Genomic DNA, 72,089 nt, shown 5'->3' with positions numbered 1-72,089 from the left:
TATAAGAACATTTTATTATTAAGAATTTTATGAAATTATATATCACTATTAAATTATATTTAATATTAATTATTTTAAATTGTATAAATTCATATAAGAAAATTTATTATCAAGAATTTTATGAAATTATATATTATTATTAAATTATATGTAATAATTATTATTTTAAATTATACAAATTCATAAAATATAATTTATTAGTTATAATTATTTCAAATTATCTTTTATAGTATCATATATTATGATTTGAGTAAATTCATATAAGAATATTAATTATTAAGAATTTTATTAAATTATATATTATTATTAAATTATATGTAATAATTATTATTTTAATTTATATTTTACAGTATCATATATTATGATTTGAGTAAATTCATATAAGAATATTAATTATTAAGAATTTTATTAAATTATATATTTTAATTATAATATATTTAATAATAATTATGTTAATTTAAATTTTATAGTAGCATATATTATTATTTGAGTAAATTCATATAAGAATATTGATTATTAAGAATTTTATTAAATTATATATTTTAATTATAATATATTTAATAATAATTATGTTAATTTAAATTTTATAGTATCATATATTATGATTTGAGTAAATTCATATAAGAATATTGATTATTAAGAATTTTATTAAATTATATATTTTAATTATAATATATTTAATAATAATTATGTTTAAATATGATTAAATTATTTATTATTGATAATAATAATCTTATTAAAATTTAAATAACAATAACAATAATCATTAACAAATTTATGCTAAGGGTATTCTAGTCATTTTAGTTTTTCCCATTATGCTATTACACCTCTATTTCATTCAACCAAATACAAGATTACTATTACGCCTCTATTCCATTACATTTAACCAAACAGTTGATTTGCTATTACACCTCTATTCCATTACACCTCTAATCCATTACACCTCTATTCCATTACGCCTCTAATCCAATACAACGAACCAAACGTGCTCTTATAATAATATTAATTTCTCTTTAAAATAAGAATATTTTAATAATCTTAAGCTCCTGACTGAGTTGGTATCCCAAGCCAACCATACATCAACTCTATTTAGAATAAGTTATATCATTCAAGGATACTTTAATGTTCTTAATGACAAATAATTGGCGAGGGTAATAAATATAACTTTATTGATGTAATAGGATAAAATTTTGTTTTATGCACAATTTAATCTCTCTCTTTTTTCATTTTAATATCATACATATTTCATGTGTTATTACTAATTAGTTTCAAACCATAAATTTCATTCTTTATTGTATGTTAATTTTAAACACATCTTTATATTCTAAATTTGTGATATTGATACACATAAGTGTGTGATAGGATTTGTAATCAATATTTAAGAGTTTTATTGAGTTGGTGTGACCCTCAGGTCACCAACTCAGAAATGTATTTTCCAAAAGCCCCTCATTTTTAAGCTATTATTATATTTAAGTGTTTTAGATTTAGTGCCACCTTCAACCACGTCATCAACTTAATTATGAAATTATAAAATTTATAATTAATATTATTACTATGTCACTTTTGTCTTTTCATACTTGTATATCATCTTTAATTAAAAGAATTATAAATTATAAATCTAAAGATTGAACATGTATTTACTAGTATTAAAATATAAGTACTTTACCACCCAACCTATACTTAATTTTAAAGAAAATATTTTTAACATAAAATGGGTGTTAGAAAATTTGGTTATATATATTGTAATAGGCCCAATTTGCCCAGCCCGCTATTAAAATAAATAATAAAAAAACAAATAAAATAACAGTCCAAATTACAAAAAATTTCACCAAACCCAATTTGCCTAGACCCTAGCCCAAACCTAAACCTGATTCTAAGCCCAGCAAACCAACTCAGCCCAAATGGCCCAACACCAGAATGCACAGTAGCAAACCCTAGCAGCATTCAGCCTCCAGCGCTGCAGCCACGCCTCCGAGCCGCTCCACGCCAGCCTCTGCCTCCATACGCGTTGAGCCACGTCACGCGTACCCGTACCTGCAGCAAATAACAAGACAACAGCAAAAGAAGAAGAAAAAAAGCAAAAAACGATAACAACAAAAGAAAAAAGGAGAAAAGAGGGTTTATTTTTTATTTTTCGGGCTATGAGAGCCTTATTTTCTCATGTACTCAGGGAGGGGAGACTGTATAAAAAAAAACGAAATCAATACAAAAAAGGTTTTCTTTTTTCCTCTTTTCGGTTCTGTTCCTTTTCCGATTGCTTTTTCTTTTTTTCTGTATGCTAGTAATCACATATATAAGCATATATATAAAATAAAAAGGGAGGACAGTTCAGAAACCTTACCTGGATCGGTGAGTCGCCGAATCCCTCCCCCGTTCAGGCCAAGATTGAATAGGCGAGGGGGGTTTTCGACGCTGAAGCGGCGCCAGGAGTTTAGTTTTCTTTTAGGTTTTTTTTCTTAAAAAATGACTGAGAGCTTTAGGTTTTAGGTTTATTTTAGCTTATATAGTGTGAAAGAAACGACGCCGTTTAGCGTCCTTGGACCCACGCGGTGACCCGACCCGGGGCAGGATCCGCGCATTCTGGTTCATTGGACTATTTCCGCAATCAGTCCTCTTTTATCTTGTATTGTTCTAATTCGATTTTCTGCAATTTTTCAATTTATACCGTATGATTTAATCTGGTTTCAATTTGGTTCATAGTTAAACGGCGACGTTTCCATTATCTGAATTTGAATGTTTGAACCATTGCGTTTAATTATGGTTTTAGTCCTCATGTTTTCGATTGATTGCAAATTTAGTCTTCCAAGTGCTGTAATTTCGATTCAATTATTGCTTCTTCTTTTTTTAATTTTATCTTTATTTCTCATTAGTCATAATGTTTTGTTAAGTTTCATAAATATTATTGGCTCTTATAGTGAATATATTAAAGAAAATTTCATTCAAATTTAGTTTTTTTTTATATATATAACATAATGTAAAGTTAGCTTAGTATTTTTAATATGTTTATTTTTAATAAGTTTTAAATATTAGGATTAACACTGTTTTCAAACATTTTTATTATAATTTTAAGGTACAACATATTGTTATTTAAAATTATTATTAACATGTTTTGAGTTTATTAACATTTTTTTAAAATTTATCCTTTTTATTTTAAAACTCTATATCATTATATGTTTCATCATCTATATATGTAAAAATGTTTTATAGCAATTTGACATACTTTGAACATATTTTAGTAATTCATTTTGTGTTATAACTTAATTTTCTTTTAATATAATGTTTTTAAATGCTACTATATGTGATATTAAATTATTTCAAAAAATATATATATTATTGTTTTGATGTTTAATATCATCATGATTATAAATTTTCAAAGTATTTTTATATGCATATATGAATTTTAAGTCGATTTCATTTATATAATTTATTTCTTTGAAAACCTATTTGGGTAATTACTTATTTCTTTTAAATCATACATGCATTGAGACCCTTTCATAGTTATTTTATGTGTATTATTTAAGGTGGATTAATAAATATATTTTATTTGTTTCAAGCTCATTTCGAAATGCTATTATACAATGTTATTATTATTTTATTTCGAATCTATTTTGATTTTGTGAATAAATCTTTTAGAACTTGTGTGCATAAGTTTCGTGAGGTGAAATTCCTCTTTTATCATCTTGGATATACTTTAGAATTTGATGTTTGATTGTCAATGTTAGCGTTAATATAATATTATTAAAACTATTATTGCTATTCCTTATTTGTATTTATTTATCACTTATTTGCTACTTCTTAGTTTAAGTTTGAATTATCAATCATCTTTTACATTTCATACTTCTTTTAAATTTTTTATTCTATTTCATATTAAAAAAGGTCTAGCATTTATAATTCTCGAGAGAATTGTGCCCTAACTTATTGGGTTCCAATTTTTCTCGATGAATTTAAATAGCTATATGCTTATTTTATTAAAACCATACCATTTTAAAACTAAGCATTTAGGATTTCAAAATGTCGGATCCTAACTTACCGGATGTGACATTCTGATATCCTGATTTTAAAATAAAGACAATATTTGATGTTTAAGAACTTCAAGAAATCGAAACCTAACTTACTGAATTCTGATTTCTCGTTTGACTTAAATAACCGAACAACATTCTCAAAATGCATGAATTTTAAAATTTTAAAATTAAAAAAGACATACTTAATTTTGATGATTGAATTGTTGCATCCTAACTCACTGAGTGTGACAATTTATTTATTCGAAATGAGTGTGTCTTATTATTCAATTTGGTTTATTCAAATTTAAACTTCAAAGGATCGTATTTTAAAATCTTTTCAAAATTTCGACCTTAAGACATTAAACAATCAATTTGGTACCAATTTTGGGCGTTACGAGGGTGCTAACCCTTCCTCGTGCTTAACATATTCCTGAACTTGTTTTCTCAAAATTTGCAGACCAAAATTACGTCTAATGGTGAACCGATCATATCTCAATAAAAGATCGATGGTGACTCCCATTTTATTTTCGAAGTCGATCCCCGTTTTTCAAAATTATTAAAAATGGTTTCGACATATATGTTTTTCATATATTATAATATATGTTTTAAAATAAAAAATATACACTGTAGATGTAATTGTAAAACACATTGTACTCATAAATAAAAAATATAAATTTGAAGCTTAAAAAAAATATTGCCACAAACTCTAAAAAGGAGATGAAGGATCCCATAAAAGTAAATATATATTTATTATAATTTGATTACATCAATTGTTTGAATTAAGTATTTCATTACTTAATAATCAATTCGCTTAAACTATTATAATTAATTTTAAAATTGATTTTACCAGGACATCGGCTTGATCGGGCCGATTTAAACTATATCATCTGTTTCTATTGAGTTTTGCTCGACCCTACCCCAAAGACCTGCCAATGTTGTTAAAATTGAAATATTTATCTTGTTGGAGAAGACTAACTGTAGAAAAGTAAGTCAATGCTAAAGTGATATGTCGACGTTTTTGTTTTTGTTTTTGTCTTTGTTTTCAAAATAGTTGATAACCTTGAAATTATAAAAGATAATCATGAGGTCTTAAATGCAATTATGATATTTCTAAAAAGATATTTCTCAACAATTTTTTTAATTTCTTAATTGATGAAAACAAATTTAGGTATTTCCCAATTTGTAAAAACATGATTTTTTTTTTGAATTTCAAGGTTTTTCTTAGCTTTTTATATTATTTTGGAATTTTTGTAATCTTCTTATAATTTCTTAAAAAATAATATATTTGTAAAATTTTCTAAACCATAAATACCAGTGAAGGAGAATGTGATAAAATTAAGGGTAAATGTGTATTTAAGCCAAAGAAAATAAAAGATTAATAATGAAATTCACCTAAAAACAATTACAAGGGCTAGATGAACAATTGGACCTAAAACTTTGTTTGGAATGATGTCATTAATGTGTTACATCAGCTTTCTTAGATAGATAAGATTAAACTTGTATCTCTTTCCAGTAATTTAACATCATTTCAATAGTTTCATCATGAAAAAGATGGAATTCAAAATGATATGTCAATTTTTTTAAATGAAAATGTTGAAATGACATTGGATGAATAAAAAAAGATACAAGTTTGTCATTTAATCCTTTCTTGCGCAGGGATATAACTTTAAGGTGAGTTATTACAAAGTAACAAATGGATAATATTGTTGACCAGATATTTACTTCAAAAGATTGGTGACCAAAACTATAATTTTAAGCTAACATAAGTGACAAAATTTGTGATTTTCCATTTTTTTTTATTTTCAAAAAATTTTGGTTTTAGGCATAGTGATAAATTTAGCTCTAACATTTTTTCCATTTTACCTCAATTTTTTTTATTGCTATAGCCCTCAACAGTAACAAATTAAAAAAATTAATTTAGCCTTTATGAAAAAAGTGCACCAATTGAGTACTCAATGATTCCAAAAAAATCAATTGACCTCTTCATTTAACAAAAACTATGAGTTGAATGATTTAGCCGTTATGAAAAAAAATCCCATTTCTTTATCTTTCGGTTTCTTTTTTCTTTTCTGTTTCCTCAATCTTTGTTTGTTATACTTGTTTGTGAAAGAGAAATGAATGAGAGGAGAGGGATTTACCTATAAGATAGCGCCGTTGAATCCCCATTCACTTTGTCGTAATCGGAGCTCAAGCGAGGACTGTAAGGTTGAATATCGGCAAAGCATTCGAGCGGCTAGGGTTTTGGCTAATCTGATTTAAGAACAACCAAATAGTGGTTTAGGTTTTTGTTTTAAGAAGACCATGAAATGGTACCGTTTGGGCCTTGCTTCAATGGTTTAGGTTTAAGAGATCTAATGACCCGACTCGAGCAAGGTCAGATCCACGTGTTTTGGGTCTAAAAGGGGATATTTGCATCATTGACCCTTTTATTTTCTTTCACTATTTTAATTTCATTTTTTATTTTTAAATTTACCTCGTTTAATTTGAATACTGTTCATTTTGATCCATATTGCAACACAGCGTTTTGGTGGGCAGGGAATATTCCCCATTTAGTCCCCCATGTTATTCGTGTGCTGCATTTTGGCCCTCTATTTTATTTTATTTTCATTTTTTCTTTTAATTTTGTATTAAATACAATTTAACCCGTATTTGTTTAATTTAACGTGTTCAATTTTTTTAAATATTTATTATCCTGTTATTTTTAAAAAAAATATATTTAATTTTAAATCTAATATTATTTTTATGTTTAAGCTTAACATTATTTTTAAATTTATCATCAATATTATTTCAATTTGTAATATATTATTATTTTAAATTTATCATTAACATTATTTAAATTTATCATGTATTTGTTATTTAAATTCATCATGTATTATTATTTTAAGTTTTTTATGTATTATTATTCTAAGTTTTTCATGTATAATTACTTTTTTTTTAAAATTTATCATATATTATTATTTTAATTTCCATCTATTATTTTATATACTTTTTATGCAATTTCAATATAATTTATACGTTTTTAATGGTTTTATTTTAAATACATTTTTAAAATGCACTTATATATACTTCTTTGTTTTAAAGATTTATACGATAATGCTCTTTCATATTACTATTTTATACATATATATACAAGTGTTATTAAACTATTTTTATTATACATATATGCATATATAATATATTATTGATTTCATGCTGTTATATATATCTTTGTTACCTATTTCCATATATATAAAATTTATTTCTTTAAAAAACCTATTTTATTATATTCTACCTATTTCGACTTTTCACATATATTTATATATATATATAGTATTATCTATTTCGAATTTTTCATTCCATATTTATTATTTATTTAGATTAATATATATATTATTTTGTATATTACATATTTTGATTTTTTTATTCAATATTTACTTTAAAATTCATTTTGATATTATCATTTCATATAGTATCTATTTTTTATCTTCATTTTTGATCTATTTCAAACTCGTATATATATTGTTTATTTTAAAAGTTAATGCATATAATTTATTGTTTATGTATTAATAATTTTAAATTTCCTTTCTTGTATGCTATTCATTTATTCATTTATTTTCATCTAACCAAAACAATAGAGTATCCTTTTTTTAAACTTCACTGCATGAGTTTTTTTTTAAAAAAAAAAAATCAAAAGGCCAGCTCATTTTTGGAAGATGTGAAAATGTCATATCCTAACTCACTGTGTGTGGCATTCTATTTCTCCAAAACAAGAGGGTCTTAGTACGCAATCTGATTCATACAAGTGTTCATTTGAATAGAAGGATTGTATTTTAAATTTTTTTTTTAGATTTCGACATTAAGACATTAATTAATCAATTAGGTACCAATTTTGGGTGTTACGAGGGTGCTAACCCTTCCTCGTGCGTAATCGACTCCCCAACCTGTTTTCTCAAATTTCGTAGACCAAAATCGCTTTCAAGGTGATCTGATCACACTAAACAAAAGATCAGTGGCGAGTCCCATTTGTTTATTTTCATTTTCAAAATAAAAGTCGACCCCCATTTATTAAAAAAATGGTTTCGACACTCATGATGTGTGTGAACAAATATGTTTTATATTTAAAAAATATATTTATAAAAAAATATACGTAAAAGATCTCAATAGTCTCTCTCACTTTCCAATTTCAGGAAATTGGTCACCCAAAAAAAATCAGAGAAATTTTGAAAGTGAGCAACTAAGAATAATTAATCAAGATGTTAATTTTTCATAAAATGTACATGATTTTGGTTGGTATAATAATAAATTTAGCCCTCAAAAATTACACTTACAATTTGTAAGCTAAATGTAAGCTAATGAGCAACAAAGGATCAATAAAATACAAATAAACAATACAACATACATAAGGGCAACAATCTTATATTACACATTATGCAACTACTAACATCCATATTTAAAAGCTAGTAAAACCTAAAAAGCAAACAAATTAACACAAATGCAAATCCAATGTATAAGTTTTGAAATAATTAAAAAATGGCATGAAAGAAAGGAAATTGTAAATCCAAAAAGTATAAAAATAAATAATGTACATGAAAATTCGAAATAGACCAAAAATAGAGTTAAAAATAAATACTATGTGAAACAATAATATGTAAACAAATTTTAAAGTAAATTTTGCATAAGAATAAAATCAAAATAGGTAATGTACAAAATAATGTATGTATTAACCTAAATAATTAATATATATGAAATGAAAAGCTTAATAACAATACAAATGATAATATATATATATATGCATAATAATATATGTAGAAATTTGAAATAAACCAAGTATATGAAGTAGGGTTTTTTTAAAAGAAGTAAATTGTATATGTAAAAAATAGGTTTTAAAAAAACATATAAACATAAGGTCAATAGTTATAATAATACAAAATCAATAATATATAAAATAAAAATAGTTTAATATAAATTATGTACGTATATATATAAAATACTATTGTATAAGAATATTGAATTCAATGTGATCCAGAAATGTTCAAGTTATTATCCCCAAATCACCAACAAATAATGATGGCAATTGTTGAAAAGGCCCTCAATAAATGAATAATAACCCTAAAGACCCGTTTATCTTAAAATTGAAAGTTTTGTTTCATCGAAAAAGATGTGGTGCTCTTGAATGCAATTGATTGTGATTGAAAATTCAAGTGAAGTTGATGGAAAATAGGTTAGAAAATTCTTGATGGAAAATAGGTTAGAAAATTCTACTTGTCCAAAATTTGAATGGGAAACAGCAAATTCAATGATATAAGAAATGCATAAATGCATTTGGATTAAACGAGATGAAGAAATGTTGAAATTGTTTTGCTCAAATAGAGACCCACAATTGTGGAAAACTGAGTCAATACTCAAAAAGTATAATCACAATTCTATAAGACATCCAGAAGTGTTAAACTTCTTACCCCCAAATCACTCACAAATAGTAACGACAAATTTGAAATGTTTGTCTCATTTAAAAAGATTAATTGTAACTGTACAATAATTCTTGGACTAGTTGGAAGAATCCACCTAAAGTAAAGCAAGGACTAATTATAGAAAAGTCAGTCTATGAATGATACCCGTCCTAAATGCAATGTGATCCAGAAGTGTTCAACCACTTACCCCACAAATAACGACGGTAACTTGTGGAAAATGTTCTCAATAACTAAAGTATAACCTTAAAGACCCATCTTAAATGTAATGTGATCCAGAAATGTTCAACCTCTTATCTCAAGTTACTCAGGCAATTTTCTATTATTGACAGTTAAATTTTAAAATTTCATAAAATTTAAAAATTTCTCCCAATTTCGTTGACAGTTACAATTATAAATCTCATACAATGGCTAGTCATTCATTTCTATTATTTTCATTTTTGCAGTGATGAAAGGTTTTAATTGGGTTTTGCTCGACCCTACTAAAAAACATGCCGATGTTATTAAAATTGATATATTTACCTTATTATAAAAGATTAACCATAAAAAAATGGGTCAATAATGCTAAAGTCACATATAACTCCAAAGACCCCTTAAAAAAATTGATATATTTGCCTTCTTTTGAAATATCTTCACTTCAAACCATTGTTGTAGCCCAATCATCTCTCCAAAAATTAAAAGTTAAATGTGGAATTGAATTAAATGTGATACAGAAATGTTGATGTTATTATCCCCGAATCACCTTCAAATAACGATGCCATTTGTGGAAAATGCCCTCAATTAATAACCCTAAAGACCCGTTTATCTTAATATTGAGTGCTTTGTTTCATCCAAAAAGATGTGGTGCTCTTGAATGCAATAGATTCCGTTTATCTTAAGATTGAGAGGTTTGTTTCATCCAAAAAGATGTGGTACTCTTGAATACAATAGATTGTGATTGAAAATTGAAGTGAAGTTGATGGAAAATAAGTTAGAAAATTCTACTTCTCCAAAAATTGAATGTGAAACAGAAAATTCAATGTCCACGTTTTTTTTATCGTTTTTGAAACAATGATATAAAAAAAAATCCTAAATGCATTTGGATTAAGCGAGATGAAGAAATGTTGAAATTGTGCTGTTGCTCGAGACCCACCATTGTGGAAAACTGACTCAATACTCAAATAGTATAATCTCAATTCTACAAGACATGCATGTCTTAAAATTTACATCAATATGTTAAATTAAGAATATTAAATAAATAAATTATTTATCATATTGTTATTATTAATCTTGAGTTGGTGTCGAGTTAATTTTTGACACCAACTCAATCAATAATAAAAATATTTTATCATACTCACAATATGTGTGAACAAATATATTTTATATTAAAAAAATATATTTATAAAAAAATATGTAAAATATCTGAATAGTCTCTCTCAATTTCCAAATTGAGGAAATTGGTCACCCTTAAAAAATCAGAGCAATTTAGTCCCTATTAATTTTGAAAGTGAGTAACTAAGAATAATTAATCAGGATGTTAATTTTCCATAAAATGTACATGATTTTGGTTGGTATAATAATAAATTTAGCCTTCAAAATTTATACTTGCAATTTGGTCTAAATTTAACAAAAATTTCCCGCAACGTTTGTGTAAATATCTAAATGTTGAGGTTGAAATGCTTGAATTTTTTTAAAAAAAAATTAAGGCCAAAATGACAAAATATTTAAACATTGAAGGCTAAATTTATTACTATACCAATCAAAATTATGTACAATTGATGGAAGAATTTAACACCATAATTAATTGTTCTTAGTTGCTCACTTTCAAAATCGATAGGGATTAAATTGCTCCAATTTTTTTTGAGAGGGACTAATTTGTGCAATTGTGAAATTAAGAAGGAAACACCATAATTCATTGTTCTTAGTTGCTCACTTTCAAAATTGATAGGGATTAAATTGCTCCAATTTTTTTTTATGTATGAAACATACAATATATGGCTTGAATTTCATAATTATATTATATATAATGAACCATTTGTTTCTTTCTCAGCCTCTCCACCAAAATAACTATTAACATCATCAAAATCACCCGTATGATCCCAAAGGTCTCTTGGCTTGTCTAAACATGTTTTTTTCTTTTATATTTTGTTAATAAAAAATACAAATTTATTTTAATCTTTCAAAAATTTATAATTTAAACCTTTTAAAAAAAATTTTATTGTCAAACTCCCACAAATACTAACCTATATATTGTTGTTAATCCAAATTGATTATTGGGTTTAGGGTTGGAGCAAATTGATAGAGGCAAGCAGGGGTATTGGCCCAACAAAAATGGAAAAAAAAATTCAATTAAGACCATTTTAAAAATAATAAATTAATACATGATAAAATTATATTTTAACTTCTCAAAGTTTTATAATTTAATTCTAATTCTTCTAATTTTTTTTAGATTATAATTTAATTCTAATTCTTCTAATTTTTTTTTAGATTCACCCCTATTCAAAGCTTCAAGCATTTTTTGGTTTGGTAGTATAGCATGGCTATTGGAAAATTGAGTGGATTAATTTATTTTATATTTTTCAATCCCACACGTCCGTATGTGATAGTTCCAGTTTTCACACGCCCGTGTCATTTACGCACATGCTTGTGTCTGTTTTGGGTTTTGAAATTTTGCCTCTTTAAATTGGTATTCGAATTTGTTTAAGTTACAATTTAATCCTAAATAATAAAACTTGAATTAGACATAGTAAACAAACTCAAATTCACCTGGAAATTTTAGACTTGCATAATTTGACTAAAAGAAGGTGAGTAAACACTTAGATCTAAAATCAAGTTAGTTTTACCATAGGTGGTAAAATAACGTAAATGCCCATAGATTAAATTACTTAGGAAAAGTTTAAAATTGGCTCATAATTTACTTTGGCATTAATAAATAACTAATAATTAGATAAGATTGAGGTGTTATAAGGTTGGGGTGTGCCTTGGGTGGTCGTTAGCTGGAGAGTCATTTAGGTGGCTAATGTAATGCTTTGAATTCAGGCCGGTCTATCCTGGTCGACTTTGGGGGGTCACAATCTATCATAGGGTTCATCTCTATTAGTTTAGGCATGTATTGCTGGTTTGATAATAGATGTGCTTTTTTTCTTTTTGTAATTTTCATGTCCGTTTTAGGGTTCATCGTCGGTATTTGTGGAATTGAATTGCAATTGAAAAAAAAAATTTAAGATATTTTTTATACACTAAATGTTAATTCAATTACAATTTAGACATTTTTTTTCTAGTTGAACATAAACTTAGAAAATTAAGCCAGCTTCAATCCAAATAAAAATTATCATCAGTGACCAACGACTGTCTAATATTTTCTTCAAGCCAACATCTCACATAATGCGGAGGATTTTCCAAGATAACTAACTGCTCAATTATGCCTCCATCTGCCTTAGCTATACAATCAACAACTTTATTGATGGATTTTAATTAAGTTTTGATTGATAACCTCATAAATGTAATTTAATATATTATAAGATACAAAATTATTGTTTGATTTTTCCATAAGTAGGTCACTTTCATTGGGTGACTTACCTCTAAGTCTTCTCACGTCTGCATTAATTCACATTTTCTTTCGAAATTCTATGTAGAAAAAGGATGTATGGAAAGGGAGTTATCAAAACAGGATTACGATAGTGTTGAAAATATATGTTAGGAAAAATATATAAAAAAGGTGTAAATAATTTTAAAATATATTATTGTTAAAAAATTGTAAATTTCATATAAAATTTTAAACATATTTTTATTGATTTTTTAAAGAAAAATATATCTTGTTGATTGTTTTAACGCTTACAATTTTTAAATAGTTTTAAATATCTTATAAAGTATTTAATTTTTAAAATTATATTTTTTAAAGGGAAATTCATTAATTCATTTAATGAATGAGATCATACAATTTGAAGAAAAAAATAACAAACACCCGTTATACGTGTTGAAGGACAAGCTCTATTAATATAACAAAAACTTCAGTTTCAGCATCAATAGAACATTATGGAACATGATAATTGGTTTTGTTACAACTCAAGTATAAGATATCAGGAGTGATTGCAAGCATTTAATACAATAAAGAAATCAGCACCGCAGGGTCTAAAGCACTTAAAAATATATTTTTAGATCACTTTAAATTTCAAAAAGAAATTAATAATTTTTAAAATTTTGTTAAGTGTGATGGGTAAAAAAATAACCTTTTATAAAGATATTTTAAAATTGTTTTAAAAAGATAAATTTAAGGTTTGTGTTGAGTTCTAGAGAAAAAAAAGTAGGTTCAAGAGTCTGTTACGTGTAGGGAAGGTTGTAATAACCCTACAACACCCTAAATTAGTACTTGTTAATTACGCAACTGTCAAAAAATTCAAAATTTAAAAATGAAAAATCTAATGTTCAATTGTGAACCCTTAAAATAAAATACAAATTAATTCCTTAGTGAAATAATTTTTGGTGTCTGTTGATACCCACAAAAATATTAAAAATATTTTAAAAAAAAAGAAAAACGCAAAAAGGATATCTCCAAATTAATTTGACCAGTGGTTTGTTCACAGCCTTGGATGCTTGTGTCCAATGAAAGTATATTTTATAAATCTACTTATTAGTAAACATTAAAAGTTATTTGAAAGAATAGTTTTTTTTTAACTTTAATTTAAGTCACCAAAATCTATATTGAGTTGTAAATTTAATTAAATAAATCAAATTTAGTGACAAAATTAAATAAAATTTTAAGTTTATTTGCAAAGCTCAATCACATATGAGTTAAATGGTAAATTTACTTATATTTTCAAAGTGTAATGACAAGTATCAATTAAAATTTAGTGATAAATTTCAATATTTACTTATAAAATAGTAGTAAATTTACACTTTAACTCTAGAATTATTGAAGTTCTTATCCCCAAATCATCCACAGTTTGTGGAAGAGCTCGTCAGTTACTGAAGTTTAACCCTAAAGACCCATTTGTGTTAATAAAGTCAACATTTACTGTTTAAAAAAATTATTTTTTATTTAATAAAGTTAATATTTTAAAATTTTATGATTTTATAAATGAAATATTTCTACTAAAATTAAATTGCAATTGAAAAAAATTTAAAATATTTTTTATATAATAAATGTTTATTACAATTTGGATATATTTAATTAGAGTAACTAAAATAAAACATTTAATAATAAAAGGAGGAATTTGATGCACTCAAGATCCCAATTACTTTTAACTTTTAAATTATAGGGACTAGTAGCATATTTTAAACAATTTATTATTCTAGTAGCATATTTTAAACAATTTATTATTCTGAAAATAAAAGAATATATAGTAATTAATAAAATATATATTTTTACACCTTTTATACAAAGATTTTAAAATTCTTTTCAAAAGATAAATTTGAGGTCTGAGTTGAATTCTAGAGAAAAGAGTAGGTTCAAGAGTCGGTTATGTGTAAGGGAGATTGTCCTAGCCCTACAGCACTCAAAATTGGTATTTATTATTTACGCAATTGTCAAAAAGTTCAAAATTTATAATTATGACCCCTTGAAATAAAACACTAACTTTTCGAGTGAATTAAAATTTCTTAGTGAAATAATTTTTGGTATCTCTTGATATCCATTTTATTTGGAAAAAAAAGATATCTCCAAATTAATTTGATTAGTGGTTCACTGCCTTGGAGGCTTGTGTCCAATGAAAGTATATTTTATAAATTAACTTATTATTAAACATTAAAAAGATGTCTGAAAGAATAATTTTTTATTAATTTTGTTTTAAGTCACCAAAATCTATATTGAGCAAATTAAATTTAGTGACAAAATTAAATAAAATTTCAAGTTTACTTGCAAAGTTAAATCTGAGTTAAATGGTAAATTTACTTATGTATGAAGTATTGATGGATGTTAATTAAGTTTTGATTGATAAAGTACTAAATGTAATTAAATATATTATAAGTTAGAATATTATTGTTTGGTAAATCACTTTCACATTTTCTTTTGAAGGTTTCATTAATTGACACTTTAGATGCTAATTAATTTTCTTTTTCTACGTAGAAAAAGGATGATCGTAGGAGATTTCAAAGTTATCAATATGTTGTTAGTCTCTTTTAGATTCATTCTAATCACTCATATTATTTTGTGGTTAAAATATGTTGTTTGTCCCTTTATTCCTATAAATATTTGATATCCATTCCTTATATGTTAAAGGTTATTAATTCAATTTAAAAATTTTAATCAAATTATTATCATCTTTGATTTTTTTTTGTCATAATTTGTCAACTTGCTTATTTTGTGTTAGTCATATACAACGACATATAAGGGAAACCAAATTAATATGTCCAGTTGACAAATTTTGCCCAAAAAAAATTAACGATAGGACTAAGATTTTTAAATAAAAACAAGAAAACTTTATTTTTAACCTTTTAAGTATAAGGACTAATCTCAACCTTTATCAAAATATAAGGACAAATAGATTATTTCAACCTTATTTTGTTTAATTTTTTTTTACATTTATTAGATCAAAATATTTTTATCAAGTTTATCAAGTGTGCGAGGGTTGAAACATATTAAAGCATGCTCTCTGGGCTTTTCTTCATCATCCAAACTATTTTATCAACTCAACTGCCCTTTTCCTACTTTTTTTATTTTCTTGCCTTATTCTGTCTTGCAATCATGAACTACAAAACTTGCTTTCATCTTCTCTTAGCTTTATTCATACCATGTTTCGTACTTTGCATGGCTATGACAGTCAGGAATCTCAACTCCGATCAGTTTGCACTTCTTGAGTTTAAGGATCGTATTGGCGGTCCTCAAATTGTCTTGGCAGACAATTGGACGGCCTCAACCTCTGTTTGCAATTGGATTGGTGTCTCTTGTGGCATCCTCCATAAAAGAGTTATAGCTTTGAATCTTACAAGCATGAATCTTAGGGGTACTATCCCTCCACACCTTGGAAATCTTTCATTTCTACTCTCTCTCGACTTGAGTAGCAACCATTTCTATGGCCATCTCCCTAAAGAATTGGGCCACTTGCATCGTTTGAGGATCCTTCAATTAAGCTACAACCGTCTGAATGGGGAAATTCCATCATGGCTTGGGAACTTACAAAGAGTTCGAAGGCTGGAAATGAAGAATAATAACTTTACAGGCACAATCCCTGAAACACTTGTTAACATGTCTAATCTAGAGATCTTGAACTTGGGATTCAATCAATTATCTGGTCAGGTTCCATCTTCCATCTTCAACATTTCATAAAAGAGTTTGATTTGTAATAGATAACTAATTTGATGGAAAAAAAGATGCTTAAAGTATTTTTAGTTGAACAGTTTAGAAGGTATATTTTTCACTTCAATTTTCGACTATGTGTGCAGGCCAGATTCCATCAAGTATTTTTAATTCAACTACGCTCGAAGGTATAGAGCTATTTAACAACAAATTAGAAGGTATGTTTTCACTTTAATTTTTTCCAAACTCCAAAAACATTGTGTTGAATTTGTTTCTTCTATTTATGTCATATACTTTTATCATATTAATCTGATAATAAACAATAAGATTTATATGAATTGATTTATTTTTAATTTTTTAATTTCCATTAAACTTTAAAAAAAGAAATTATTTTTTATTGCATAAACTAATCTATTCTATATAAGTAATTTTTTTTTAAAAAATCATTAGAAATCCTTTGTCTGTAGAATAAAAGAAACCAATGCGGAAAATATTTTTTTTTTACTTCATACAATATAATTTTACTTCATATAATTAAAAAAATATTATTAAAAAAATAAATAATAAATATAATTAAAATATATCACTAATTTTTTGTTAATTCAAAAATTGATTTAGTGTTAATTCAATTTCATTTTTTTCTTTTCCTGATACTTAATAAATTGATTTTCAAAGTTTGTAGATGATATATAATTAATATAAATATAATATATTAGATCATATAAATATATTATCTATAAATTTATTCGTCAATTATAAATTTACTTGTTATATAATTATTTGGAACTAAAGTACTTTTTTTTTAATGTGAATATCTATATTATTATTGAAGCTTTCGATTTAGTTGGTGTCATGAGTCAACCTGGCACCAACTCAGTCAGAGAAATTACAAAATTACCCTTTCATATTTAATATAAGTTATATTATTTGAGGGTATTTTAGTTTTTTATTTAAAAAAAAGTATGGTGATATTTCAATCCACATCAATACGTAAAACCTTAAATTTATCACTTAAATTTATGATGTCACAAATTAACTCGACACCAACTTAGGAATTGACAACAACATCATCATAAATAACTGTATTCATTTAGTATTCTTAATTTGATGTATACCTATGCTTAAATTATGTTTTACTTACAATTTAATCTATTTTTATTTCAATATGGTAGATATGCCATGTGTTATTATTAAATAGTTTCAAATTATACATTTCATTATTTATCATAAGTTATTTTAAAACACAAATTTAAGTTCTAAATTTGTGGTTCTCATAAATTTAAGTATAAAATTTCTAATAATAATTTAAGTATAAAGTAATTCAATATAAATTTTAAATTTTTATTATATGTTTTTTAAAATAATTTTTTAATAGAATCAAAATTGTTATTTATAAGGATGCTAAATTTTCTTATGAAGTTAATTTATTTAACCAAATATTTTAGTAAAAACCAAAATTCTTATCCAATAAATCTTAAAAGTAATAAAAAAATATTTAAAATAACAAATTCAATAATATAGTAAACAACAAAGACTATATAATTATCACTTCAAAAGTTTCTCAAAATCCATGCATTTATATATATTATAGATATATTTTTAATGGCTTAATGCATAGTTTATTCTCTACAGCATATTGCTTCTTCTTCTTTTTTTTTTTTTACTTTGGTTCTTAATATTTTTTTGCCCACTTTAGTACCTAATATTATCAAACATTGCTAGTGTAGTCTCTAACATTATCAGGTGTTCTTGGTTTAGTCCATTGGAAATTAAAAAATAGATTGAGATATCCAACTAATCATAAATTGCCATGTGGTATATGATGACATCATAACGGCATCATCATCTAAAAAAAACCCCAAAAAATCTTTAAAATTTAAAGTGAAATTATATAAAAATAACTACATTATAAATATATAATTGTTTAAAAAATAAAAATTTGTTAATTTTTAAATTTGTAATAAATAATAAAATTATTAAAAATTGGCAGAAATTTTTAAATATCGTAAAAAATTATAAAAGACGGTAAATATTTAAAAAAAAGTTAAAAACTAGTAAAAATTGTGTAACTTGAAATAAAGTATATAGTCGCTAATATTTTTTAAAAAAATTAAAAATTTGATGTTAAAATTGTATATTGTGGTGCAATCAATTTTTATAAAAATATTTTAATAAAATTTTAATATTTTAAAATATATCAAAATTTAATACCTTACCAACTCCCCAATTTATAAATAAGAAGATAATGCACTTTAGCATACTTGAACCCACATTCTCTTACATTGGTAACAATACACATGTCAATCAAGCTAAGACTCAATCAACAATTCTTTTGAATAATTAAACATGCAACAATAGTTCTTAAGATATTGGTCTAGACACAAATAATTTATCTTGGAATAGTAAAACATTATTTGAAATAATTAAAAACATAGATATCAAGTTTATTTTATTTTTCAAAATGCCATACTAACCCAAAAACTTCTTAACAGTTTTAATAAATAAACTTAAAATTTTCAATTCAAAAAGTAGAGAGACTAAATCACAGAAAATAAAAATATAAAGATTAAATTTCAAATATACGAAAAATACAAAAATTTTGAGCAAATAGTAATCTTTAAATTTTACACTATAATTTAATAAAGATAAACAATGGCTTTAATATTTTTGTTTCCCAAATCATAACTATTTATTATTCAGTGTCAGTCTCATTTTTAAAATTGATTAGATGCCACATTCTCATACCAACATTTTATTTTTATTTTATTTCAAGTTTTACAATATTTTAAAAATTTATTAGCGTATTATATGTTTTTTCTATACAAATCACAAGGACTAATTAGTACTCGAAACTTCATATTATTAATGTATTATATATTTTGTGAATTTGGTATTCAATGAATATGTATACTAAAAGATGCTATTTTACAGGTAATTTACCACCCATCACCAATGCTCCAAAGCTTGAGATTCTTGCATTGTGGGGAAATAAACTTAGAGGAAACATTCCCAACTCTATCTCCAATGCTTCCATGCTTAAGATACTAGACTTGGAAGATAACTTATTCTCTGGCCCAATCCCTAAAACGCTTGGCAACTTAAGACACCTTGAATGGTTCCAAATCATGAACAATAATTTGATCACAGGGTCTGCTACTGATCATGAGTGGAGCTTTCTTTCTTCTTTGACGAATTGTAAGAATTTGAAAACCATAGGAGTTTCAGGAAATCCATTGAGTGGCGTTCTTCCTACTTATATCGGGAACCTTTCAAAATCCCTTCAATACTTTTATGCCTCTAATTGTGAGCTTCAAGGCATTATTCCTATGGAAATAGGTAACATAACCAACCTATTGCTTTTACAACTTCGCCATAATAAATTAAGTGGATTCATTCCAGCATCAATAGGAGGACTGCGAAATCTCCAAGCTCTAGATCTTTCCTCTAATAAATTAGGAGGGCACATCTTAGAAAGCCTTTGTGATTTGGAGAGACTATACGAGATGTATTTAGGGTTGAATAAGCTGCATGGATCCATACCCTCTTGTTTGGGTAATATTACTTCTTTGGGATATCTTTACTTAAATTCCAACAAATTGAGTTCTACAATACCCTCAACTTTGTGGAATCTTAAAGATATCTTAGAAATAGATTTATCATCAAACCATCTTCAGAATTCACATGCTATTGATGTTGGAAATTTGAGGAGTCTACTGAAACTAAATTTATCAAGGAATCTTCTCTCGGGCGATACCCTATCCTCATTTGGGGGTCTTCAAACTTTGGTTTCATTAGATTTATCAAATAATATACTACATGGTTATATCCCTAAATCATTTGATGGGTTGATTAGTTTGGAATTCTTGGATTTATGCAATAACAATCTCTCTGGAGTCATTCCCAAATCTTTGGAAAAGCTTTTATATCTAAAGTATTTTAATGTGTCTTTCAATAGACTTGAAGGGGAAATTCCAAGCAAAGGATGTTTTTCAAACTTTTCTAGCACATCATTCATGAAGAATTATGCACTTTGTGGTCCACCTAGATTGCTAGTCCCCCCTTGCAAAAATGACATCCACAAAAACTCCCAAATGATTATATTGCATGCTTTTAGGTATGGTTTACCAACAATTGGTATTGTCGTAGTACTAATAGTCTTAACTATTATGTATAGAAGATGCCGAAGAAGGAGTACAAGTCTACCAATTAAAGATGATTTGTTGTCTTTGATAACACCGAGAAGAATTTCACATGCTGAGCTTTCACGAGCAACTAATGGATTTGAGGAAAGCAATATGCTTGGTTCAGGGAGTTTTGGATATGTATATAAAGGGAGGCTTTCAGATGGAATGGAAGTTGCAATAAAAGTTTTTAATTTGCAAACAGAGGGAGCATTTAGCAGTTTTGACATTGAATGTGATGCTATGCGTAATATAGTTCATCGTAATATTGTGAAGGTCATTACTTGCTGCTCAAGTGTTGACTTCAAAGCCTTGGTGCTTGCTTACATGTCTAATGGAAACCTTGAGAAATGGTTACATTCTGAAAATTGTTTCCTTGATATCATACAAAGGGTCGACATAATGATAGATGTTGCGGTAGCCATAGAACACCTCCACAATGGACATCCAACACCTATAATTCACTGTGACATAAAACCAAGCAATATTTTACTAGATGAAGACATGGTTGCACATGTTGGAGATTGTGGCGTTGCCAAATTGTTGGGGGAAGGTGAAGTAATGAAGCAAACCATGACTCTTGCAACTATCGGGTATATAGCACCAGGTGAATTCTTTTTTATTTTTGTATGATTATTTTCCTAATATGCATTTTATATTTTTGTTTCATGTGGATGTGGATATATATTTGAATAAGCATTTTAGAAATAATTGAGGATTGATGATGTTCTAATTATACTTGAAATGCAGAATTTGGATCAGTAGGAATTGTTTCTATAAAATCTGACATCTATAGTTATGGGATCGTCCTTATAGAAACTTTCACAAAGAAAAAGCCAACTGATAATGTTTTTGTTGAAGAAGAGAGTATAAGGCATTGGATGGAAAGATCATTGCCTAAAGGAGCGATAGAAATTTCAGATGTTGATTTATTAAGAAGAGAGGATGAGTACATTGTTGTTAAAGCAAATTGTATTTCATCTATCATGGAGTTGGCTTTGAATTGTTCAGCTGAGTTACCAGAAGAAAGAAAAGATATGAAAGATGTTGTGGTTGAGCTGAAGAAAATCAAACAAAGGTTGCTAAACAACATCCAACATTTTTAACAGAGATGGTGAGTAATGAATACACTTGTGGTTATTAATTCACACTTAATAACCTATATTTTTATAAATTTTAAAGGATTAAATTAAAATTTTATTTTTTTTGGGTGCCAAAGTACAGTTTTATCTTTATCATTTTAAAATTTTAAAGGGCCTAAATAGAAATTTTTTTAATTCACACTTAATTTTATCTTTAATTCAACATTTTTAATCTATTCTGGAATTTAATCATATAAACTTTTTTTTTCTTTTGCTCTCACGTAGTAGGCTCTCTTCAAAATTCAAACTTCTTTTGCAAAATCGAAATGGAAACCAATAAAATAAGCAACAAGCCTTCCCATGAATTACGGTTTATGGTAGCTTTTGGACAAGAAGTTATTTTCTTTGTTAGATTGGATTTTCTTATGTATAATTTTATTTTAATCTTTTGCAAAAGATTTTATTAGGGGCGAAGTGAGAAAGTCCTTTTAGGGGTGAAATTAAATTGTAATTTTTTACTATAGTAAAAATATAATTTCACCATTTTAATAGCCTATATTTTTATAATTTCTAAAGAATTAAATCAAAGTTTTGTCATTTTTGGGATGCCAAAGTACAATTTTACCTTTATCATTTTAAAATTTTAAAAATCTTAAAAATTTTAAATGGCTTATATAGAAATTTTTTATTTTAAATGACATATAAGTTTTACCTGTTTTCAAGTATTTTCTAAGTCTTTCTCTTTATTTCCTTCTAAAATTTTCAATTCAGAGACAAGTATAACACAATGGTCTTAATTGAGCTAGCTTGTCTCGTCAGGTAATTTTGCTGCTTTCCATTTATTTAGAGTTATTTAGAGTGTTTTGTATTTAATATTGTCATAGTTGAGAGTATCATTGATAATGTAATCTAATTGTGTTTTTGGCTAGTGGTTGTTGATCAAGGAAAACTAAAGGAGGCCAATAAGAAGAATGAAACTCCACATCTTTACTATCATGTTCTACAAAACAAAAAGACTTTCTTGTCGATGAAATTTGTATTGGGCTATCAATGTTTCATGGATTATGTTGTTTTTCTAATGTAAGAGGAGGTTTTGCCAATATTGCATGCAAAATCATAGTAATATTTGCCAATGCTTAGCTTAATCAACTCTTATGCTACTGTGGATTTGATTTGTCTTTACAGTATTTAGAGATTATTTTGTGAATGTTAAATTGCCTTTGGGCCTTTCAAAGAAATTCAGCAAGCCTACAAGTCATTTAATTACCTTTGGGCCTCCCATGAAATTTTTATGTATGAAACATAAAATATATGGCTTGAATTTCATAATTATATTATATATATAATGAATCATTTGTTTCTTGTCGAAACCATTTTTTTTGAAAATTAAAAAAACGGGGATCGACTTTTAAAATGAAAACGGAAATGGGAGTCGCCACCGATATTTTATTGTGGTGTAATCAGATCACCTTGAAAATAATTTTAGGTCTGCGAATTTTGAAAAAAATAAGGTTCGAGAGTCGGTTACGCACGAGGAAGGGTTAGCACCCTCGTAATGCCCAAAATTGGTACCGAATCGATTATTTAATGTCTTAATGTCGAAACTTTGAAAGGATTTTAAAATACAATCCTTTGAAAAGAAAATTTGAGTAATCGGATTGGGAAATAAGACTTACCTACTTTAAAGAAATAAATCGTTATATTCAGTAAGTTAGAGTGCAACGATTCAATCTTCGAAGTTAGATTCGTCCCTTTTTAAAATTTAAAACAAATTCATACATTTTGAGAAGGATATTTGGTTATTTAAATCGATCGAGAAAATCAAAACCCAGTAAGTTAGAGTTCAATTTTCTTAAAATCCTTAAACACCAAATATTTCCTTTATTTAAAAACGAGATAACAAAATGTCACATCCAGTAAGTTAGGATCCAACATTTTGAAATCTAAAGAATTTTTTTTTTAAATGTCTTAAAGAAAGGGATACTTGATGATATAAATTCATCGAGAAGAATTGAGGCCCAGTAAGTTAGGGCACAATTCTCTCGAGAATTATTTAACACCAAGCCTCTTTTTTGAACTTTTGAAATGAAACGATTATAATATTTTAACGAAATGAAATTTTTACAACCAACATAATTGAATAACAACTTGTAATGCAAAATATAAATAACAATTTAAACTTAAACTAGAAACAATTAAACAAATAATAGGCAAATACTAACATTGACCTTAATCATATTATACAAACATCCATATTAATAATTTGACAACCCACCAAAACGAATAAAATAAATAAGGTTTAAGAAATAAAACAATTATGTATAAAAAATTATGTGAATAAAAGGTTAATTTGAAGTTAACGATATACCCTATGTACATATATACTAAAATAGTCTAATTTAAATTATATGTATTTTTAAATAATATTGATACATTTAAAACATATTGATAACAATTAAAAAATATATTATTATTATTATATTTTTTTTAAAAATAGAATTTGTGCTAATAATAAATTTGAAAACAATATCTATTAAAGTAATATTAAAAATTGATTTATTTAAAAAAAACTTTTTAAATCAAAATTAACATAAAAGGCATTTTTTGACATTGAAAATAATAATCAACAAATTCTTTTAAAAATCGAAGCTTAGATAAAATTAAAACAATAATGAAATCCGTTTATAAAAGTAGGATTAATTATAATTAAAGGCATTTTGAGTAAAAAAATCTAAATTTGTATCAAATCGAAATCCTTTTTAACCTTGGAGGACTAAACCAACAATTAAACGCAAGCATTATAAACAATAACAATCAACCGCAGAACGGTACCGTATCAAGTCGGATCTGAATGGAAACAAAATTAAATGTGCCGTACAAATTACAATTAAATAAAAAAACAAAACGTAATCTCAATAAACACACAGGGACCTATTTAGCAAATAAACCATTCGACCCATATTGTGCGGATCCTTCCCGGATCGGGTCATCGTTCGGGTTGAGTCTCCAAAACAATGTCATTTCAGTGCCATTGCATTGACTCTGAACGGCGTCGTTTTAATTCATGCACTTAAAAACTAAATAAATCCTAAAACCTAGGGTTTACATTAGCAAAACCTAAACAAAAAGAAAGGCTCGTCGCCGCTCTGGGGATTCATTGCCTCCAAAGACTCCCAATATTCGCCCCAACTCCGATGGCTGCGGAGTGAGCAAAAATCCGGCCCTCAGGTATGCCCCTCTTCCCTTTTGGTTCCCCTTTTCTCCTTTAACAGATGACTAATGTATGTAAAAACAAAAGGAAAGAAGGAAAACGATCTGCGAAAAAGAAAAGAGAACCGAAAATCACCTTTTGGAACTTTTTTTGATTTCTGTATTCTGAAAATGCGTGTAAATCGTTTACAGTGTTCGAATGGCTTCTTTATAGCCCCATTTACAGAAAATAAAAAAATAAAATAAAAATGCTGTTGTTTTTCTATTTGTTGCTGCTTCCGTGTGTTCGCTTGTATTTGCAGGTACTCGGCCAGCCTAGAGGTACAGAGGTGGCCGTACGGAGGCATGCGTGGCGTACGAAGGCATCACGCGCGTGAGGAGTGGCTCGAAGGGGAGCCCGTGCGTGGCAATGGCGGCTGAAGGGTTCTAGAAACCCTAGTGATTTCTGGAATGCTTTTTCAAAATGGGCTAATTGGGCTGAATCGGGTTTTGGGTTAGGTGTCGGGCCACTGTAATTGGGCTAATCAGATTTAGTGTTCGGTCATGGGCATTTGGGCTAGTTGGGTTTAAGTAGTGGATTTGGGCTAATTAGGTTTGGGTAGTGGATTTGGGCTATTAGGCCTATTGTAAAAAATGGACTCTATTATTATTTTTTGGACTTTAATTTTTAATTTTTAATTTTGGTTTACTTATTATGGGCCCGGGCAAAAATGGGCTATTACAGCTACCCCTCTTTGCTTGTTGTCGTGTAACGGGAACGGTGCAAAGACTAAAGCCCCTTTTTGCCCAGTCGTGTTTGGACCTTGGTGCTCTTCTTCTTCGAGTTGACTCATTTCAACCTACTACATCTTCAGAGGTATAGGAATTGGTGCTTCGATCCACTCCACTGTAAAATCAGGGAGATAGGATTTGTAACTCGTAACCTTAATCTGCTTAATTGTGAGGTCGGGGTAGTGAGATTTGCTGTTGTAGCTTCATTCTGATGCGATCTACTCCGCTGTAACTTCAAAGAGATAAGATCCTTTGTTTTAATCCGCTCCACTGTAATCTCATGGAGATAGGATTACTAGCTTCAATCTGCTCCACTGTAATCTCAGGGAGATAAGATTTCTGGCTTCAATCTAATGCGATCTACTCTACTATAACTTCAGAGAGATAAGATCCTTTATTTTAATCTGCTCCACTGTAATCTCAGGGAGATAGGATTTCTAGCTTCAATCTGCTCCACTGTAATCTCAGGGAGATAAGATTTCTGGCTTCAATCTGATGCGATCTACTCTACTATAACTTCAGAGAGATAAGATCCTTTATTTTAATCCGCTCCACTGTAATCTCAGGGAGATAGAATTTCTAGCTTCAATCTGCTCCGCTGTAATCTTAGGGAGATAAGATTTCTGGCTTCAATCTGATGCGATCTACTCTACTGTAACTTCAGAGAGATAAGATCCTTTATTTTAATCCGCTCCACTGCAACCGATGGAGGCAAGGCTTTGTTTTCGATCTTTATTGATCTATTCTCTGGGGAACATGACCTGTATAATGAACCTAATTATGCCTAATGATTAGGATGGCATGATCAAAATGAATCGAATGCTCCTAAATAGACATGTGTGGATAGTGTTTGCATAAATGCAGAATTTTATTTTTTGAGAATGATCCCGCTTAGGTTATTATTACTCGAAATTTATTAAGGCTTTAACACTGATGTGCTGTAACGCCTCCTCGCTTGACCGGCTTCTTCAAAGAATCACTTAGTCAGATTGCCCCCACTGTGAACCTTAAAGTTTAAACCATTGGGGCGCAAAAAAATTGTACCACCACTTTCCCATTGTAATCCAAGGGTAGAAATATGTGGCTTTTCCTCAATCCCCACAATTCAAGGATATAGGATCTGAATCGTTCTGGTTTCTCACACAATTTTGAAGGTGTCATACTAGAAACTTATGTGTAGATGAAGGCTTTTTCAAAGTAACCTCTTCCTCTTGCCTGGTGATCATTGTTTGCTTGTTTACTTAAGCTTCGTCATCAACATGGCATCTTGCCAATCAATGCATTTGACAACAAAATCCAAAGAGAAAGTCCAAATTTAAACTCCTTCTCAAATTTCCAATCTTTAAAATTGGGTGTGTTCTAAACAATAGTCCTGTTTTAGGCTCCTGTATTATTTAGGAACTTTTCAGAGTAATATGCAAAACTTCTTTTGTGAAAGTTTTATTAGTCCATTAATCATTATTCTAATGTAACATGTTTGCAGAAAAGGTCATAACAATATATAAGAATAAATTTGGTTCTGAACATAGCTAAAAATAAATAAGTTATCACAAATAGTAGAGAAATTGATTGGGAATATATATCTTGGAAAAGAGAAAGAAAATATTCCAAGAATCAACAAAATTCAATATATACAAAATAATAGGGGAATTAAATCCCCCAGATATCGCAGCTTGAATTTCTCTGTACAAACTTTCTAAAGGCCATCCTGAGTTTGACATGTGTTTAGGAGATCTTCAATGCTTTGTCAATGCCCCAAGATATCGCCTATCCCTTCTTGTTAATTCAGGCATAGCAAGATTGCCACACATCCCGATCTGATCAAGATACCAGCTGCTCTAAGCATTTCATGTCCCATTCTGATCAAACATTTGAGCCGCCCTTTTCGGGTTTTCAACTCAAATCCCCTTTGGCCTAAGGTGCCCTTTGCGGGTTTTCCCCTTAGCCTCTCCATTTTTATCATCATCATTTCTTTTTTTTTTTAGGGATCAAAGCGCCCTTTGCGGGTTTTCACTTTGGTCCCTTTTCTTCAAGTGAAGTATTTCTTGACTGAGTCTGAATTTACGGGATTGGGCAAGTCTTTTCCAGTTATCTCACTTAGAATCAAAGCTCCACCATCAAAGGCCTTCTTTACGACATAAAGACCCTCCCAATTTGGCATCCATTTTCCTCTAAAGTCCTTTTGCATAGGAAGAATCTTTTTTAGCACCAAATCTCCTTCACTAAATTCTCTAGGGTGAACCTTTTTATCATAGGCTCACATCATTCGTTTCTGGTACATTTGCCTATGATAAATAGCTTTTAATCTCTTCTCCTCTATTAGGTTCAACTGATCATAACGAGATTGGACCCATTCAGCCTCGTCCAACTAGAGTTCGGATAATACCCGTAGAGAGGGGATTTCAACTTCGATGGGTAATATTGCCTCCATTCCGTAAACTAGAGAAAAAGGTGTTGCCCTAGTAGAAGTTCTAATAGATGTTCGATAGGCAAGGAGAGCAAATGATAACTTCTCATGCCAATCTTTGTAAGTCTCAGTCATTTTCCCCACAATTCTTTTAATATTCTTATTGGTCGCCTCTACTGCACCATTCATTTTTGGACGATACGGTGATGAGTTATGATGCTTGATCTTAAATTGGCTGCAAACCTCTGCTATTGTGCTATTGTTCAAATTCAGCGCATTGTTGGATATGATTCTCTCAGGCATTCCATATCGACAAATAATCTCATTTTTCAAGAATTTACTAACTGCTGACTTCGTGACATTTGCATAAGAAGCAACTTCTACCCACTTAGTGAAGTAATCAATGACTATGAAGATGAAACGATGCCCGTTAGAAGCCTTTGGCGATATCGGCCCAATGACATCCATACCCCATATGGAAAATGGCCATGGAGAGGTCATAACATGAAGTAGCGAAGGGGGGATGCATCTTGTCTCCATAAATTTGACATTTATGGCATTTCTTGGCGTAATTAATGCAATCCCCTTCCATAGTGGACCAATAGTACCCAAATCTCATGATCTATCTGGCCATGGTGAAGCCATTGACGTGCGTCTCACAGATACCCTCATGGACTTCCTCCAAAATTTTCTTAGCTTCTACGGCATCTACACATCTTAACAATACCTGATCTTTCCTTCTTTTGTATAACACTTCCCCATCTAAGATATATTCGATGGCTATTCTTTTCAGAGTTCTCTTGTCGTTCTCTGTTGCCTGGCTAGGGTACTCCCGATTCTTCACATACTGTAGGATACTCCGATACCAAGGGTGATTGTCTTTTCCCTTCCCCTTAATATTGTAGCAATGAGCTGGGGTTTTATAGATACTCATCTGAATAGGCTTCATTACTTCAAGCCTGTTCACCTGAATCATCGAAGCTAGAGTAGCCAATGCATCAGTCATTTGGTTTTCCTTTCATGGGAGATAACTGAAGGTGATGTCATCAAACTCGTAAATCAATTCAAGAACCAGTTCTTTATAATTGATCAATTTAGGGTCTTTGGTTTCCCACTCTCCTTTGAGTTGGTATATCACCAACGCGGAATCTCCATACACTTTAAGCATTTTGATTTTACGTTCAATGGTCGCACGAATCTTGATCTCTTGATACTCCTCTTCTTCAAGTAGTCTCTTTCTAGCCCACTGCGCCTTATAACTTTGATCCTCTTCACGGCATCCTCAGAGAGATATGACTTCAATCTACTCTGTTGTAAATCCGTGGGGATGAGATTCGTGGTTTTAGTCTGCTCCACTGCAACTTCAGGGAGATAAGGTTTGATGTGATATGATCTAATTCGACCTACTGTAATTTCAGAGGCATATGATTCATCATTTTAATCTGCTCCACTGCAACTTCAGAGAGATAGGATTGGTTTCATCTGTCTGCTCTGCTACTGCTTAGGGAGATAAGACTTGCTATCTCCGATCTACTTCGCTGCCAATACAGGAAGATAAGATCTACTATCCTCAGTCTATTTCACTGTCAATACAGGAAGATAAGACTTGCTATCTTCGATCTACTTTGCTGCCAAATACAGGAAGATAAGATCTGCTATCCTTAGTCTACTTCGCTGCCAATACAGGAAGACAAGACTTCCTATCTTCAGTCTACTTTACTGCCACTACAGGAAGACAAGACTTGCTATCTTCAGTCTACTTCGTTGTCAATATAGGAAGACAAGACTTGCTATCTTCGATCTACTTCACTGCTGCTTAGGGAGACAAGATCTGCTATCTTTGATCTACTTCGCTGCCAATACAGGAAGACAAGATCTACTATCTTCAGTCTACTTTGCTGCCAATACAGGAAGACAAGATCTGCTATCCTCAATCTACTTTGCTGCCAATACAGGAAGACAAGACTTGCTATCCTCGATCTACTCCACTGCTACTCAGGGAGACAAGATCTACTTTTTTCGATCTACTTCGCTACCAATACAGGAAGACAAGATCTACTATCTTCAGTCTACTTCGCTGCCAATACAGGAAGACAAGATCTGCTATCTTCAGTCTACTTCGCTGCCAATATAGGAAGACAAGACTTGCTATCTTCGATCTACTCCACTGCTGCTCAAGGAGACAATATCTGCTATCTTCGATCTACTTCGCTGCCAATACAGGAAGACAAGATCTACTATCTTTGATCCACTTTACTGCCAATACAGAAAGACAAGATCTGCTATCTTTGATCCATTTTGCTGCTAATACAGGAAGATAAGATCTGCTATCTTCAGTCTACTTCGCTGCCAATACAATAAGACAAGATCTGCTATCTTCAGTCTACTTCGCTGCCAATACAGGAAGACAAGACTTGCTTTCTTCAACCTTCTCCACTGTTGCTCAGGGAGATAAGGTTGGATATGATGACTTCAATCCATCCCACTGCAACTTCAGGGGTATGGGTAACTTCATTGATCTGTTCCTTGGGGAACATGACCTGTAAAATCCATTTTATATACCTATTTATGCCTAGCATTTAGGATGTCATGATTAGAATGAATAAAATGCTCCTAACTAGATGTGTATGTATGATATTTGTAGAATGTCATGAGAATGATCCATTTTTAATGCTTAGATTGTCATTCTTTATTGTTCATCAAGGTTTTATCACCGATGCTTTCTTATTCAGTGGTATCTTTGATAGAAAAACCAAAGAAATAGTCGCAATTTAGATTATTCTTTCTCCAATGCTTCTAACCCTTAAGTTGGTTAGTTCTAAACAATAGCCCTGCTTTAGGTCCTCGTACTATTTAGAAGCTTTCAGAGTAATATGCAAAACTTCTTTTGCTTGAACATTATCAGTCCAATAATCGTTATTTCAAAGAAAAATGCTTGAAAAAGATTATCAAAATGGACCAGATAAAATTTTGTCGAGAGCAAAGCTTGAAATGAATGAATCAATCAATATAGCAAAATTTGCTAAGATATGAGATGAATAAGATGAAAGGATTATCACAATGGATAAGATGAAAAATTATTGAGAGCAAAGCTCTGAATGAATAAATTAATCAAGATAGCAAATTTTGCTAGAATACAAAATGAGAATAAATTAATCAAGATGGCGTATTTTGTCACAAATACAAAAAGAATAAATGAAAAGAGGTGCCCCAGATATCGTGGCATGAGCTTCTCTGCCCCAAACTTCTTGAGGACCCTTTTGAACTTGATATGTGTTTAGAAGTCTTAGAAGACTTCATTGATGCCCCCAAGATGTAGCATCTCTCCTTCTTATTAATTCAGAGACGACAAGACTACTGCATGCCCCACCTTTGATCAAAATTTGAACTGCCCATTCCTGGGTTTTCAATTCAAAACCTCTTTGGTCTCAAGGCGCCCTTTGCGGGTTTTCACCTTGGCCTTTCCTTTTTCTTTTTTCATTCTTCTTCTTTTCTTTTTTCTTTTCGTTTCTTTTTTCAAGTGAAGTATTTATTGCTGGAATCAGAATTCTCAAGATTGGGCAGGTTCTTACCATCTATCTTGGTCAATATCAACGCTTTTTCAGATAAGGCCTTCCACATAAGGTCCTTTCCATTTTGGCATTCACTTTCTTCTTAAGTCCTTTTGTTTGAGAAGGATCTTCTTCGATATCAAGTCCTCCTCATGGAATTCTCTGGGCGAACCTTTTAGTGAACTCGCATCATTCGCTTTTGGTACAATTGACCATGACGGATAACTTTTAACCTTTTCTTATCAATCAAATCTAACTGATGATATCAGGCCTAGATCTATTCTGCTTCATCCAACTTCAGCTCTAACAAGACTTGAAGGGAAGGAATATCAACTTCGATGGGTAAAATTGCCTCTATTCTATATACCAATGAGAAATAAGTTACCCCGGTAGAGGTTTTTTATTTTTTTGTTTTTTTATTTTTGTTTTTTGTTTTTTTTGTTTTGTTTTTTGTTTGGTTTCCTTTTTTTTGCCTCCACTGAATCATTCATTTTGGGCGACATGGTGTTAATCTTGAACAGACTGCAAACTTCTGATATCGTGCTATCATTCAAATTTGGTGCATCATCAGATATGATCCTTTTCGGCATCCCATACCAACATATGATTTCTTTTTTTACGAATTTACTGACCGTCATTTTTGTGACATTGGCATATGAAGCAGCTTCTACCCACTTAGTGAGGTAATTAACGACCATAAAGATGAATTGATGATCGCCAAAACCTTAGACGAGATTGGTTCAATGACATCCGTACCCCACATAGAGAAAGGTCAAGACTTCCATTGATTATTTGTAAGGTAGGATCTTGTTCTACCATCATTAACAAATCAGGGGATAAGTTACAGTCTCAGTTATCTTCAAAGTCCTGAGGCTCATCTGGACACATATCTTGCTCAAAGGAGATTCTGAGTCAGTAGCAGTGTCACTCATATCTTTGATATCTGGAGACCTATTGTAGGGACGAAAGCAAATCCAAAGAATAAAAAGAATCTAAGAATATTTATCTGTACAGTATGATTATGAATGAAATGGAAATAATAAAGGAATATTTGCTCGAAGTGAGAAACAAAGATGCATTTTATTAAAATAAAGATATTGAACATAAGTCTATCTCACAAAAGGATTCTTATTGCTCCTAGGCTTAGAGCAATAAGCGTGTTTTGGACATTACTTTGAAATAGATCTAAAAAAATATAGGGATCTCTTCCACAATCTCATTGTTCAAAACACTCCCAAATGCGTTAAGGGCCGATGCCTCATAAATTATCTTCCTCAGTTCCCTCTTCGGATACATCGTTAACATTTAAATTTCCCAACATTTCTTCTAGGCCTTTGACTTTTTCAAAGAATTCCAACTCTTTATTATCCATTATACTTTGCACCAAAGCTTTGAATTCAGTGCACTCCTGGATTTCATGGCCTTCTTTAGCGTGAAACTCACAGTAGCTCCTCATCCATTTTGGTCTCTTCTCCAAATTCTGAATGATTAATCCCATGTCCATCATTTGTTTCAAAACCCATTTTAGTGGGGGTTTTACTTCTGCAACATTTGTTTTGGTTTTTTTTCCTCCATTCTCAGCTATCGCATTTACTCCTGGGTCTGGATGACTGGGTAACGGACTTCCTGCCACATTAGGTCCAGATGGATCGTCAAACTTCACGATGCCCATATTAATGAACCATTCGACTAACTTTTTAAATGTAGTGTAGTTTTTAATCGAGTGCCCCGTAGTTCATACGTGATACTCGTATTGAGCATTTACGTCGTACCATTTGGGGTATGGAGGTTGCATGGGTTTTGAGTAGAACGGAGCTACTACATGCGCATCAAACAGATTTTGATATAACTCCTTATACATCACCGGGATAGGTGTGAACTCGAGTCTTTCTGTGTTTGGCCTCGAGTTGGATTCTTACTTTGAGGGGCCTTGATAGCTAGCTGCTACCGTCCTTGGCTGGCCTACAGTGACTAATTTTGAATACCCTTTATTATACAAGCTCAGGTTGCTCACTTCATTTTCTTTGTGCTTTGGGGTTGATCTTTTGGCACCTTCCCTTGCATCTATCTTCCCACTTCTTATGGCGTTTTCAATCATCTCGCCAGACATTACCATATCTGAGAAGCTGATAGTAGTGCTTCCCAACATGTGGTTAATGAATGGGGCTTTCAGAGTGTTAATGAAAAGCACTGTGGTTTCTTTCTCCAGAAGAGGTGGCTGGACTTGTGTCGCTACCTCTCTCCATCTTTGGGCATATTGCCTAAAGCTCTCATTTTGCTTCTTTTCCACATTCTGTAACGTAATTCTATCAGGTGTCATATCTGTTACATGACTGTATTGCTTCATAAAAGCTTGTGCCAAGTCTCTTCATGAACTAACTTTAGCACGACTCAATTGGTTGTACCACTTGGCTGCAGACACGATCAAACTATCCTGGAAACAGTGGATTAATAGTTGATCATTATTGACGTATCCTATTATCCTTCAACAGAACATAGTGATATGAGCTTCAGGACAACTAGTCCCGTTGTATTTTTTGAACTCCAGCATCTTAAACTTAGGCGGGAGCACTAAATCAGGGACCAAACTCAGATCCTTGGCGTCAACTCCACAATGGTAGTCGGTGTTTTCCATGGCTCTAAATTTTTCCTCTAGCCATCTACATCGGTCGTCAAGTTGTTTTGGCAAGTCCATTCTTGCTTTTTCTATTTCTTCCACGTCATCGAGATTAGGGACCACAGGATTGGTAGGGTTGTCTCCGGGATTAGAACCCAAGCCCGTTTGAAAATGCATTGGCACTGAGGCACCAACCGTATATTGAGGTCTGATAATGACAGTTACTCTTTGCGGGCATATATCCGGTTGTGCCTGGATGCCTATTGGGGTAAAACCTGGAGGATAAATAGGGTCCTCATGATCAACTCCAGAATCAACTAAAGGGCTTTTTCCTTTATCATTCCTTCCAGCCAATAACTGCTCCAATTTGTTCATCATAGTGTTCTAGGATTCTTGCATGTCTTGCTGGATTTTATCTAGTCGTTCCTGCATCTGATCTTGCATCTTTTTTTGCAATTGTTCCAATCTTTCTAACCTCTAATCCATTGCTTTTGTTTTGCGACGGGTACCATAGTGATATTTGGTTGGTAGATTCTTGTTGGTTTCCAGATTAACTGAAATAATCTCGTTTAAGTAGGGCTCTTTTGTGAAATTTAATGCAAATGATGCAATGAAATGTAAAACAGATGCATGGAATGAATGCAAAAAGAGATGTTGATTCTGATTCAACTCTATTAGAACAGCTTTACTAGAAAATAAATCTCTGTAACGGATATATATACGGCTTTGCCCTCATATGCGGAGACAATTGATCCTTTTCTTCATTTGAGCGTTAAGATAAATTTCACGAACTCTTCAAAAAGATGTCTCTTCTATCTCCTTTTTGCTTGATCTGGGCCGCGACTCGTTGCTCACTCATCCTCGTAATGCTCATTGGCTTCTTTTTAAGAAGGTTCAGCGACTCTCGAATAATCTTTGTCATCTTGAATCCTTGGGCAACGGAGCAATAGTCTTGTAGTCCTCCATTAAACTATCATCCTTTTCTTATCACGTTTTCTTGGACCATATTCGGACAATCGTATCGTCATCCACTTTATCACAAGCTCTCTATTTAGCAACTGAACGTGAATCAACACCTCTTTTTAATGATGATAATGCAATGCAATCATAATCAAAACAAAAGAAAACAGGTTAGTACAAAGCAAAAGCAAGCAAGAATAAATAGAACACCTACTCGGGTGACCACTAGGGGTTTGAAGTGGTTCTTCCTAAGGTAGGCTCTTAGGTTCACTACATGTGGTTCGGCTCTAAAGCGAAGGTACCCAAACCAGTAGGTTCCTCGATCCTCACCCATTATAGGCTCATACGGACCGAGTTCGGTTCAGGGGAATACATTTCCCTATGGCTGCACGGAGATGAAAATCTTACAAAGACATAGGTACGGATGTATCCCGAAAGTGATCAGCTATCCTGCACGGAGGTGAATACCTCACGAAGGAAATAGCTTCTCACTCCCACTTAAAAGGTGTGACCAACGGTCATGCAATGCAATGTGCAAAAATATATCAAGACTTAAACCAACACAACTATAAAACCACAATGATGAAGATCGTAATAAAGACGAATGAAATGCAATGAACGGATCGTAAATTTAAATTAAATTCTCGATTTTCGACAAAAAGACAAAAAATAATCAACACGTGGCTTGACTCACATATCTCTTCCCCAGCGGAGTCGCCAAGCTGTTGACACCATTTTTTGGTAAAACGGGGTCGACTTAAATTTCAAAAATAAAACAAAAATGGGAGTCGCCACCAATCCTTTTTTTGATGAGGTGTGATCGGGTCACCTCATAAAATGATTGTTTTTAATAAACGATTTAGATTTTATTAAAACAATAATTTTGGTCCACAAAATTCAAAAAACGGGTTCGGGAGTCGGTTACGTACGAGGAAGGATTAGCACCCTCGTAACGCCCAAAAATTGGTACCTAGTTGATTAGCTAATGTCTTGAGGTCGAAATTTGAAAACTTTAAAGAATTTTAAAAAATACGATCCTTGTATTAAAATGTTGAAAATTTTTGGGAAAATGGGCATATTTCACGTTAATCGAGAAAGAGAATCATATCCAGTAAGTTAGGACACAATATCTCGAATTCCCGATACGCGAATGGATGCTAAAAATTTGCTTGTTTAAAAGATATTTAGCTATCTCAGATTTTTTTTAAAAAGGATTCATGCCCAGTAAGTTAGGACACGATCTTTTTTAAATCCCAAGATCATTTAAAACTTGAGTTTGAAAAGATTCACGTATTTAAAGTCATTGCGAAAATCGAAACCCAGTAAGTTAGGGTACGACCTTCTCCAATCTAAACACGAGATTTTGCTTATTCAAAAAATCATAATTTATGTGTTGAATAAAAATAATCTAACACCAAATAGTAAAAATAAAACACGATGTTAATGTTCGTAACAAAACAATATTGAATACGATGATGTAAAAATAATACGAGTAATAGCAACGAATATAAGATAAATAAAAAGTACAAATCAATAACGTCCGAAATAACAATGTATACAAGCAAATAAAATTAAAACATTTCCTCAAATCAATAATAAAAATGAAATAAATAAATAATAAATAAAATTATGAAAAAGTAAAAAGATATATATGTGTGTGCATAAAATTATGAAAATATGAAAAATCTATGTACGTAAAAAATATGTAAGTATGTATGTGTACATTCATGTATATATATATATAAAGTCATGGAAGATATAAAATATAAAGGTAGGTAATGTATATGTATTTATAAAAATAAAACGCATATATATATATATATTATGTGCATGTATGCATTGTAAAATTTCTAAAAATATGTATACATGAATTATAAACTATGGAAAATACATAAGAAAAATATAGATTTTAAAATATAAAGAGTATGTATAAGTATGTGTATATTTGTAAAAAAAATTTTAAAAAATACATATGTAGATATATATATACGCATATAGAAATTATAAAATATACGTATGCATGTACAAATTTTAAAATTATAAAATATAAAAGACGTATGAATATATATGGATCATAAAACATGTGGGATATATGTATTAAATTGGAAACTAAATGATATTTCAAGGTAAGCATTCAAAATAATAAAATATAGGATAAAGGACCGAATTGAAGTTAAAATAAAATTAAAGGGTAAAATTTGAAAAGCAAAAGAACATTCAGGACCTGAGCGAAATGCGCACATAGACGTAGGGTCGAAAGGGAAATAATCCCATGCCACCTGAACGGGGCCGTTCGCAATACTGGGGCCTGCGCATCCCAGAACCAAATTAAAACAGAATAAAAATCTGGTGGCCAAAATCAAAAAAATAAAAAAAGCACATTGAAACACGCAACAAAGGTGGAGGGACCTATTGCACAAATAGACCCTTAAACGAAAACGCGCGGATCTTTAGCGTTACTGGGTCGGGTCGCGGGTCAAACATCAAAATGGCGCCGTTTTTGGCCACTGATGCTAAGGCCAAAACGACGCCGTATTATAGCATATATAAATACAAAAAAATAAAAAAGAAATCATTTCCTTCAATTTTCTAGAAAAAACAGAGAGAGTAAGGTTTCTCTCTCGGTCCCCCCAAATTCGGCCAACATGGCCGTCACTCGCGCCGCCATAGATCCGCCGCGGGCGGTGGCCTGCGACCCGAAGGTCTATTTTAAACCGATTTAAAAGGCCTTTTGGTGACGGTGCCTTTCTTGGCCCAAAGACCAGAGGAAAAGGAGACCCCGCACCCTCCCAGCACGACTCCGGTGGCCGCAAAAGGGCTCCGGCAATGGGACTTGCGGGTGATTCTAGCTATTCCCCTTCTCTTCCTTTCTTGTTTTTCTTTTATTAATCGTTTTTTATTTGTAAAAAAGGATCAGTAAAAAAAATAAATAAAATAAGTGAAATAAAAAGAAAAACAAAGAAAGAACAGCAACCTTTTAGAAGTTTATATGATCTTTTATTTCTGATGTGTGTTAAAAAAGGAAGCCGAAAAACTACAAGTCTCTGATTTTTGGCTTTATAGCCGATCTAAACAACTCTTTGATGCCTGTTTTTTGTTGTTTTGCGATTTGGTTGCTTCTTTTTGTTGCGTGTTGCACGTTTTGCTGCTATTGAAAGTTTGTTGTGGGCTATTAGGTTTGGGCTTAGGGTTTGGGTAGTTGGGCTTGTATTTGGGTTTAATGTAACTGGACTGTTTAACTTTGGATTATTTTTGGTTTTTATTATTTGGGCCCGGGGCAGAAGTTGGGCCCTACAAAGCTCATTGTTGGAAGGACTACTAGACTTTGAGGATGCAGATTTATTGTTAAAGCAAATTGTATTTCATCGATTATGGAATTTCTTTTGAAATGTTGAACTGAATTACGTCAAAAAAGAAAAGCTAGGAAGAATGTTGTGGTTGAGTTCAAGAAAATGAAGCAAAGGTTTCTTAACATGTTAAATAAATAAGGCTAGTTATAAGTTTATTATTAATTATGTCTTTTGAAACTAGACTCAGAAAATAATTAAATTCAACTTCTTTGTTTACACTCTTTTGCGCAGTTTGCATTTCTGCTAAGAGTCAATTTGATTGGAAAAAAGACTAATAGCTGAAAATTAAGTCAATAGCTTAAGTGAAATTGATATTTCAAAAAAGGATAATTTCACTTAAGCTATTGACGGAATTTTTGAAACAGTTTATAATTTAAAAAGAATAAAAGAAAATTATGTGATCCTAAACGCAATTAAATTAATTGTGATTAAAAAATGTCTAAGTTTTTTGTCCCTCAATTAAGAGGCAACTAAGAGAGTGTTAATTTTTTTTAAAAAAAATATGTAATTAAATCGAAAAAATTAATAATTGAAGGATCAAAAAAGAATCAACTATACATAATGAGTTTACCTTAACCAAAAATTTTCATCCCACTATTCATCTCCTTGAAAAAAACCATTAAAAATTGGGAAATAAATAATAACTGTAAGGACCATTTTCTGGTTAAAAATAAAAATTCAAAAAGAAAATTAAATTGAAAACTTCTTAAAAAAATGAAAACTTTGGTCTTTCCAAGAACAAGATTTTATCAAAAAGGACTTGTCGCCACCAATCATTTTTGTTAAGCGTGATCGGTCACTTAAAAATTCGCTTTTTACAAATAGATTTTAAATAACTTATAAAAAGAAAAATTTAAGGTATGTCCTGAATTCTAAAATAAAAAGTGGGTTCAAAAATCGATTACACATATGGAAGGTTATAAAACTCTCACAACGCCCAAAATTGATACTTTGTTGATTATGCAGTTGTCAAAAATATTCAAAACATAAAAATGGGAAATCTAATGTTTAATTGTGTTCCCTTGAAATAAAACACTTATTTTTTTGAGTGAATTAAAAGTTCATAGTAAAATAATTTTCAGTATCTCCTCATATCCACGAAAATACCAAAAATATTTGTTAAAGGAAAACAAAGCTTGTGAATTCACTCAGTTTAGAAAAAAGAATATCTTTGAATTAATTTTTAACTTTTAAAGTATAAGGACTAAATCTCAAATTCTAAAAAGTACAGGGATTAATAGCATATTTAACCAACTTATTATTGTGAAGAAAATAAAAGAATATATAGTAATTAAAAAATTATATTTTATTAATTTTGTTATGGATTATGTGGAGTAATGTGAAGAAATTTTGGAGAAAATTCGCTTCTTTGGATGTGTTTTAAAAGAAGACTTGACATTTATTTTGAAAATTAATGTTGTAACCCCAGCCGAGTGAATTTAATTAGGAGAAGTGTGGGAGGGTTTAAACATATTAAAGCAGGCTCTCTGGGCTTTTCTTCATCATCCAACTATTTTATCATTTCAATTTCCCTTTTCCTACTCTTTTATTTTCTTGCCTTATTCCGTCTTGCAATCATAAACTACACCACTTGCTTTCATCTTCTTTTAGCTCTATTCGTACCATGTTCCGTACTTTGTTTGGCTATGACAGCCAGGAATCTCACCACCGATTATTTTGCACTCCTCGAGTATAAGGATCGAGTCGATCCTCACAATGTCTTGGAAAACAATTGGATAGCCTCTAGCTCTGTTTGCAGGTGGATTGGTGTTTCTTGTGGCATCATCCATGAAAGAGTTGTAGCTTTGAATCTTACAAACATGAATCTTCGAGGTACTATCCCTTCACAACTTGGAAAACTTTCATTCCTACTCTCTCTCGACTTGAGTAGCAACAATTTCTATGGCCATCTGCCTAAAGAATTGGGCCAGTTGCACCGTTTGAGGATCATCCAATTAAGCTACAATGGTCTTAATGGGGAAATTCCATCATGGCTTGGGAACTTACACAGAGTCCAAAGGCTGGAAATGAAAAATAATAACTTTACAGGCACAATCCATCAAACACTTGTTAACATGTCCAATCTAGAGATCTTGAACTTGGAATTCAATCAATTATCTGTCTAGGTTCCATCTTCTATCTTCAACATTTCTTCTCTGAAGGCTATTGATCCTATCAGGTAGATTACCTGATAATATGTGTCAACATCTTCCTAAGCTTGAAGGGCTTCACTTGAGTTTGAATGAATTATCTGGTAACATTCCATTAAGTATAGACAAATGCAACCTTCAAATTTTGTCACTGTCCATTAATCAATTCACAGGGATCATTCCAAGAAGTATTGGAAACTTGACACGACTTAGACATTTATATTTGGGGTTTAATAATCTAGAAGGTACTAAATTTCTTTGGTTTCTTTAGTTTAAAGTATTTTTTTTTATAAAAGAAAAAGTAAGAGCTTTTTATTTCATTAAAATCAAAATAGTTAATTTGAAGAAAAAATATGATTAAATATATTAAAATATAACATCTCCAAATTATAGAAAAGAAAACCTCTTTGACTTATGTCAAGTATGTGTGCAGGTCAGATTCCATCAAGTATAGGTGAATGTAACAAGCTTCAGGTTTTGAATTTAGCAACAACTCAATTCAGTGGGCTGATTCCAAAAAGTATTTTTAATTCAACTATGCTCGAAGAAATATATCTATTTGACAACAAATTAGAAGGTATGTTTTTCACTTTAAAATTTTCCACAAGTCCAAAAACATTCTATTGAATTTAATTTGTCCTTTTCTTTTTGTCATATACTTTATCATCTATTAATTTGATAATAAACAATAAGATTTATATGAATTTATTTATTTTAATTTCCATTAAGTTTAAAAAAAGTAATTAATTTGTTATTGCATTAACTAATCTATTTTATATAAGTAAAAGTTATAAAAAAAAACATTAGAAATACTTTGTGTGTGGAAGAAAAGAAACCAACATTGAAAATATATTTATTTTAAAAATATGAAACAACCATATATATACATATACATTTATATACATAGCTTTTAAATAATGTTTTTTAAAATTATTCTAATTAGTTATTCAAATGGCTGAATATAATTAAAATATATTAATTTATTTAATAACTCAAATGTAATAATAAAATTTCAAGCTATAATTAAAGCATATGTACCCTCTTTAATATATAATATGATTTTACTTCATGTCATTAAAAAAGAGTAACATTATTCAAAATATAATTAAATTATATTAATAAATTCTTTTAATTCAAAAATAGTGATAATAAAAAAAATCCATCATCATTAAAGCATATGTAGAAAATATAAAAATTGATATATTTTCAATTAAATTATTCATTATTTAATTTCATTTTTTCTTTTCTTAATAGTCAAATTTATACATGAATTATAAAGTTACTTGTTATATAAATAATTAAAATTTGTTATTTGAAACTAAAGTAACAATTTTTTTGAACTTTTTTGGTGAATGTGAATATCTATATTGTTATTTAAGTATCTGATTAGGATTGTGTTACGAGTCAATGAGCACCAACTCGATTAGAGAAATTTCAAAAATAACTTTTCGTATTTAAAATTAGTTACATTATTTGAGGTACTTTGGTTTTTTAAAAAAAAAAAACAAAACAAAAAATAATAGTGAGATTTGAACCCACTTCAATATATAAAATCTTAAATTTATTGATTAATCAAAAATTTTTAAATTTTTTATACAATTTGGTTTTATTATGCACACTTTCTTACTTCCATGAACTATTTATATTAGTAATGTTTGAAAATGCTTAGTATTACAGTAATTAAATACCTTATAGGTCAGATTCCGTCTTCTATCTTCAATATTTCTTCTCTGAAGACTATTAATCTCTCCTGCAATAGCCTATCAGGTAGTTTACTTAATGATATGTGTCAACATCTTCCCAAGTTTGAGGGGCTTTACTTGGATACAAATGAATTATCTGTAACATTCCATCTAGTATAAGTGAATGTTACAAGCTTTAGAATTCGTAGCAGCAAATCAATTCAGTGAGCTGATTCCGGAAAGTGTTTTTTATTCAACTACGCTCGAAGAAATAGATCTATGTGACAACAAATTAGAAGGTATGTTTTTCACTTTAATTTTTTCCAAACTCCAAAAACATTCTCTTTAATTGTTTCTTCTTTTTTGCTCATATATTTTATCATCTATTAAAATGTATTAATTTGATAATAAACAATAAAATTTATATGAATTGAAAACTTTTAATTTCCATTATACTTAAAGAAGTAATTAGTTTTTAATTAGTTTTTTGGTTTGTTATTCAAATGGCTAAACATAATTAAAATATTATATGGTAGTTGAAATATAATAATAAAATTTCAAGGCATAATTAAAACCATATTTAACATACAATAGTTTTATGTAATTAAAAATTAACAATATTATTCAAAATAATAACTAATACCAAATCATACAGAATAATTTAATATTTTTGTTTCCCAAACCATAACTAATTTTTATTCATAATTTCGTATTCAGTGTCAATGTCATTTTTAAAATTGATTAGATGCCACATTTTCATGTCAAAGTTTTGTTTTTATTTGATTCAAAATTTTACAGTATTTTACAAATTTGATATTCAATCAATTTTAGATCTAAAAAGTAACGATGATTTCAACCCAAGGCTTGGACAAAATTTATATGCTAGAGCATGTAACTTTTACAAGTAACTTACAACTCTATCATTAAATCAAATACAATACTGGTATGGAATGGTTTTATTTTATTTTTTTGTTTATACAAATCACAAGGGACTAATTGATTTGATCACATTTTTCCAGGCCAAAATTATATTTTTATTTGATTTAAAGGTTTACAATTTTTATTTTAAAAATGTATTTTAATGTATTATATGTTTTGTGAATTTGGTATCCAATGGCTATGTATATTAAAAGATGCTATCTTACAGGTACTCTACCACCCTTACCAATGCTCCAAAACTTGAGAATCTTGTATTGTGGGGAAATAAATTTAGCGGAAACATTACCGGCTCTATCTCCAATGCTTCCATGCTTAAGAATCTAGCCTTGGAAGATAACTTATTCTCTGGCCCAATTCCTAAAACGCTTGGCAACTTAAGACACCTTGAAGTGCTCCGAATCATAAATAATAATTTGATCACAGGATCTGCTATTGATCATGAGTGGACCTTTCTTTCTTCTTTGGCAAATTGCAGGCATTTGAGAAGAATAGTTGTTTCAGGAAATCCATTGAGTGATGTTCTTCCTACTTATATCGGGAACCTTTCAAAATCCCTTCAATACTTTTTTGCCAATAATTGTGAGCTTAAAGGCAATAGTCCTATGGAAATAGGTAACTTAAACAACCTATTGCTTTTACAACTTGGGTATAATAAATTAAGTGGATTTATTCCAGCATCAATAGGAGGAATGAGAAATCTCCAAAGTCTAACTTTTCACTCGAATAAATTAGGACCAATCTCAAAAAGCCTTTGTGGTTTGGAGAGACTATACGAGATGTATTTAGGGTTGAATAACTTGCATGGATCCATACCCTCTTGTTTGGGTTATAGTACTTCTTTGAGATATCTTTACTTAAATTCCAACAAATTGAGTTCTGCAATACCCTCAACTTTGTGGAATCTTAAAGATATCTTAGAAAGAGATTTATCATCAAACCATCTTCACAATTCACATGCTATTGATGTTGGAAATTTGAGGAGTTTATTGAAACTAAATATATCAAGGAATATTCTCACAGGCGATATCTTATTCACATTTGGGGGTCTTCAAACTTTGATTTCATTAGATTTATTAAATAATATACTACATGGTCATATCCCTGGATCATTAGATGGTTTGATTAGTTTGGAATTCTTGAATTTATGCAATAACAATCTCTCTGGAGCCATTCCCAAATCTTCGAAAAATCTTTTAGATCTAAAGTATTTTATTGTGTCTTTCAATAGACTTGAAGGGGAAATTCCCACCGAAGGATGTTTTCCAAACTTTTCTAGTAGATCATTCATGAAGAATTTTGCACTTTGTGGTCCACCTAGATTGCTAGTCCCCCCTTGCAAAAACGACATCCAAGAAAACTCCCAAATGAATATATTGCATGTTTTAAGGTATGGTTTACCAACAATTGGTATTGTCGTATTACTAATAGTCTTAACTATTATGTATAGAAGATGCCAAAGTAGGAGTACAACTCTACCAAGTAAGGATGATTTGTTGTCTTTGAAAACGCTGAGAAGAATTTCACATGCTGAACTTTCACAAGTAACTAATGGATTTGAGGAAAACAATATGCTTGGTTCAAGGAGTTTTGGATATGTATATAAAGAGAGGCTTTCAGATGGAATGGAAGTTGCAATAAAAGTTTTTAATTTGCAAACAGAGGGAGCATTTAGGAGTGTTGACATTGAATGTGATGCTATGCGTAATATAGTTCATCGTAATATTGTGAAGGTCATTACTTGCTGCTCAAGCTTGCTGCTCAAGTGTTGACTTTAAAGCCTTGGTGCTTGATAACATGTCTAATGGAAACCTTGAGAAATGGTTACATTCCGAAATTTGCTTCCTTGATATCATACAAAGGGTCGACATAATGATAGATGTTGCGGTAGCTATAGAACATCTCCACAATGGACATCCAACATCTGTAATTCATTGTGACTTAAAACCAAGCAATATTTTACTAGTGTTGGCACCATTTTTTTTGTGAAAACGGGGTCGACTTGGGTTTTGAAAATGATAATAAACACGGGAGTCACCACCAATCTTTTTTGATGAGGTGTGATCGGGTCACCTCGTAAAACGATTGTTTTTAATAAACAATTTAGATTTATTAAAACAATTCTTTTGGTCTGCGAAATTCAAAGAAACAGGTTCGGGAGTCGGTTACGTACGAGAAAGGATTAGCACCCTCGTAATGCCCAAAAATTGGTACCTAGTTGATTAATTAGTGTCTTAATGTCGAAGATTGAAAACTTTGAAGAGTTTAAAAAAATATACAATCCTTAAAAAAAATTTGAATAACATGGATTGAAATTTAGGATTCTCTTATTCCGAAGGAATATCACATCCAGCACGTTAGGACACGATACTTTAAACCATCGAAACAAAGATCACCTTATGGTTTGAAAAACCCATACTTTGAAGTTTTAAGAGGATATTTGGCTATTTGGTCAAACGAGAAATTGAAACCCAGCACGTTAGGGCACACTTTCTCGAATTTCTAAATTCAAAATATTGCCTTTGTGTTTCTAGAAATCTTTACCTTGAGATAACAAAATGTCACATCCAGTGAGTTAGGACACAACATTTTGAACTCCTGAGGATAAGTTTTTATTTAACTTATGCTTTGATTTTTTAAAAAAAGGATTGGTTCTTTAGACTCGTCGAGGAAAATCGAAACCCAGTAAGTTAGGGTACGATTTCTGGAATTTTGAGTTACAAAATTGCTTAATATAAAATGTATTGGATGAAGGTTAACATAACGCGATTTTATAGTAAAATGTAAAATGGATTACAATGCTAATGTGTGCAACAACATGATGAGGATGTCAATAATAAATATAAATAACAATAATAATAAAATTAATAATGATAATGAATAGTTGAGATTTGAATGTATGTATAACAAAATATAAATACGAAAATAAATAGATGACGAAATAACAAAAAAAATTTGAGCGCAAAAGTTGAAATGAAATAAACCAAAATAAAAAGGAATAATAAGAGTAAAAACAAAAATAATATAAATAATAAAAACAATAAAATAATGAAATAATAAAATGAAAATAAAAAATAAAACAAACTGATTTAAAAAAAGAAGTAACTAATTGAAAATGATTGAAAATTTGAACGAGTGAATATAAATAATAAACGAGGGAATATTAGGTAAAACAATTTAAAAATAATAACAATATATAATAATAAGAGTAGTAAAATAAAAATAATAATATTAGTAATAATGAAAATAATAATAATACTAATAATAAAGCAAACAATAATAATAATACGAAGATAATAATAGCAATAATAATAATAATAATAATAATAATGATAATATTATCAAAATTAATTAATTTAATAGCAAAAATAAAATAAATAAAAAAGAGACTAATTTGAACTTAACACAGAAATATGGGGGCAAATTCGCAAATGAATAAAAGAAAGGGACCAAATCGAGTGCGTGAATAACAAGGAGGGACCAAAGGGGAAAATATCCCTGCCCTCCAAAACGCAGCACTTTGCGGGACTCCGATAAAATCAGAACAAAATTTCAAGGCGAAATTAAAAATAAAAGAAATCTGACGAAAGGGACTAAATCATAAACTGGGCGAAATGCAGAAGGATCCGCAGTGCAAATAGCCCAAACGCCAAAAACACGCGGATCCCCCAGGAGCGGGTCGGGAGCGCGAGCGGGTAAGGGCCAAAACGACGTCGTTTTGGCACCTGACCTTCAGTTGCAAAACAACGCCGTTTAATAGTATTATAAAAGCCAACATTTTTTTGAAACCCCATTTCAGCCATTTGCTTTAAAAATTTTCCAAAGCTCCCTTTTCTCTTAAAATTTCTCTTCGATTCCGGGCAAAGGGCCGGCCGTTGACCCCCGTGGCGGCCGCCGGTCGTCGGCGACGGTGTCGCAGCCCACGGTGACCGGAGAACCCAAAACTTTTTATTTTTAGCCCGTTTTAAGCGTAGATTTTAGATCTACAAGGAAAATGACTGAAAAGTAAAGAAAAATGAAAAAGATTCGACCTTTGCCTCATTTCTCGCCAATTTCGATGCCGGGGAAAAGACCACCGACGGCGGGGCTAAGGGTCGATTCTGCTACATTTCTTTCTCCTTTTTTTTATTTCATTGTTTGATATAAAAAAATGAAAATAAAAAAATAAAATATAATGAAAAAAAAGAACCGAAAAAAAGGTTTCACCTCTCGAAAATCTGTTCTCTGCTTTTCTTCTTTTTTTTACTAGATGTTCGTAAAACGGAAGAAGAAATTACAAAGATATATTCGGGCTTTTATAGCCAAAATTACAAAATTTGTTTCATTTCTTTGTTCTTGTCTGTTACTGGTTGGCCTCTTCTTTTGCGTGTTGTTTGCTCTTGCAGGTGGTGCCAGACGCGTGGATGGCCGGTGATAGGCGAGCGGCGGCGGTGGAGCACATGCGGCACTGGAGGCTTAGGGCTAGGGTTTTTTGTGCTGAAAATTTTTAGTTTATGGGCTCGGGTTGTGTTGTTTTGTTTTGGGCTTTGAGATTTGGGTTTAATTGGGCTTGATATGGGTAGTGTGTTTATTTATTGTAAATGGACTGTGAATGTTTTATTATTTTAGTTTGTTTTGGGTTTTATTGGGCCCCGGGCAAAATGGGCTATTACAACTAGATAAAGACATGGTTGCACATGTGGGAGATTTTGTTGTGCCAAATTGTTGGGAGAAGGTGATGTAATAAAGCAAACCATGACTCTTGCATCTATCGGGTATATGGCACCAGGTGAATTTTTTTTTTGTATCATTATTTTCCTAATTTGCATTTTATACTTTTGTTTCATGCATATATGGATATATATTTGAATAAGCATTTTAGAACTAATTAAGGGTTGATGATGTTCTAATTATACTTGAAATGCAGAATTTGGATCAACAGGAATTGTTTGTATAAAATGTGACGTCTATAGTTATGGGATCATCCTTATAGAAACTTTTACAAAGAAAAAGCCAACTGATAAATTTTTTGCTGAAGAAGTGACTATAACGCATTGGATGGAAAGTTCGTTGCCTAAAGGAGCGATAGAAATTGCAGATGTTGATTTACTAAGAAGAAAGGATGAGTACTTTGTTGTTAAAGCAAATTGTATTTCATCCATCATGGAGTTGGCTTTGAATTGTTCAGCTGAGTTACCAGAAGAAAGAAAAGATATGAAAGATGTTGTGGTTGAGCTAAAGAAAATCAAACAAAGGCTGTTAAACAACATCGAACATGTTTAACAAAGAAGCTAAGTAATCAGTACGCTTGTTGTTATTAATTCACTATTAATTTCATCATTAATTCAACATTTTAAATCTATTCTAGAATTTTAATCACAAATATCTAATATGTCATTATTTGTCTCCATAAGGTTTGTCTTATAAATTGTGAAAATTAATAAACTAATTTTTTTTCTTTCGCTCAATCATTTGCTCTCTTCAAAATTCAAACTTCTTTTGCAAAATCAAGATGGAAACCAATAAAATGAGCATCAGACCTTCCCATGAATTACGGTATATGGTAGCTTTGGAGCATCAAGTTATTTTCTTTGTCAGATTGGATTTTCTTAGTTTCTTATGTCATTTACGATATAACTGTGTTTTAATCTTTTGCTAAGGATTTTATTGTTGGATTTTTTGTTGCTTTTCCCCAATTAAATATGATATTTACTTTTATTAAATAAATGTATGAATTTGATTTGTTGTGTTAAAGGACCCTCAATAGATGGTATTATTCTTGTGTTGGGGTTTTGTCTCTTGATTCTGCAAAGAACCTCGTGGGTTCACGGAGATGGTTCCAAAGTAAATGCTACATATGCATTGGTTGGTGGTTTGAATCCTTGCACATGTAATCTCCATGATTATTCCATAAAGGCTGAGGATAAAATCTTGACATGAGGACAATACCTTTTGTTGAGGGTAGCAGCGATTACGTAACAAACAACACTTAAAAGACTTTTCTTGAAGGACTTGATCTCCCTCAACAAAAACTCCAATACAAGGTCTGTTATGGGTGATCATAGTTTAACCAGTCAATGGCATATAAATTTTGTCAATTTTCAAGTGTTTTCTAAGTCTTTTCCTTCATTTTCTTTTAGATTGTTTAATGCATACACAAGTCTAACACAATGATCTTAATTGAGCTAGCTTGCCTCACCAGGTAATTTGCTACTATTCATTTATCTAGAGTTATTTAGGGTGTTTTCTATTTAATTTTATCATAATTGAATGTTTCATTTATAATCTAATCTAATTGTGTTTTTGGCTAGTGGTTGATGATCAAGGAAAACTAAAGGAGGCCAATAAGAAGAATGAAACTTCGCATGCTTTACTATCATGTGCTATAAAACAAACAGACTTTTTTTCTCGATGACATTTATATTGGGCTATCTATGTTTCATGAATTATGTTGTTTTTCTAATTAAATAGACGATTTTGCCAATATTTCCTATGATGGAATTTCTGCCAATGCTCAATTTAACCAACTGTAATGCTCCCATGGATTTGATTTGTCTCTACAGTATATAGAGACTATTTTGTAAATGTTCAATTGCCTTTGGGCCTTTCAAAGAAGTTCAACAAACTTACAAGTCATTTAATTGCCTTTGAACCTTGTATGAAACTTACTATTACTTGTGTCGAAACCATTTTTATTTTGAAAAAAACAAAAATTAGTTGTCGATGAAAATTGAAGTCGCCACCAATCTTTTATTAAAGTGTGATTTGATCACCTAAAAATGACTTTGGCCTACGAGTTTTAAAAAACAGGTTCGGGAGTCAGTTACGTGCGAGGAAGGATTAGCACCCTCGTAACACCCAAAAATTGGTACCGAGTTGATTAATCAGTGTCTTAATGTCGAGAGTTAATAAATACGATCCTTAGTTAAATTAAATTATTTATTAAGACTTTCTCATTTTGAAAAAAGAAAATATCACACCCAATGAGTTAGGGCACAATATTTTGTTCTTTTTAAGATGAGTTGGTCCAAAAAACTCGTGTAATAAAATTTAAGAAAATATTTAATTGTTTAAAATTTATGAAGAAATCGCAGCCCAATACGTTAGGGCACGATTTCTTAAAATCCCAAACATTGAATATTTCCTTTATTTTTTAGAAAATCTTTATCTCGAGAAATCAACGCGTCATATCCAATACGTTAGGACACAACATATTGAATTCCCGATGACAAGTTTTTATTTTATTTTTGATCAAAGAGCAATTCTCGATTGTTAGATTTAACGAAGAAAATCGGAACCCAATACGTTAGGGCTCAATTTTCTTAAAAATCCTAAATACGAGTATTATCTCTATTTTGAAAATTTTCTATTTTTAAATTCGAGTAAAAGATGATGTAATGTTATATGGAATGTATGTATAAATGTCGCAATAATAAATACGACAATTGTATAGAAATAATATAATAGTAAATAAACGAAATTAATATAAAGTAAAAAAATAAACAATGACAATGCAAAAATATAAAATGAATAAGCAAAATAAAAAAAAGGACATTCTTTTAAAATGTAAATGAAAACCTAAATCAATGAATAGACGAAGGAAATAAACCAAAAAAAATATATAAAGAATAAAAACATATACATAAATATATTATAGAAAATGTATGTGTATTTTAAATTATAAAACGTGGAAAATGTATATGTGTTATAAAATGTATATGTATATATATAAAATATAAAGTATATAAAAGTTTTGAAATCAAAATAATAATAAACAAATATGTATGAAGTATATGCATGTATTTATAAAAGTTAAAAAATATATATTATATATAAAAAATGCATATATATATACTATAAAAAAATGCGTGTATAAATATAGAAATAATAAGTATAGAAATAATAATAATAACAATAACAAAAAAATAAAAAAATAACTAAATAATGAAATAGCTAAAAAAATGGACTAAACTGAACTAAAAGCGAAAAAATGGGGCAGATTAGCAATAAATATAAAGAAGGGACCAACTTGAATGCGCAAGCAACAATAGAGGACCAAAAGGGAAATTAATCCCGCCTTCTAAAACGCTGCGCAGTGACGGACCAGATTGAAACAAAAATGAAATATGGGGCTAAATTTAAAAAAAAAAGAAAAATGGGTTTGATTGAAGCACGTCGCAAAGAGGAGGGACTAAATGCACAAATACCCAATTCAAGGCCAGAACGTGTGGACCCTGCCCGCGGGTTGGGTCAACGCGCAGATCCTGCTCCCCTAAAACGGCGCCGTTTTGTTAATGTTATTTAAACGAAAATTCTTTTTTTAAAAAATAAAAATCAATAAGCCAGATTAAAAAAAACAAAAAAACACAAATGCTCTGCTAGGGTTTTTTCTTAACCCCTTTTGTGCCATCGTTCGCCTGTGCCAACACTCCGATCGCGACGGAGATGGCCACCATTCGACGACTTCGACGAAAAAAAGGTAAAATCTCTCCTCTTTTCTTTATATTTTAAGCAAAAATAAATAAAAAATAAAGAAACTATAAAAAAATCAAATATGTATATGTATAAATGAAAAAATAAAAGAACAATAATCGACAATGAGGTAAAACAGAAAAGAAAACCTTTGTATTTCAAAAAAAGAAAATTTCCTATTGGTCTTTGTATTTCTTTCGGTCTTCCCCCTCTTTTTTACAGCATATCAATGGCTATTTTATAGCCATAATGAAAATAATAATAAAAAGAATCAAATCTTGCTCATATTTGATTCGCAATCTTTGATTTTCTTGCCATTTCTGTTGTTTTTGTGCAGGTGAAGATTTCAGCTCGTGGTGCTTGGTGGCTGGGCGCAAAAGTTTCCTCAGAAACCCTAGGAGTTTCTGACATTATTTTGGGCCATTGTTTTGGGCCTCTGTTCATTCGGGTTTTGGGCCACATAAGCCCATTGTAATTTGGACTGTTTTTGTAGGCCCGGTAAAATTTGGGTATTACAGCTGCCCCTCTTTGCTCGTTATCGTGTAACGGGAATGGAGTAAAGACTTTAAAAATGCCCAATTTTACCCGATCGTGCTGGACCTAGGTAGTCTTCTTCTTCAAGTAGCCTCATTCCTTCATACTGCATCTTCAAAGGTATAGGAACTAGTGCTTCAATCTACTCCACTGCAACTTCAGGGAGATAAGACTTATAGCTTCAACTTGATCTGCTGTCACTTAAAGATGAATTTGATGTGATCTGCTCTGTTGCAACTTCAGAGAGATAAGACCCATCATTCTAATCCACTCCACTACAACTTTAGGGAGATAAGATTTGTTCATTTAGTCTGCCCCACTGCAATTTCAGGGGGATAAGACTTTCTTACTCAGTCTGCTCCACTGCAACTTTTGGGAGATAAGACCAGATGCGATCTGCTCTCTGCAACTTTAGAGAGATAAGATCTGTGGTTTTAATCCGCTCCACTACAAATTTAAGGAGATAGGATTATTGGCTTTAATCTACTCCACTGCAACTTCAGGGAGATAAGATTCTCAATCTTCAACCTATTCCCCTGCTGACCAGGGAAATAGGGCTGGGGTCATCGATCTGCTTCGCTGTCGGTGCAAGAAGGTAAGATATGCTATTTTTAACCTGCTACGCTGCAACCCAGGGAGGCAAGGCTGGTGTCTTCGATTTCGCTGTCGGTGCAGGAAGGCAAGATCTGCTATTTTTAACCTGCTCCACTGCAACCTAGGGGGCAAGGTTGGTGTCTTCGATCTGCTTCGCTGTCGGTGCAGGAAGGCAAGATCTGCTATTTTTAACCTGCTCCACTGCAACCCAAGGAGGCAAGGCTGGTGTTTTCAATCTACTTCGCTGTCAGTGCAGGAAGGCAAGATCTGCTATTTTAACCTGCTCCGCTGCAACCCAGGGAGGCAAGGCTGGTCTCTTCGATCTGCTTCGCTGTCGGTGCATGAAGGCAAGATCTGCTATTTTTAACCTACTCCACTGCAACCCAGGGAGGCATGGCTGGTGTCTTTGATCTGTTTCACTGTCGGTGTAGGAAGGCAAGATCTGCTATTTTTACTGATCTGCTCTCTGGGGAACATGACCTGTATAATGAACCTATTTATGCCTAATGATTAGGATGGCATAAAATGAATCAAATGCTCCTAACTAGACATCTGTGAATGGTGTTTGCATGAATGCATAGTTTTTTTTTTCGAGAATGATCCCACCTAGGTTGTCATTGTTCGAAGATTATTAAGGCTTTAACACTAACGTGCTACAATGCCTTCTTGCTTGGCTGGCTTTTCTGAAGAAACATTTAGTCAGGTTGCCCCCACTGTAAACCTCAAAGTTTAATCCATTGGGGCGCAAAAATTCATACCATCGTTCTCCCACTGTAACCCAAGGGTATATGGCTTTTCTTCAATCCTCTCCTATCACAATTCAAGGATACAGGATCTAAATCTTTCTTGTCTCTTACACCATTCCTAGGGTGTCGTACCAAAGGCTCATGCGCAAATGAGGGCTCTCTTCCCCGAGGTAACCTCTTTCTATTGCCTGGTGATCATTACTTGCTTGTTGATTTAAGCTTTGTCATCAACACGACATCTTATTATTTTGTTCAACTAATGATTTTTGACAACAAAATCCAAAGAGAAAGTCCTAGTTTAGACTCTTCCTTTTTAGATTTCCAACCTTTAAACCTAGTGTGTTCTAAATAATAGTCCTGTTTCAGGCTCCTATATTATTTAGAAACTTCTAGAGTAATATGCAAAACTTCCCTTGTGAAAGTTTTATTAGTCCATTGATCATTATTCCAATGCAATATGCATGCAAAAAGGTCATAACAATGGATAAGAATAAAATTAGTTCTGAGTATAGCTCGAAAGGAATAAATTATCAAAAATAGTAAAAAGGATAACAAAGAAATTGATTGGGAATGTGTATCTTTGAAAAGAATGAAGTATTCTAAGAATAACAAATTCAATAGTATGAAAATTGGGTGCCCCAGATATCGCAGCTTGAATTTCTCCGTACAAACTTTTTGAAGATCCTTCTGAGTTTGACATGTGTTTAGGAGATCCACAGTACTCTGCCAATGCCCCAAGATGTTGCCTACCCTTTCCTGATAATTCAGGTATAACAAGATCACCACATGCCCCAATCTGGTTAAAATTCGAGTTGCTCTAATCACCTCATGCCCTATTCTGATCAATATTTGAGCCGCCTGTTTCGGGTTTTCAACTCAAATCCCCTTTGGTCTCAAGGTGCCCTTTGCGGGTTTTCACTTTGGCCTCTCCATTTTCTTTCTTCTTTTCTCTCTTTTTTTTTTGCGCCATCTTTTCTGGTGATATGGCATTAATCGTGAATAGACTGCAAACTTTTGATATTGTGCTGTTGCTCAAATTTAGTACATTGTCAGATATGATCCTTTTGACGTTCCATATGATTCTTCAAGAATTTGCTAACTGTCAACTTTGTGACATTGACATATAAAGCAGCTTCCCCTCATTTAGTAAAGTAATTGACGATCACAAAGATGAATCAATGACCGTCAGACTCTTTTGGCGAGATCGACCAAATGACCTTCATGCCCCACATAAGGAGAAGTCATATATCCCAATGATTCTTTGTAGGGTAAGATTCGTTTCTCGACTTGTTCTACCATCCTTAATAGGTCCAGAAATAGGCTACGATCTATGTCATCTTCAAAGTCATGAGATCCCTTTAAACACATGTCTCGCTCAGAAGGAGATTTTGAGTCAGTACAGCGTCACTCATGTCATTGATATTTGGGGTCCCATAGTAAGCGCAAAAGAATGTGTGAATTTACGAATAATTATTTGTTTAATATAATTATGAATGAAAGAATGATGTGGAAGAAAATCCAAAAGAATGACAAAATAATTACTCGCAAAGAATGAAAGAATGTTGGCTCAAAAATAAATACAAAGATGTATTTTATTAGAATAATGATCATCAGACATGAGTCTATTTCACAAAGGAATTCCTATCATTTTTAGGCTAAAAACAACAAGAATGTTCTGAACATTACTCTAAATACGCTCTAAAGACTATAGAGATTTCTTCCGCAATCCAATTATTTTGAACACTCCCAGATTTATAAGGGCGGATATCTAACAAGGTCCCCCTTTCATTTGTGTATTCCTATATGTCATTGATGTGAACACTTCCTAACATCTCTTCATATATTGCATTCACCCCATTGTCAATCATGATTGGGTAGTAAATTTTCTGCATTAAATGAGCCATTCAACTTGACGATACCCATGTTGATGAATTTTTCAACTAGCTTTTTGAAGGTAATGCAACTCTCTATTAAGTGTCCCGTAATTCCCACATGATAATCGCATTGTGCACTTGCGTCGTACCATTTGGGATACGGAGGCTGTGGAGGCTTCACATGTAAAGGAGAAACAATATGCGCATCGAATAAGCTTTGATACAGCTCCTTGTACGACATTGGAATTGGAGTGAACTAGAGTTTTTCAGTACCTTGCTTCACACATGATTCTTGTCTTGATGAACCCTACTGATTAGCAATCGATTTGCTGTACGTATTCACGCTGTTCACCTCATTTTCTTTTTCTTTTAAGGCTTGCCTTCTGTTATTCCCTCCAGCATCAATTTTTCTGCTCCTTATGGCGCTTTCAATCATTTCACCATTCATGATTATGCCATAAAAGCTTTTTGTAGCACTCCCTAACATATGTGTGATGAACGGAGCTTTCAATGTATTTATGAATAGCATTGTCATTTCCTTTTCCAGAAGCGGTGGCTGAACTTGGACTGCGACCTCCCTCCACCTCTGTGTGTACTGCCTAAAACTTTCACCAGGCTTCTTTTTCATGTTCTGTAGAGTGATTCTATCAGGTACCATGTCAGTTACATGATTGTACTGCTTTATGAATGCCTGTGCTAAATCTCTCCATAAATTAATCTTGGTACTGCTCAGTTGGTTGTACCACTTGGATGCTGCCCCTGCAAGGCTATCCTGGAAACAATGTATATGCAGTTGGTCATTATTAACATACCCAGTCATCCGCCTACAAAACATGGTAATATGAGCTTCGGGGCTATTAGTTCCATTGTACTTCTCAAACTCAGGAATTTTGAATTTATAAGGGAGTACTAAATCCGGAACCAAGCTCAATTCTTTAGTGTCAATTCCATGGTAGCTCTTAGTACTTTCCATCACTCTAAGTTTTTCCTCCAGCCATTTATACTTTTCTTCGAGCTGTTTTGGCAATTCACCATTCATTTTCTCTTTTTCAGCTGTTTCATCGAAGTCAGGGATATCAGGATTAACAAGGTCGTCTCTGGGGTTAGGGTCTGATCTAGCTTGAAAATTCATTGGTGTTACAGCACCGGCCTGAAACTGCTGAGGCTTGATGGTGACAGAGGATTTGTGCAGATATACCTCTACTTGGGTCTGCCCATGCTGAGGGGTCAAGCCTGGAGGATAAAGAAGTCCCTCACTGTCTCCTTCTTCCACATTGAGCACAGAGCCTTTTCCTTTATTAGTTCCTCTGGTCAACAACTGAGTTAATTGAGCCATCATACTCTCTTGAGATTCCATCATTTTGTCCATCATTTTTTGCTGAATTTTCTCAAGTTGTTCATTCATTTGTTATTGAAGTTGATACTGCATTTCTTTTTGGAACTGTTCTAACCTTTCCATCCTTTGGTCCATGTCTTTAGTTTTTGATCGAGTACCGTAGTGGTGTGTGATGGGTTGGTTGGTTTCCAGATTAACTGAGGAATGATTTATATTAATTAGAATCTTTTAGTGGATTTTAATGCTATGATATCATGTAATGCGAATGCAGGAAATGAATGCATAAAGGGACGTTGATTCTGATTCAATTCCATTTAGAGAACTTTACTAGAAAACAAATCTCTTTACATAAAATGAATATTTATACAGCCTTGCCCTCATAGGCGAAGACATTCGATCCTCTTCTTCATTCAAGCGTTAAGATAAATCTCACGAACTTTTCAAAAAGGAAGTCTCTTCTATCTCCTTTTTGCTTGATCCAGGCTGCAATTTGTTGCTCACTCATCCTTGTGATGCTTGTTGGTTTCTCTTTAAGAAAGTTCAGCGGCTCTCGAATAATCTTTGTTATCTTGAATCCTTGGGCAATGGAGCCATAGTCGTGTAGTCCTCCATTAAACTATCATCCTTCTCTTATCACATTTCTTGGACCATATTCGGACAACCATATTATCATCCATTTTATCAAGAAACTCATTTTCTTATGACAAGCTATCTATTTAGCAACTGAATGTGAATCAACACCTCTCTCTTTTTTTATGATGAAAATGCAATGCAATCACAACCAAAAAGAAAACAGGTTGGTACAAAGCTAAAGCAAGAATAAATAGAAAACCTATTCGAGTGACCACTAGGAGTTTGGCATATCCCTACCTAGGGCAAGTTCCTAAGGTTCACTATATGTGGTTCGACTTCTAGAGCAAAGGTACCCAAACCAGCAGATTCCTCAATCTTCACCCATTATAGGCTCATATAGATCAAGTTCGGTTCAGGGGAATACATTTTCCCTATGACTATACGAAGATGAAAATCTCAAGAAGGCATAGGTACAGATGTATCCCGAAAGCGATCCACTATCCTATACGGAGGTGAAAACCTCACGAAGGAATAGTTTCTCACTCCCACTTAGAAGGGTAAAATCATTCAACTCATGTAATGTATAATGCAAAGATCAATTAAGCAAGAAAATGAATGAATGCACAATGATTTCATGATTTTTTTAAAAAAATTTATTTTCTCGCCAATAAGACAGAAATTAATCAACTTTGTGGCTCGACTCTCGTATGTGTCCCCAGCGGAGTCGCCAAGCTGTCGAAACCATTTTTATTTTGAAAAAAAACAAAAATTAGTTGTCGATGAAAATTGGAGTCGTCACCAATCTTTTATTAAGGTGTGATTGGATCACCAAAAAACGACTTTGGCCTACGAGTTTTAAAAAACGGGTTTAGGAGTAAATTACGTGCAAGGAAGGATTAGCACCCTCGTAACACCCAAAAATTGGTACCGAGTTGATTAATCAGTGTCTTAATGTCGAGAGTTAATAAATACGATCCTTAGTTAAATTAAATTTTTTGTTAAGACTTTCTCATTTTGAAAAAAGAAAATATCACACCCAATGCGTTAGGGCACAATATTTTATTCTTTTTAAGATGAGCTGGTCCAAAAAACTCGTGTAATAAAATTTAAGAAAATATTTAATTGTTTAAAATTTATGAAGAAATCACAGCCCAATACGTTAAGGCACAATTTCTTAAAATCCCAAACATTGAATATTTCTTTTATTGTTTAGAAAATCTTTATCTCGAGAAATCAACGCATCACATCCAATATGTTAGGACACAACATATTGAATTCCCGATGACAAGTTTTTATTTTATTTTTTATCAAAGAGCAATTCTCGATTGTTAGATTTAACGAAGAAAATCGGAACCCAATACGTTAGGGCTCAATTTTCTTGAAAATCCTAAATACGAGTATTATCTCTATTTTGAAAATTTTCTATTTTTAAATTCGAGTAAAAGATGATGTAATGTTATATGGAATGTATGTATAAATGTTGCAATAATAAATACGACAATTGTATAGAAATAATATAAATAGTAAATAAACGAAATTAATATAAAATAAAAAAATAAACAATGACAATGCAAAAATATAAAATGAATAAGCAATATAAAAAAAGGACATTCTTTTAAAATGTAAATGAAAACCTAAATCAATGAATAGACGAAGGAAATAAACCAAAAAAAAATATAAAGAATAAAAACGTATACATAAATATATTATAGAAAATGTATGTGTATTTTAAATTATAAAACGTGGAAAATGTATATGTGTTATAAAATGTATATGTATGTATATAAAATTTAAAGTATATAAAAGTTTTGAAATCAAAATAATAATAAACAAATATGTATGAAGTATATGCATGTATTTATAAAAGTTAAAAAATATATATTATATATAAAAAAATGCATATATATATATACCATAAAAAAATGCGTGTATAAATTTAGAAATAATAATAATAATAATAATAATAATAAATAAATAAATAACTAAATAATGAAATAGCTAAAAAATGGACTAAACTGAACTAAAAGCGAAAAAATGGGGCAAATTAGCAATAAATATAAAGAAGGGACCAACTTGAATGCGCAAGCAACAATAGAGGACCAAAAGGGAAATTAATTTCGACTTCCAAAACGCTGCGCAGTGACGGACTCGATTGAAACAAAAATGAAATATGCCGCTAAATTTAAAAAAAAAAAAAATGGGTTTTATTGAAGTGCGTCGCAAAGAGGAGGGACTAAATGCACAAATACCCCATTCAAGGCCAGAACGTGCACCCTGCCTGCAGGTCGGGTCAACGCACGGATCCTGCTCCCCTAAAACGGCGTCGTTTTGCTAATGTTATTTAAACGAAAATTCTTTAAAAAAATAAAAATCAATAACCCACATAAAAAAAAACAAAAAAAACACAAATGCTCTGCTAGGGTTTTTTCTTAACCCCTTTTACGCCGCTGTTCGCCTGTGCCAACACTCCGATCGCGACGGAGATGGCCACCGTTCGACAACTTCGACGAAAAAAAGGTAAAATCCCTCCTCTTTTCTTTATATTTTAAGCAAAAATAAATAAAAAAATAGAGAAACTATAAAAAATCAAATATGTATATGTATAAATGAAAAAATAAAAGAACAATAATCGACAATGAGGTAAAACAGAAAAGAAAACCTTTGTATTTCAAAAAAAAGAAAATTTCCTATTGGTCTTTGTATTTCTTTTGGTCTTCCCCTCCTTTTTTACAGCATATCAATGGCTATTTTATAGCCATAATGAAAATAATAATATAAAGAATCAAATCTTGCTCATATTTGATTCGCAATCTTTGATTTTCTTGCCATTTCCGTTGTTTCTGTGCAGGTGAAGATTTCGGCTCGTGGTGCTTGGTGGCTGCGGCGCGAAAGTTTCCTTAGAAACCCTAGGAGTTTCTGACATTGTTTTGGGCCATTGTTTTGGGCCTCTGTTCATTTCAGGTTTTGGGCCACATAAGCCCATTGTAATTTGGACTGTTTTTGTAGGCCGGGGAAAATTTGGGTATTACAACTTGAATTGCATAATTATATGACATATAATGAATTATTTGTTTCTTTTCCACCCTCTCCACCAAATTAACCATTAACATCCTCAAAATCATTAGTTTGATCCCAATAACCATCATTCATCTATTTGATAACATAGAAAAATTATTTCATGGACTTTTCCCACTATGATAGCCCGAAATAGGGCCTAATTGGAATAGTGGTTTCGTAACCACAAATTCGAAGTGAAATATTTTAATTTTATAATTTTTTATTAGTTATTGATTGATTGAAATATTGTGTGAAAATATGGATAGGAAATTTTAATGATTTAGTGCCTAATTGAATTTTTAGGACTAAATCGAGAAAATTGCAAAGTGTGTCTAATTAGTGATTAAATGACTTAATTGAATTATTGCATGAAATTGGAAGTGTTTATGTGGCAATTAGACCATAAATTAGTGATATGGACACAAAAGGGTAATTCTAGAAAAATATCTAAGTAATGGGTCAAGGGCATTTTTGTCCAAAAAGACAAAATAAGAGAAAATAAGTGTCATCTTCTTCAAAAATCAGAAGCTTGCTGCCGAAAGTTTCATGTTACCATAGCTAAGGGTTTTGATTTTTCTAAGCTCAATTGTAAGTGATTTCTTGCCCCGTTTTTAATTATTTTCGTATTTTTATGCTTATTGATGCTTGAATTTCATGTTTCTACCATTTAATTTAAGTGAAATTAAAGTTTAAAAATTGACCCATTCATGATATAATTGTAAAGTGATTAGTGATGTTAGATAATGAATGTTTGAAGTGTTAATTTCAAGTTTTACTAGATGAATTTCAATGAAAATGTTGAAAAGGGGCTAAATTGTGAAAGATGGTAAAGTGTGCATAAAGTTGTGATTTTGTGAAATTGAGGGCTGTTATGAGCATGAAATATGATTTAGTGAAGTTTGAAATTTAAGAATTTAGTGAATTTTATTTTTACGAGCTTAGGGACAAAAGTGGAATTTTTGAAAAGTTTTGGGGAAAAATGTAAATTTGCCAAAATGTTGTGTATGAATTGTATTTGAATGAAATGTTGATAAAATGTATTAAATTGTGTTAATATAAATCAAGAAAGAAGAAATAGTGCAAGTGATCGGGGAAAAGAGAAAGTTATCGACTAAATAACAGAAATAGTCGTTTTGCATCCGAGGTAAGTTATGTGTAAATAATAGTAATACATTTTTATAAATTGTGAATTTTATTGATATGTGAATCAATATTGAATGTGGAAGGAAAAATATTCATGAATTATTCAAGTGATAAAGTGTTGAAAATAAAGTGTTAAGTGTAAATTCCCAGTTGAACTTAGGAATAGAAATGGATACAAGTGACATGTCACTAGAGACCAGTGTTACAGTGTTACAGTGAGTCCCGGGTGCTGGGTGATCTAGCATGTGTTGCAGACACCTGACAGCTTGTGTGAGCAGGCCCGTGGACATTTCCAGTGTTATTGATCAGTGGTAGCTTCGGTTACATCCCAGTGGTAGCTTCGGCTACATTCAGTGGTAACTTCGGTTACATATCAGTGGTAGCTTCGGCTACATATCAGTGTGGCACTTATGTGCTAAATCTCTATGTATCCGTGTATATTCCAAGTGTTCAACGGGATTAATAATGTGTTAAAGTGAATATGAAATGAAGTGTGTATGCAGGTACAATTGAAATAATGATCAAAAGTGGTAAAGGTTAAGTGTGAAAATGTATATGTAAGTGAAATGGTAAGATTGTGCATGTGTAAGTGATTGAAATTGCCAAGAAATGTTTTGATTAGTTATAAGTTAAAAGTGTTAATTATTAAATGAGTATCTATTATTTACATGTAACTTACTAAGCTAATTGTAGCTTACACATTTTCTTATTTCCTTTGTTTTATAGTGATTTGAACTTGATCGAATTGGGGATCGTCGGAGCTCGTATCACACTATCATAATCATCTCGGTATTGTGTGCTTTCCAAAATGTTTAAACTATGGCATGTATAGAGTCTTAATCATTTTGAGTATGTTCATATGATATGGCTAAGATTAGCTATTGAAGTGGTTAGTAGAGATTATGTTTTGGTGGTATGTATGTGTAAATGGAACTAATATAAAGAAGCAGTTTTTTTGACAGCAGCAGTGACGTGAATGTGAAAAATCACCATAAATAGTATAAATGGAATTAGAGAGTGAATTATAGATGGAATTAAATCTTATCAAGTCTATTTTTACATGAAAGAAACGGTGTAGGCAAAGGAATTGTATATTTTGAGATATTTGAATTTTAGTGAGACAGGGTCAGAATGGTTTTTAAAGTCCCCTGTTCTGACTTTAGAAAATCATTATAAATTGTACAGAAAGAATTATGGGTCATAATTTATATTTCTAGATTCCTTAGTGAGTCTATTTTCAAGAGAAATAAATGATAACCTTATATGAATTTTGTACAGTGAGATAATTGATTTTTAGTGCCAAGAGGTCAGATCTGTCAAGTTGTGAAACAGGGGATACTTTAATGAATAAACTGTACTAATTGGCTAAGTCAAAAATTCTAAAAATTTTATGGTACGTAGAAATATGAGTCTAGTTTCATGGAAAATTTACGGATTTAAATTTCGAGTTTCGTAACTCGAGTTATAATTAAATTAGTGACAGTCGCGCAGGTGGACAGCTTTGCTGTAAATTGTGAAAGTAATTTACAAAGCAAATTTTTATGCTCCAAATTGGTAAGTTAAATTGGATAACATCTCGTACTCGATTCCGGCGACGGTCTCGGGTAAGGGGTGTTACACCCACTACCTCAAATATGGTCCTATCCAATTATTTTATGCTACATCATCAACCTTTTCCAACTCAAATTAAAAGTATTAAAATAATTTTCACGTCAAATTTAATTTTGTTCTTTTTCTTTTTCTTTTCATTTAACGTGATTTTTTCCCCTTCCCCTCACCATCTCTTCATTGCTAGAAGGAAAGAATTTAGGTTTTGGGGATTTTCATGCTCCTTTGGCAATGAACTTCCCATCCAATGCTTTATAGTCACTTATTCAGCAAAAAAATTATCAGTTGACTTTTTCTTTGTGAAAGTTTGTATAAGGACAATCTCATAACTATAGATGTCACATTTTATAGAAACAATTCCCGTTGATCCAAATTTTGCATTTCAAGTAAAATTAGAGCATCATTAATCTTTAATTATTTCTAAAATGATTATTCAAATATATATCCACATACAGATGAAACAAAATATAAAATGCATATTAGAAAAATAATAATACAAAAATAAAAAATTCACCTGGTGCCATATACCCGATTGTTGCAAGAGTCATGGTCTGCTTCATTACATCACATTCTCCCAACAATTTGGCAACGCCAAAATCTCCCACATGTGCAACTATGTCTTCATCTAGTAAAATATTGCTTGGTTTTAAGTCACAATGAATTATAGGTGTTGGATGCCCGTTGTGGAGATGTTCTATAGCTGATGCAACATCTATCATTATGTCAACCCTTTGTATGATATCAAGGAAATAGTTTTAATAATATAACCATTTCTCTGTAGTTCCATTAGACATGTATCAAGCACCAAGGCTTTGAAGTCAACACTTGAGCAGTAAGTAGTGACCTTCACAATATTATGATGATCTATATTTCGCATAGCATCACATTCAATGTCAAAGCTCCCAAATGCTTCTTCTGTTTGCAAATTGAAAACTTTTATTGCAACTTCCATTCCATCTGAAAGCCTTTCTTTATATACATATCCAAAACTCCTTGAACCAAGCATATTGTTTTCCTCAAATCCATTAGTTGCTTGTGAAAGTTCAGCATGTGAAATTCCACTCAGCGTTTTCAAAGAAAACAAATCATCCTGAATTGGTAGAGTTGTACTCCTACTTTGGCATCTTCTATACATAATAGTTGTAGCGACCTAAAAATTTCGTGCACGGGCGCTAATCGAAATGATTGTTGAAAATTTGAAAACGGTGTTTCGATTTTATTTGAAAAAGGAGTCGCCACCGATCTTTTTTTTCCTAGGTGTGATTGGACACCTAATAAATTCTCTTTTTAGAAGGAAAATTTATTTTTTAAATTTTTCTAAAAAAGAGGTAATTTTTGGTCTACGTGAAAATCCAGAGAAAATTAGAGTTCGGGAGTCGGTTACGCGCGAGGAAGGTATTAGCACCCTCGCGACGCCCGAAATTGGTATCTCGTTAAATGCGAGTTGTCTTCACTTTCAAAAATACGAGTTCAATTTAATATTTAATCCTGATCCGATTAAAACACGAGAATTTTTTTTAGACACGAGAATTTTGGAAACACAATTTAAAAAAAAAACAAAAATTTATGAAACACGAGATTTGTTTGAAAAACAAGAAAATTTTCAAAACACCGAAATTTTTTGAAAACACGAGGATATTTGAAATACGAAAAATTTGAAAACAAGAAAATTTTTGAAATACGAAAATTTTAGAAACACAAAAATTTTTAAAATACGAAAATTTTTGAAACACAGAAGTTTTTAGAAAACACGAAAAATTTTGAAAATTGGAATTTTTTTGAAAACACGAGAATTTTTGAAAACATGAAAATTTTTGAAACACGGAAATTTTTGAAAACACGAAAAATTTTCTGATTTTTTTATTAAGCACGTATCATATTTAACACTAGTCGGTGATATTCACTCAACATAGCAATGAAATCAACGAATTAGTGTCAAATAGATTCGTTACCTTATTTTTGAAAACACGAGAAATTATTTTGAAGACACGGAAATTTCGAAACCCGAGGATTTTTTTTTTGAAAATACAATTTTTTTGAATATTTTTTATTTTTAAAAGGGCGTATCGAGTTTAACACAAACCGGTGATATTCACCCAACATAGCGATGAAATCAACAATTTTATGATAAATCGATCCGTTGCCTTATTTATTAAAATTATTTAAAATAAAATAAAATTAAAATTGAATTAAATTGAAAATATAAATACAAAAATATAAAAATATAAAAAATGCATAAAATGCTAATAATATTAAAATGAAATAACATAAAAATACGAGCATTAAATTAAAAGAGAAATAAATGAAATTACCGAAAAATCTAAAACACGAGCTTCGCCGAACGGGTTGTTCAAATTGAAACCCCTTTTTTCTTCTTTTTTTTTCTTTTTTTCTTTTATTTCTCTTTTTTTCTTTTTTCTTTTTTTTTCTCTTTCTCTTCTTTTTTTTGGCCTGCTGCCTTTTGGGCCTGTGCTATTGGGCCTGCTGCTGGCGTTGGGCTGGCTGGCCTGCTAGGCCTGCTGTTGGGCCTGGCGTTGGGTTGGTTGGCCTGCTAGGCCTGCTGTTGGGCCTGGCGTTGGTTTGGGCCTGCGCTTGGGCTGTTTTTGGCCTGTTTCCTTTTCTTTCTTTTTTTTTTTGCTTTTGCCTCTTTTTTTGTTTTTTCTTTAGGCTGCTGGGCTTGGCCTCGGTATGCAGGTACCGGGTCGGGTCGCGGTGTTCGGGTCAGAGTTGGGTCGGGTCGGTTTGACCCGACTGTTAAAAAAAATATTTTTTCTTTTTTTCTTTTTCTTCCTTCTTCTTTTTCCTTTCTTCTTTCTCTTTTTCTTCTCTTTTCTCCTTCTTCTTCTCCGTTCGGTCTCCTTCGCCGCCGTCGACGTCGCTGCTCGTGCTGCTGCCAGTGGTTCGCCGATGGCCGGCCTCTTCTTCTCCTTTCTCCTCTCTTTCTCTCCTTTTTCCTCTTCTTTTTCTCTTTTTTGCAAGTTTTTTTTTTATTTTTTCGTGGGGGGTCCGATTTTTGGGGTTTTTTAACCCATTTTATAGCTGTTTTTTCTTCCTTTTTGCAGGGATTAGGTGGCTAGGGGAGAGGGAGGCCATGCCCTAGGCCAGTGGCCGGAAATCACAGGGGTAGGTGTGCAAGTTGCTGCCAGAAGGACTAAACTGCAAATGCAGGAAAAGTATTAGGGTCGAAACATAATTTTGAGAAAGTTTAGAGGTCAAAATGTAATTTTGAGAAAGTTTAGGGGTAAAATGTAATTTTAAAAAAAGTTTAGGGGTCAAAATGCAATTTTTTATTTTTTGTATTTAAAAAAAAAAATTTAAAAAAACCAAATCGAGCCGGACAAAATTCAGTGATTACAATAGTTAAGACTATTAGTACTACAACAATACCAACTGTTGGTAAACCATACCTTAAAGCATGCAATATATTCATTTGGGAGTTTTCTTGGATATTGTTTTTGCAAGGTGGGACTAGCAATCTAGGTGGACCACAAAGTGCAAAATTCTTCATGAATGATGTGCTAGAGAAGTTTGAAAAACATCCTTTGGCGGGAATTTCCCCTTCAAGTCTATTGAAAGACGCAATAAAATACTTTGGATCTAAAAGCTTTTCCAAAGATTTGGGAATGGCTCGAGAGAGATTGTTATTTCATAAATTCAAGAATTCCAAACTAATCAAACCACCTAATGATCCAGGGATATGGCCATGTTGTATATTATTTAATAAATCTAATGAAATCAAAATTTGAAGACCCCTAAATGTGGAGAAGATATTGCCCATGAGAAGATTCCTTGATAAATTTAGTTTTAGTAGACTCCTCAAATCTCCAACATCAATATAGCATGTGAATTGTAAAGATGGTTTGATGATAAATCTATTTCTAAGATATCTTTAAGATTCCACAAAGTTGAGGGTATTGTAGAACTCAATGTGTTGGAATCTAAGTAAAGATATCTCAAAGAAGAAATATTACCCAAACAAGAGGGTATGGATCCATGCAACCTAATCAGCCTTAAATACAAGTAGTATAATCTCTCCAAACCACAAAGGCTTTCTGATATAGGCCCCTCTAATTTATTAGAGGAAAGTTGTAAACCTTGCAAATTTTGCAGTCCTCCTATCGGTGTTGGAATAAAGCTTAATTTATTATAGCCAAGTTGTAAAAGCAATAGGTTGCTTAAGCTACCTATTTACATAGGAATATTGTCTGTAATCTCACAATTAGATGCATAAAAGTATTGAAGGGATTTTGAAAGGTTCCCAATTTAAGTTGGAAGAACGTCACTCAATGGATTTCTTGAAACATCTATTATTCTCAAATGCTTGCAATTTGCCAAAGAAGAAAGAAAGGTCCACTCATGATCAGTAGCAGGTCTTTTGATCAAATTATTGTTTGAAATTTGGAACCATTCAACGTGTCTTAAGTTGTCAAAAGTTTTAGGGATTGGGCCAGAGAATAAGTTATCTGCCAATTCTAGTTTCTTAAGCATGGAAGCATTGGAGATAGAGTTGGGAATGTTTCCGCTAAGTTTATTTCCCCACAATAAAAGAATCTCAAGCTTTGCAGCACTGGTGATGGGTATTAAAATTACCTGTAAAATTACATCTTTTAGTACACCAAATTCACAATATAAAAATTGTAAAATTTTAAATCATATAAAAATAAAATTTTGTCATGGAAAAATGTGATCAAATAATTAAACCATTTCATACCAGTATTTGATTTAATGATAGATTTGTAAGTTATTTATAAAAATTGCATCTTTTAGTATATATATATATATATATATAGTACTCCAAACTAAAACTATTCCTAGCTCAGGCCTTGGGTTGAAATCATTATTACTTTTTAGATCTAAAATTGATTAAATGTCAAATTTACAAAATATATAATTTTTTAAATATTGTAAAACTTTAAATCAAATAAAAATAAAACTTTGGCATGAAAAATTGTCATCTAATAAATCTTAAAAATGACACTAAATAAGAAATTATGAACAATTATTAGTTGTGATTTGAGAAACAAAAATAGTAAATCCTTCTATATGAGTATTCTATTTAATGGTAATCTTGCATGACTAGAGCTCATTAAAATTGTTTTAAAGCAATTAAATGGCAATAGTCCTTTATTTTCCCTATATACAAGTCTAAGAAATCAAAATAATAGAACATCAATAAAATTTAGGGTAAACTACCAAAATAGTCACTTTTGTTTGGCACAGGTTACATTTTAGTCACTTATGTTTGAAATGTTACGTTTTAGTCACTTATGTTATCACGTTGTAACATTTTAGTCACTGAGCCGTTAGTTTCTATTAACGGTGTAACAGTAAACTGATGTGGCACGTTAAATCATCATTTCAAACAAAAATTCTAGGTTAATTTATACAATCGGTCCCCATATTTTTCGTTTGGAGCAATTTAATTTTTCTTTTATGTTTTTTAACTTTCTTTCTTTTCCATTCTCTTATGTTTCTCCCTTTGTTTTCCTCCCTTCTCCATTTCTTTCAACGTAGTTATTCTATGTTTTATTTTTTTGAACAATTTAATTTTTTCGAGTAAGGCGAGCTTGTGGACTAGTTACAAATGGAAATCATAGAAAAACTATGTTAAAAGAAATGAAGAAGGGAGGAAAATAGAGGGAGAAGCATAAGAGAATGGAAAAAAAAAGTTAGAAGAACATAAAAGAAATTTTTTAAATTGTTGAAAATGAAAAAATATAGGGACCAATTGTAGAATTTAACCTAAAAATTCGTTTGAAATGATGATTTAACGTGCCACATCAACTTACCATTACACCATTGTCGACAATTAATGACTCAGTGACTAAAATGTTACAACACGATAACGTAAGTGACTAAAACGTAACATTTCAAACATAAGTGACTAAAATGTAACCTAAGGCAAACAAAAGTGACTATTTTGGTCGTTTACCCTAAAATTTATTTGGTTGTGCATTATTAAAACTCTATTTTCTATTTATTTAAGTAATATGTATTGAAAATTATAAAGAATTTCATATTGTAAACATTTATGTGTAATCTAAAACAAAAGCAATAGAACTTAATTTTAAATCATTGTTAGTAAAGAATTTTAACGGTGATAATAATTCTTTAAAATTAATATAATTATTTTGATTAAAATAAAGTATTAACTAATTAATTGCATTATAAAAATTGATAAACTAAATTATATCAAAATTAAAATTATAAATTAAATCTCAATTTGAAGAAAATATAAGGCAAAACCATTCTTATAATTTAGAAAAAGGTAGAAGATTGGAATTAAATAAATTTATAATCCTTAATTGTAAATTTGATGATTCCTATTAATCTAAATTAGTATAATAATGTGCTTAATATGTTGGGTTTTACTCGATGAGTGATATTGACTTAATTAAAAAGTTATATAAAAATCAAATGCCTTGTCTCTAATAATAATATCACTACTCCCTCACAAAACTATATTCACTCAAAAAAATTCTATTCCCTTAAAACAGAAAAACACTTCCATCTTCTAGAAAATGTTAATGCAAGTATATCACTTTTTTAACTTTAGTTTTTAAAATATTTTTATCCACTTCAGTCCCTAATGTTATTAAAAATTTTTAGTTTAGTTCATTGGTCAATAAAAAATTCTTTGGAATATTCAACAAATCATATACTACCACATGTCGTATGATGATATCATAATGAAATCATCAACAAAAACCCTTAAAGAATCTTCAAAAATGACAAAAATTATAAAAGAAAAATTATCAAAATTATTTAAAAATAGAAAAAAAACTGTGTAAAATATAAAAATTTACATAAATTTCAAAAATATATTAGATATTTTAATATTTTTAAAATTTTATAAATCACATTAACTAGAGTTTGAACATGTGATAATTGTCTCTTGGAATGATACTACCTATAACAATTGTCTTATGGTTCAACTAATCAAAATTTATAATTGGTAGATCTTTTTACGTGATAAACTTGAATAAGTTTTTTTCTCAAATAATTTAAATAATGAAAAATAATATTATTTCAAGTAAATAATATATTTAATTTTTTTTTTTACTATCTCAAGATAATTATTTGTCTCTAAACTAATATCTTAAGAACTATTGTCGAATGTTTAACTATTCTAAAGAGCTTTGGTATAAAATAGAAAAACCATGTGCAAAATGGTGGATGCAGGAAGCTACTTAAGACAATAAATAGGGAGTCAAGTCGAAAAAACTTGTTGCCAGTAACGTTGGTAAAGTACTGAAAATTGATGTATTTTAAAATATTAAAAAATAGATATAAAATTTATTCGATTTTTATTAAAATATTTTAAAATATTTTTTATAAAAATTATACAACTTTAATATTAAATTTTCAATATTTTAAATTTGATTACCAAATGTATACTTTATTTCAAGTTAGACAATTTTTACTAGTATTTTAACTTTTTATTTTTTACCGTCTTTTATGATTCTAATAATTTTTATAATGTTTCTACAATATTTAACAATTTCTAATAATTTTATTATTTTTTACAAATTTTAAAATAATTAAGAATTTTTATTTTTTAACAATTATATATTTATAATGTAGTTAATTTTATATAAGTTTATTTGAATTTTATGAAATTTTTTAAAGATTTTTTTGGTTTTTTTCTTGATGATGATGTTATCGTAACTTTAACATATACCACCTGGCAATTTATGATTAATTGCATATCCAAATCTATTTTTTTTAATGTCCAAAGGACTGAGCCGAGAACACCTGATAATGTTAGGGACTACACTAGGAACATTTAATCTGGCAGCTGAGTTGCAGTACAATCGCTTGACCACAAATATCTGATCTGGTAGTTTAACTGCAAATTGATAAGTCATCATTGCCGACTAACTCGAGGTTGTAGGTTATCGCTTTCGGGCGACCTGAGATGACTTAATTGGTGTGTTTTTAGATGGACGAGTTTTGGGAAACTATATTTGGGTGTGTGGTGGTGTTGGGTAGGATGTTTTCTGAAAAAATTTGCATTATGATTTTCTGAAAACTACCGCATTGGCATAATCATGTATGCTCAATTTTGTTTGACTGATTGTTATGAAATTTCCTATGATTTTATGATTTGTATATTGTATTGTGTGTGATCTCGGCTTGAGTTTTAGTTATGCACCAAGCTTTATAGCTCACCCATTTGTTTTATTTTTGATGTTTCAAATAATCGATAACTTAGAATCGGGCAGTGTGTGGAAGCTCGAATTGATTCTCTAATTAAAGGGTTTACTCTGGTTAATAAATGGATTTATTGGACTTTTGGATTTTGGTTTAATTTCTCAAATTTAATTTTTCTTTGGGTTTCTTTGGCTTAGTTAAAGTCTTTTGTTCTGTATGTTTTGTGTTACTGAACAATCAATGTTGGGTTTTCAAAATTATACGAGCCAAGATTTTTTTGCCACAAAAATACGAATTGAGATTTTACAAAATTTAATAACGTAAATTTAAAATATGCCTAATCGGCTAAATAAAACGTTTTTACTTGACAAAATTACAATTTACGAATATTAGTTTGGAATTTTCGTTGCAAAAATTTTAGTCAAAATTACAAGTTTTATAAAGCAAATGATTTTAGCATTTTG

At 30.9% G+C, this 72,089-nt stretch overlaps 3 protein-coding genes across 6 annotated transcripts; 2 read left to right on the top strand and 1 right to left on the bottom strand.

Moving 5' to 3' along the window:
• Window positions 1–15,994: 15,994 nt before the first annotated feature.
• Window positions 15,995–23,187, top strand: LOC107903675 (receptor kinase-like protein Xa21). 4 transcript variants are annotated; one of them, XR_005913038.1, is made up of 6 exons: window positions 15,995–16,653; window positions 16,805–16,876; window positions 19,590–21,446; window positions 21,590–21,953; window positions 22,693–22,740; window positions 22,851–23,187. XR_005913038.1 is itself a non-coding variant. In XM_016829807.2 (5 exons), the coding sequence occupies exons 1-4, from the start codon at window positions 16,008–16,010 to the stop codon at window positions 21,943–21,945; spliced, it is 2,931 nt and encodes a 976-aa protein (XP_016685296.2). In that variant the 5' UTR covers window positions 15,995–16,007; the 3' UTR covers window positions 21,946–21,953; window positions 22,851–23,187. The 4 variants fall into 4 exon arrangements, 3 of the variants coding, with proteins under 3 accessions (XP_016685296.2, XP_040948181.1, XP_040948182.1); XM_016829807.2 differs by lacking the exon at window positions 22,693–22,740; XM_041092247.1 differs by lacking the exon at window positions 22,693–22,740 and having other exon boundaries at window positions 15,995–16,658; window positions 16,810–16,876.
• A 5,744-nt stretch (window positions 23,188–28,931) lies between these two features.
• On the bottom strand, window positions 28,932–29,315 carry LOC107902284 (uncharacterized). Its single transcript, XM_016828497.1, has one exon. The coding sequence runs from the start codon at window positions 29,313–29,315 to the stop codon at window positions 28,932–28,934; it is 384 nt and encodes a 127-aa protein (XP_016683986.1).
• An 11,118-nt stretch (window positions 29,316–40,433) lies between these two features.
• Window positions 40,434–48,045, top strand: LOC107902285 (receptor kinase-like protein Xa21). The gene is made up of 5 exons (XM_016828498.1): window positions 40,434–40,799; window positions 40,914–40,966; window positions 43,767–44,945; window positions 45,289–45,481; window positions 47,941–48,045. Exons 1-5 carry the CDS (start codon window positions 40,434–40,436, stop codon window positions 48,043–48,045), a joined length of 1,896 nt encoding a protein of 631 aa, XP_016683987.1.
• The last annotated feature ends 24,044 nt before the right edge of the window (window positions 48,046–72,089 follow it).

Source organism: Gossypium hirsutum, chromosome D05, assembly GCF_007990345.1.
Source record: "Gossypium hirsutum isolate 1008001.06 chromosome D05, Gossypium_hirsutum_v2.1, whole genome shotgun sequence".
Classification (NCBI taxonomy): domain Eukaryota; kingdom Viridiplantae; phylum Streptophyta; class Magnoliopsida; order Malvales; family Malvaceae; genus Gossypium; species Gossypium hirsutum.
The sequence above is the reverse complement of the archived record's forward strand: the minus strand, read 5'-3'. Positions and strand labels throughout refer to the sequence as shown.

Excerpts from the sequence above, each read along its gene's own strand:
- LOC107902285 (XM_016828498.1), top strand. The coding sequence starts at position 40,434 with ATGACAGCCAGGAATCTCACCACCGATTATTTTGCACTCCTCGAGTAT. Across the intron at positions 40,800-40,913 it reads GGCTTGGGAACTTACACAGA|GTTCCATCTTCTATCTTCAA; the intron begins GTCCAAAGGCTG and ends TTATCTGTCTAG. Across the intron at positions 45,482-47,940 it reads ACAATGGACATCCAACATCT|GTGGTGCCAGACGCGTGGAT; the intron begins GTAATTCATTGT and ends TTGCTCTTGCAG.
- LOC107902284 (XM_016828497.1), bottom strand. The coding sequence starts at position 29,315 with ATGACTGATGCATTGGCTACTCTAGCTTCGATGATTCAGGTGAACAGG.
- LOC107903675 (XM_016829807.2), top strand. The coding sequence starts at position 16,008 with ATGCTCTCTGGGCTTTTCTTCATCATCCAAACTATTTTATCAACTCAA. Across the intron at positions 16,654-16,804 it reads GGGATTCAATCAATTATCTG|GCCAGATTCCATCAAGTATT; the intron begins GTCAGGTTCCAT and ends CTATGTGTGCAG. Across the intron at positions 21,447-21,589 it reads TATCGGGTATATAGCACCAG|AATTTGGATCAGTAGGAATT; the intron begins GTGAATTCTTTT and ends CTTGAAATGCAG.